The 72,089-nt window shown below is 41.6% G+C and overlaps 2 protein-coding genes across 4 annotated transcripts in view; one reads left to right on the forward strand and one right to left on the reverse strand.

Annotated features, from left to right (window-relative positions):
* Positions 1-5,865, forward strand: part of TM6SF1 (transmembrane 6 superfamily member 1) — a 24,902-nt gene extending 19,037 nt beyond the window's left edge. For 2 of the 3 annotated variants that reach the window (XM_042475356.1, XM_042475355.1), the window contains exons 7-11: positions 1,549-1,653; positions 2,494-2,586; positions 2,879-2,998; positions 3,221-3,280; positions 5,176-5,865. In XM_042475356.1, the coding sequence (XP_042331290.1) occupies positions 1,549-1,653; positions 2,494-2,586; positions 2,879-2,998; positions 3,221-3,280; positions 5,176-5,367 (570 nt within the window). In that variant the 3' untranslated portion in view covers positions 5,368-5,865. The remainder of the gene's footprint in view (positions 1-1,548; positions 1,654-2,493; positions 2,587-2,878; positions 2,999-3,220; positions 3,281-5,175) is intronic. The other variant, XM_042475357.1, reaches the window with a different exon arrangement.
* A 6,466-nt stretch (positions 5,866-12,331) lies between these two features.
* Positions 12,332-54,336, reverse strand: HDGFL3 (HDGF like 3). The gene is made up of 6 exons (XM_042475358.1): positions 53,555-54,336; positions 20,364-20,440; positions 16,244-16,382; positions 15,473-15,631; positions 13,317-13,463; positions 12,332-12,512 (listed from the first exon to the last, which is right to left on the reverse strand). Exons 1-6 carry the CDS (start codon positions 53,636-53,638, stop codon positions 12,507-12,509), a joined length of 612 nt encoding a protein of 203 aa, XP_042331292.1. The 5' UTR covers positions 53,639-54,336; the 3' UTR covers positions 12,332-12,506.
* Between the last annotated feature and the right edge of the window lie 17,753 nt (positions 54,337-72,089).

Here is a 72,089-nt window from a genome sequence, read left to right on the forward strand (position 1 = left end):
ATCTTAGGGTTTCCATAAGCCAGACATGACTTGGAGGTACACAATAACAACAAAATCTGAAAAATAAAGCTGCAAGGTAGATCAATGTCTTCCAATTACATATGCTGTCTGAGGCTGAAAGTGTAGCTTTTCAGAGGACACCTTTTAAATTAGTAAAGATCTATGGTAAAATGGAAATACAGGTGCCGTAGGAAGTGGTGTCATGGAGATGGCCATGGCCACATGGGACTCAGAAGGAGGAAGGTGGCTGCCTTCCAAGTCTCACAAGGTCATGGCTCTGCAGGGCTTGGAAGGTGAAAGGGGCTTCACCTACTTCGCTGCTGTGACACCATTGTACTCACTGTGGTGACACCCCGGGCAGGAACGCCACTGGTTGTAGGCTATACAGTGCACCTGCACCATACACATGCTCACCATACATGGACTCAAAGTCATGTGGATGGCGAGCCCTGGCACTTTCAGTGGCGCATGCACTCATGGTGCACATGCAATGTAGTGCGCAGGAATGCACCACCATAGAAAACAATGGGATTTGAGGTCCCCCATTTTTCCCTTATGTGGGAGTGGGGGGTCTGGAACAGATCTCCCACATATATGAAGGGCACACTGTATTTAAGAGGAAGGAATAGGCAAAACCATTTCCAAGTATTTCTTGCCTAAGAAAACGATATGAAATTTGTGGGTTGCCATAAGTCAATAGGCAACATGAAGGCATGTGCACACACACACAAGGGTAAGATTCAGTGGCCTATTAGCCATTAATGGTACACCAGTGTTCCTTTGCAATTGCACTGAGGGAACAGAGGATGAAATATTTCCTCTGTAATAGGCTTAACTGAGAAACCCCATAGTCTCTCAATAGTCCCTGAGGACCCACCTTCTTATGCTTGATGGCATTTATTTATACTCAGGCTGCCAAGGCTTTGTGTGTGTGATAGGACCAGCTGTGTGTATAATGGAAGGGCTTGGCACAATGTCCACTAGCCTGTTTCACCCTGTGGTATTCCTAGATGGCCAAGACTGCAGAAATTCCAGAAAGCACTTCCAGTGAGAATCTTGAACTTGTCGTTTTAATTTGCTGCAATGATAAAGAGCAATGCTATCTCAGATGTATTGTGGAAAGTTAAAATGGCAGCTTTCAGGCCCGCCAATGCTTCCAGGCCTTGCAATGCCTATTCTCGGGGGAGATGATAACTGCTAAAATAGGTTTGTTCATGTGAGTCAACACATCTGTCCACATTGCTGGACTCTCTTTGGAGTGTGTGGTAGGAATATGAAGTTAAATGTCAACACTTCAAAATTCACTACTGTGTTACATATTTATTCTTGGTGTTTTCAGAACTGTTGTCTCAACGTGGTGTTTTTGACTTCTTAAACATAAACATTGTACAGTATTACACACACAAAAAAAACAAAGAGTCTTGTGACACTTTAAAATAACTTTTGTTATGACATAACTGGATTATAATCCATAAAACATTAAGGTGCCAGAAGATTCTTTGTCAGCAGCAAATTAACCTACATGCCCCTCTGGAAATTATATTTCAGGCCATTCAAGATGTGCAGCAAAAGACACTTTTGAGAAGACCTGTAGATCTACTGCTGGCAGTGTACTTCATTCTTGCAACTGGTTTTTGCCTGTTCAGGGGCATGGTAAGACTTAATTTTTTAAACAGACCTTAATGATATCACATGTTTAGTTTAAAAGAGGGGTGCATGCATTAAAAACATGTAACATATAAAGCAAAGATAGCAGGAGTAGGCAACTTGTGGCCTTCCAGTTTCTTTTGCATTGTAACTCAGCTCTGACCAGCACGAAAGCTGAGTTGAAGACAATTTTGTTTAGGGATGTCATGCCATTACATGAATCTCAGTTCCTTTCTCATTTTCAATTGTAATTATTGTTTCTAGAATGTATGCCTCCTGCAGGTTTTTATTTATTTGTTTTAATTAATCTGATTATTCTGTTGAATATTCTGTACAGTGCAGTGCAAATTTACAGCACTTTATAAATACAATTTAAGAAGACAGGTTCCCATCCTGGGCTACAGTCATGGATACCAGGGAGTCAGAGACCACACCCCAGCCTTTCTCCCTACAGTCTGTGAGAATGGGCTCATTTGCCTCCTTAAATAGTTCAAGAATCACTGGGGGAAGAGAAACATACAAACATGACAGATGTTACACACTTCTAGAAAGATTAGACTGTGGATGAAAAAATAACACAAGGTCATGCTGCACCTTAAAAATTAATACACTGTATTTATCATGGTTTGAGTCATAGCCATATCCAGGCACATATCTTGGTTATCATATAGTTTAAGTAAAATTGATGCTACCTTTTCCCTTTTGTTGGTCTCTGTGTTTGCAAGGTCTACATAAGGGACTTCACAGTGATGGTTTGAACCAGGGATTTCCTGATCAGCAGTTTAGCCCTTTAGATGCTTTCGCTACATCAGCTTTCAGTCAAAATGCAACCTGATTTTTCTTTAGATTGCCTTGGACTGCCCAGCCGAACTGTGCCGACTTTACAGCCAGCTTCATGAGCCATATATCAAAGATCCTTCTGCCTATCCCAAACTTCAGGTAAACAGAGCAAAAAGTTGAATGTCGTGATTTGGACAACACCTGGTACAAACACAGGGAGAGGAGGCATTCATAAGATCACAATTTTCTCCTGGCTGTCTATGCTTTCACTAGCTAAATTTATAATTTAAGTTGTCTCTGGGATTGTTTCCAGTATATGTGGAAAATGTGGGCAATTGGTGCAGGTGCAAAGGCTGTCAAACACGCTCCTAACCTTGCTTCCATCAATACCCGATGGATATGGAAAGCTAAACAGCATGGATTCTCAGCTAACTTCTTTTCTGATGCATAGATGCTGGCGTACATGTTCTATTCGGTACCATACTACATAATCTCACTCTATGGTCTGCTGGTGCCCGGATGCTCCTGGATGCCCGATTTAACCCTTATACATGCTGGAGGACTAGCCCAGGTATTACTGAAGTATCTTTATTTATCACAGGGTCTCCATGAATAAAGCTAGACTTTGAACATTACCCATGCATGCATTCCACACTGCAAAAGTGGAATTTGGGGGGATTGGAGAGATGGCTGTGAGTTTTCCCTTTAGTGTGTGTGAGTCTCATCAGGAAGTCAGTGAAGAAACAAATGGATTGACTGTATTACAGTTTAGATTCTGCCCTATTTTTTGCAGGGGAAATGCATTTATGTGAGAAAAGCATTCATTTGGAGAAGAAGACATTTCATTTTTGAGGTTGGATTTAAAATGTGGTAAAATTGCTCCTAATGCCCCCAGGGGAAGTAAGAGGGCATTTGGGGGCAACCTGTTTTCCCCCAAATTTTAAGATGAGTGTGTACATATTGTTGCAGATATCCAGTGCCCAGATATCCCTCTTATTTGCCTCCAGTTGCTTTATATACTTTCTGCACATCTAGGTTTCTCATCAATAGTGTATGGAAGAATTTAAATATCATTTTCATTAACAAAGTTAGACTCATGCAAGCCATTGTATTCCCTGTTACCATGTATGGATGCGAGAAAGAAGGTAGGAAGAAAATTAACTCATTTGAGATGTAGTGCTAGAGAAGAGTGCTGTGGATTCCATGGATTGCCATAAAGACAAACAAGTGGATCTGATCTGTCTCCCCATGAATTAGCAAGATACATTTACCAATATTTTGGCAAAGTTCTGCCCCTTCAACAGAACTGTCCCTTTGTGTGCATGTGTGCCTTCTACTTACCTGTCGACTTAGAATTTTTCTACGTGGTAATATTATAAATTATGAGTTCATAGTGGGGTTTTTTACATAGCTGTAAAAGACCTGGTGTGACTGAGAACTCATATCCCTCCCTCATCTTGCAAACACATGTTTGAGATAGGAACTTTGGGCACAAGATGGTTAAATGCAAATGGAACTGTCACTTGAAACAGGGGATAACAGGCTGGAGACAAAAAGACAACACACAATCCCGAGTGCTCCACTATTGCTTCTATCTTTAAATGTTTGTTTATGCTAAAAATATTCTTTGGCTCATCCGTCTCCTCCCTGTACATAACCTTAGATGTAAATTTATTCTGCACTCCAGAACAGCCCCAGGGGAATGTGTCCAACAGTGTACCCACCTACCTACCTCATATGAGGACAGAGGCAAAAATCTGCAACCTTCTTCTTTAAAGAGAGAAATTATTTCAGCACTTCATATTCATATTTTAAAAAGCAGTAGTCCAGATCCAAAGCACTCTGGAGCCATTATACAACAGTGTGTTGATGGTGGAAGCCATAATGGTATGTCAGAGAGAGCAAGTCAGAGTGAACGATCTGGGAAATTTTACATTTTCGGACTACAAAATGGCCATGATGGCTGGGGGATTCTGGGAGTTGTAATCACAAAACATAGCATTTCCAACTTCCAAAACACAGTGCAGAAATAATCCAGTTTCAGACCACTTAAAACTGCCCTGGCTCAGTGCTAGGGAATCCTGGGAATTGTACTTTATTGTAGCTCCAGAGTTCTTTGACAGAGAAAGCTAAATATCTTATAAAACTACAGTTCCCATAATTCCCTAGTATTGAGCCAGGGCAGTTAAAGCAGTCTCAAACTGGATTATTTCTGCAGTGTGTTTTGGACCACAGTCTTACAGCATACACAAAATTTGTTCTCTCACATAGTGGCTGGTTTTGGACGTAACAAAAAGCTAGGCTCTGTCTGGTTCATTCAATTTTTGCTGTCTGATGTGTTGAAATCCATCCCTACAAACCATTGTTTGTTAAACCAGCCACAAATCTGCAAACAAACCATGGTTTATTGATTGGTTACTAATCCTGAAAACAAATGATTATTTCTTAGCCTAGTGCAAACCACAATAAGAGGCTATGGTTTCTTGTTGGCTTATGAACTTTGGTTTGTTTAATCCATGAATGGTGATCCTGAACCTGTTTTGTTACCTGTTCTGAAATGCAAGTTAAGACAAGGGGCAGGAGTGAGAAAAACAGTGGTTTGTTTTCTCATCTAGACAATTTGTAGCTAAACCATGGTTTAACATGAAGTGAAAATACAGCATATATGAGAGTGGAAGTGACAGCTAGTGAAATGTATGATGTTTCAGACCAATATCTCACGCTTATACATCTCCTTTTCCTGTATAGGCTCAGTTTTCACACATTGGTGCTTCCTTACATGCCAGAACACCATACATCTACAGAGTCCCTGAAGAAGGAAAGATGTGGTTTCTGGTACTCAACATAATATATGGAGTTCTTCCACAGCTGTTGGCATATAGATGTGTTCAGAGCCCAGAGTTTTTCCTGAAAGCAAGGCCAGAAGAGAAGGCTGAATAGGAAGGCTGGAGCTCCATGTTCAAACTTGTACAACTGGACTACCTGCAAAAATTCTATGTGGCTCATCCTGGAAAATGGTATTGCAAAAGTTATTGTTATATGTATCACTATTGAAAAGAAAGACGTCTGTCTTTCATAGTACTTCTGAAAACCCTGCTGTTATCCCATTGTAGTTAACTGTAAGTATTTAGGTAAGTTACACTTTCTAAAGTTTGTCTTCTTCACCAGTGGTTTAGCACCGAGGTGAAGTTGATTTAACTTTGTCTGTAGGTCACCTTTTGAATCTCTTTTGTCCAGCGCTGCTGTGCAGCATATGCATTATTACTGGCACAAATGGAAACCAGTTGTCGCTGTGAAAATTGTTACAACCTTTTACATTACACAATTATAGCAGTGTCATTATTCCATCCTATGGAATCCCAGGGTTTAAAGTTTGTTGTTGTTGTTGTGTTGAAGATGTTTCTGACTCATGGCAACCCTAAGGTGAACCTATCATAGGGTTTTCTTGGAAAGTTTCGTCAGAGGGGGTTTGCCATTGACATCCTCCAAGGCAGAGAGAATGTGACTTGCCTAGTGGGTTTCCATGGCCGAGTGGGGATTCGAACCCTGGTCTCCAGAGTCAAAATCCAATGCTAGAACCACTACACTATGCTGTCTCCCAGTTTAAAGTTTAGGGATGGGTATTTAAAATTGTTGGCCTGAGAAGGTGGCAATGGTAAACCCCTCAGAACAAATCATGCCTAGAAAACCCTGTGATAGGTTTGCCTTAGGATTACCATAAATTGGAAATGACTTGAAAGGCCACAACAACAAATTTAGACTTTTCAGCCAGAGAGCTGTAGTGCTTCCCCAAACTAGAAAGCCAAGAATTTCACAGAAGGCAGCCGTAGGAGTTAAAGTGGAATCATAGTGTGATAATTGTGTGATGCAAAAAGGCCCCTGGTAGCAGATGTATGCATTTCTTCACTTCAGCATTGCCAGGGTGCAAAAGCTGACAGATGTATTTACACATATTTTGATTGTGTATTTTTACGCCACCTCATCCTGGATCACGGATGAAGCTATATTTCCATTCTACGTCCTCATGCACCAATATATCACCCCAAGAAGAGATACTTCTGGACTCCAAACTCTATAAAGGGAAAATGCAGGGTTGGGGGATGAGTTAAGCAATGACTTGAAGGTCATACTTAGAGATCAGGTCTGCTTTCTCATCCTTGATAGAACAGAAACCTGAATGTGCACATAATAGTCTCTGTCAACACCCACGCCTTAGTCCTTTGGCAAGTAGCCATTGATACAGTTTTTTGTATCAGAGTTTTAAAAATCATTTTCTCTTTGTTCAAAAGAGATAAAAGTAATTTTGTTAGTTACTACTGAAAAACACACATCTATGCTACAAGCCTTTGATACAAAACACAGCTAAGTGAGGCCACAGCCACGTAATTTTAAGTTGCTCACCATTGCGAAAGGGTAAGGTTATTTCTTGTTACCTTATAACATAATTTACTTGTGACTTAGTTATTTAACAAAAAGAATTACATGCAGATAATTTCTTAGTAGCTGACTATTTACAAACTGCATGCTGCATACCTCAGTTAACAAAGCCTCTGACAAAGAAGCTTCTTTTTACAGGTTTCTTTTTTTGGTGGGAGCCTAGCTCCCCACATCATTTCTTGTCTCCTGTCTAGCTGGAAGTTTTGTTTTTTGTTTGTTTGTTTGGATATTTTATTATTATTATTTTGCAACATTACAAATGTGAAGATGGTGAAGGGGAGCAGGAGAAAGACAGATTATTGCTCAGTGCTGTAAACTGTGCAGTAAAACTCAATCTGGGGAAAAATAGGTATCCCACTGCAGCTAGATGAGTTTATATACAACAGGGATGGCAACAACTGCCTCCAGAATCACTTATTGAACATGTGCAAAAAGCAAAACATAAAGAAAAGGGTGGAAAGCAGATTAGCTGGCCTCACCAACTCCCCTGCCGTGGTGAAAAAGCACAGATCTAGAAGTTTTGCCCTCAAAATGGAAATTGTAAAAGGCTGTTGAAAGAAAAAAATAATAATCCCAGGCTACATATTGGAAGAAGCGTTCAGGTGGGCTTTAGCAGAGTCAAAATGTTTTTGTTTCTTATATAAGTCTTGCCTCTCCTGGTTGTTTCATTTCACATCTGCACAGTGTTAGTTTTGAATACAAAGTTTACTGAAACATGTTAAAGTGCTCTTCTTTTTTGTGGTGTAGGAACCTCTCTCTGTTCTTCCCATGTTATATCTACCTACCTCTGTTACCAAAGTGTCTGGTAAAGAAGTAAAGCCCAGGAACACATTGACTTCATTAACTGAAGTACTCCTGTAGATGATGTGAGAAACTGAATATATACTCTGAATCATGCTGGACCAGACTAGAGGCTTACCTAGTCCAGTTTAATGTAAATGCAGCAGCCAACTTACTGCCTATGGTAAAGCAGGACATAGGTGGAGCTGAACCCTCCTCCTCTCATTCATTAGCAACCGATACGACAGTCTAGAAGTGATATATTCCTTCCTCTTCCAGCTCACATAAGGGGTCTGATTGACAACTGAATTCAAGGCAATATTTTCTGCACTTTTCAACATAAAAGGTCCTTGGTTTGTGGAACTGTCTGCCACAAGACGAGGTGATGCCTGCAGCCTTAGATTGCTTGAAAAGTGGGATAGCACATTTATAATGGAGAAGAGGCCCGAGGAACATGTGTGTTTAAAAGCAGCATGTCACTGAATATCCATTGTTAGGATGAGAACAGCAGTGAGAGAAGGGTACTGTTGCAGACATCACACTGTGCACAGAGGATGCTGGACTAGCCAGTGATGGCCGTTGACTTAAATGAGAAAAATTCATGAAGGAAATGGCTATGCCTCTCCCTCTCCCTTTGCAACCTGCTCTCAAGCTGAAATAGATAGCAAACTGACTGGGATAGAGGCTCGTCTCTTTTTGCCTCTGTTATTCTGTAAAGTAACCACTTGGCAGATGATACCAGGTCAATGACATATCGTGTCACAGCAGCTAGTGCTGTGTGACTGGTGCACTGGAGCTGAGATTGTGCATGAGTGAAGCATTTAAGAAACCACCTGGCAGCAGTGCGCATAACCACACACCAACTCAGGTAAAAAAGAAGCCCAAGTTTCACTGGAAAGGACAAAATGTAGCTGCAGTAGGGCAAATAGCAGGTGGCAGGCTTTGTCTCGGAAGCCTGCATTTTAAAGAAAACACACCACCTGTCAGTGTATTGGTAGTTGTGGGAACATTATTTCTGCAGTCACTGGCTTCCTTTCCCATTTTTTCAAGCATTCATAGAAGCTTATGATCTGAGGGCTAATTAGAATGCCCCCTAGTGACCGAAAGTTGTCCCCTTTTATTTCCAAACTGGCAAAATATGGGATTTTTGTGTGTTGGTTTCTCAGTACAGTATACAGTACTATGTTTTTATGGGATGCAGTGGCTCAAATGGTTAAGATGCTGACTCTCTTGACTGCAAGACTGAAAATCGAGGTCCAAGTGCCGCATGACGGAGGTAGCTCCTGTCACTTGTCCCAGCTGCTGCCAGCCTTGCAGTTCGAAAGCATGCGAATGCACATAGATACATAGGTACCACTTTGGTGGGAAGGTAACAGTGTTCCATGAACTCTTGCTGGCCGCATGACTATGAACTCATCTCTGGTAACACTAGTTTTCTGGCTTAGTATTGCCCCCTACAATTCGACATGACAACCTTTATATCTATAAGAGTCCAGAGAGTCAGTGTGGTGTAGTGGCTTCATGTGACAGGACCGGAAGACCAATCCTCACTTGACCATGGAAACCACTGGGTGGCTTGGGCAAGTCATACTCTTTTAGTGTCAGAAGGCGGCAATGGCAAACTCCCCCAAATAAATTTTGCTAAGGAAATCCCACCATAAGTCTGAAACAACTTGGGAGTCACATTCAAGACTAGTCCACCTTACACACAAAACATATATCAGTTTCCCAAATCAAAATCCGAGGAATATTGTATTGTGGCTTAAAAGAGATCAGTAACGAAGCATACTGTGTGTCTGCAGTAAATAATGCAATAAAAAGTGATGGGTAAAAGCAGAAATCTGCTCTAGCTAAATGTACTGTCATCCTCTGTATGCCTGTCTACCACTGGCAAGGTAAACTTTAGCTCCCTCCAGAACATCTTACTGAGTATGCATGAATGGGAAAGCAGATAAGTCTGCCTTGCCAACTACCTCAGCATGTTGAAAAGCATAGTCTGGCCAGCAAAATGGAAATCATAAGTGGACTTTGGGGAAATCAAAAGTCAACTCTGGTTAAAGAAGGCTTTAAGTGGCCTCTAGAATGTTCAAAATGCAAGACTTACTGAGCCTTATTGTTTCATTTCTGAAGTGCATATTGGTAGTTCTGAATAAAGTGCTCTTTATCTTGGTGTAGGAACTGATCTGTTATTCTTGCCTCTGGGGCCAAATTTTCTGTTAAAAGTAATAATGCCCAGGAACACATCAACTTCATTAGTGGAGATCTAGCCATATAGGCAAACTGGATGCACTTACTGAGGGGTGTATGAGTGAGTAAAAGCACTCTGAACATGCTCAGAAAAACACTTCCCTTAAAGACAGATTTTGCTTCATATTCTTCTGTAATGAGGGCTCCCTATGGTTTCTTGTCTTTACCACAAATCCCATAAGTTCAACTTCTGAAATAATCGATCAGCCAGGACTCATGGACTGTTACTCATTACTAACAGTGCTTTTGAAACGCTTCCAGGGATTTGCAGGATAGTGTAGAAATTTCTCAGAGGCTTTTCAGAAGACAGGTAATGGGGGGTAATATTCACTGAAAGGCAACATGTTCCACTACCACCAACCTTCGCCTCCAAGATGCAACCACAGGGCATGAGTGTGAACGTGTTTGCAAGGATGTCCTTAGTTCAGACAGCATGGCAATGAAGCCAAGAAAGATGGTCGCGTTGTAGCGTAAGCTGAGTGTGCATCTTAGGATGTAGCCTAGACAGAATCCTCTGCCCAATCTATAGGTTGTAAAGCAGAAGATTAAGGTACACAATATCAATCTTGCAAGTGTACTGTAGTAGCTGTGGAAAACCAGTCCTTGCTGACCCCAGTCTATTTCTTTAAAGAAGGTGCGCATCAGAAATGGAAAGGTGGCAGTGATGGAGCTACCTGTGAGTATCTGTAAGGGTTCCACCCACCTGCTGTTTACGTCACTGGGAACACTGGGGCATTCTGGTGATTATGGGGGGGGGGGATTTATTTTAATGTGTCTGGCCCTTAGCTAGGCCTGGTTCTGAAGATCTTTGGATGCAACTAGAAAGCCGCAAGTAAGAAAGACAATGGGACATAAACCACAAAGCTTTCCCCTGCAATTGGTGTTCTATTATAACCAACTCAGTGTTAACAGAATGCTTTGCTTTAATACTCGAGTTACATGAATACCTCACATTATTACACGTATGAAGCCAAATACGACGCTAACTTAGCTGCTTACAACCTCAAACCTTACTCCTGATACACATTCCAATAAATTTATTCTGTAAAAACAATAGTTTTTTGTTTTTGTTGTTTTTTTCCTGTTTTTTTGTACAGTAAACTTTTTCAACTACAAACCTTGAGTACGCGGAAGATGTTCCAAGGACAAGCATAACAAGGATTGATAAAACCAGACTAAACCCATATGTCTTCACAATAAAAGCTGGCATTAAAAAATAAATAAAATTCTCTATTCTCACAATAGCAACAATAATGTACACAGAATAATGGATTTTGGAATGCTTACTTACTAGTCTAGATCTAGTTTTGCAAGTAGAAAAAAACAGAAAAAATGATGACAGGATCTTTTTTCCCCTCCTTTTTCTTTTAAGCCTTTCAGTTTTGTTTTAAATTGGATGTTTTGGTATTGTTTTCCCATAGGGCTTTTGTATCACAATTAAGCTTTAAAATGGAAGGCATTTGAAAAACATGTTTAAGCTCAAATTTTGTATTGGCATTTGAAAAAAGCTCCTTGTATTCATCTAAAGAAACACAAAAGACTTTCACTAACTCCACATATAGGAACTAACTCAGAGAAATTTACATTACATCATGAGCTTGAGAAATATTAAAGAGTATAGCTAGCTAGGTATTTTCTAATAAGGAAAGGTATTTTCTTACAATGTTGACTTTTTCGGTATGACTGCAACTCAAATACACTTTGTCAGAGTTTGAACCAAAGATGGCTAACTTTAAGTATTCCAGTCATGGAGTAATTCCAATCTCCAGAGAGTTGTTAGAATGAATGGATGTGTGCGGGGCATTTTCCTACACAGGAACTTGACCTCCTTATGAATGGACAGCCTCCATTATAAAGATAGTGCCATCATGATTTTGGGGCTTTACAATTATGGAGCTCAGGCGTTGAGTTACATACAAATATGTACATTTACATGTTGCATACAAAATCCAAAAAAGAGATGGGGAAATCTACTTACAACTTGAAAATATTTTTTCTTTCTCCTAAAATTAAATGGTGAACATATCTTTTTTACCACACTTTGCCTGCAACTGGAGGGGAAAAGAGCATGAAATTGTGAGAAGGACCAGATCTGCCAGTTGGCCATATTGTTTTCAAACCAATTATTAAAAAGAAAAATACACAAGAAAGGATGGATAAAGAGTAATTTAGTACGTCATGGTTTATATGCGGAACAGAGATTCTTGTGACTTGTTATGAGGGTATGTTCCCAAGCATTGGATCTTTATTCTTTTAAAAAGGCAAATTTAAAGAACAATTTTAAAAAAATTGAATTTTTTGCCTTTTCTTTAGGAAAAAAAGGTATCTAAAGATCGTGCATTGGCAATGTTGTTGCATGTCAAAAAACATTTTTGTGTAGTTAAATAAAATGACGTTCAGAAAAGGGAAAACTGGTAGGTGGTGGCAGGATAACAATGAACTTGAAAGTCATTACTGAGAACGGAATGGGTATGAATGTGACTAAATGTGCATACAAACAGATATGCTGATGATGAACAGATGTGCTGACTTCTATCAAATCCAAGAATATTAGACAACCAAACATGTAACCTTCTTGTGTCTTCCCTTAATATTTGCAGCAGTCAATATGTTGGTTAAGTCTGCGGAGAAATAGGAAAAAAATATGGAATGTCTTTTAGAAAAGGTTCAAGGGATTCAAAGTCAGCATTACATCATCAACCAAGTAAAATGTTTTTTGATCCTTGGGCAACTTCTAGCCAGTGAAGTGCCCCAACTGTTTCAACCGAAATCTGGAATCCTGTTGGTTAGTCCCAACTAGAGTAGACAGATTAAATGAATTGTTGAATGGTAAATCAACACTAATGTAACTCCCATTGATTCAATGGGTCTATTTTAAGTGGTACTAGCAACTACGCAGCCTCACACAGAGTGCGTTACAGCAGTCCAAATGGGATGCAATCAAAGAATTGTTACCTCATCACTTCAGCAACACTGTTTGCATTATACTCCCCTTACCCCTTCTGTTTGTGCATGTGTGTTGTGTGTGTATTCATTTGTCAACAGAGGCTTCACTTCATGTATATGATGCATGATTGGACTTCATAAAAACTTATGCTAAAATATATCCATCTCAAAGTTGCAGCTAGATCCCTTCCCCATCCCTTTTTCTTTTTATGCACAAACAGATTAACATGGCTATCTCCTTGTAACCCTAAAAAGGCTTTCCCAAGCTATTGCTATAACCAGCATGGCCAATAATGAAGGGAGGTGTGAGTTGTAGTCCAGGCTCCCCATCCCTCCCCCAAACGCTTGCAAGAAGATGACAGCACAAGGGCTTTAAAGGTGGCACTGAAATTTGTCGGCTAATCACCTGCTACCCTGGATTATTAATACAGAGCTATCCCTGTACATCTAGTGAAAGCAATCCATAACTAAAGCCTCACCCCTTCGCTAGTTTTCTGCAAGTCTGAAGAGGTGTTTCTCGTGTCGTTGCCTGCTTCCCCAGCATCAGAGCTGCTCTTATTTTCTTCCTCTTTGCAATCTTTGTCATCTTCATCTCCTGGAGATTTCCGTGACTGCTTAGAAGATTTCTAAGTATACACCATCAAGGAAGAACAGGAGAGACAAAACAAAAGCAAATACTTTCAAGGGGCATGTAGGTGTGAGAAAAACTGTGGATCTTGACAAGATATCAAGATTCCTAGGCTAGAATTTTGTATCAAGGATGCAACCCTGCCAAGTCCCACTTTTTCAGCCAGTACTGGAGGGGCCCATACTATTAATTTTCTAGCTTTTCTCCATTCGTCACTGCTTATTCTCCCCTAGAATTACAGTTGCTTTGCCCCCTACTAAGATAAAGCTAAATAGGAATATAAGTAGAGCTATGCTAGATCAGACTCAAAGTCTATTTTGTCCAGCATTCTGTTGGTCACGGTAGTCAATTAGACACGTCTGGGATGACCACAACACAGGGGTGTAAAAGCACCCTCCCACTGTTGTTCCCCAGTACAACAATAGAATACAAGGCCTTTGTATAGGTTAGAATAATCATGTGGGATATGATACTGGATTTTGGTCCCTGCTATGGCAACTATATCTCTAGGGTCTTTCAGTGGCAACAACAGAGGTTGGAAATAGATAGTAGAATTCAGCTTTTCCCTTGTGATGCTAGTGGTCCTGAGAGACATACAGAGCCACCCCTGTTCCCCAAGAAACAGTGATGTTCCTCATGGGATATAATTCAAGATGGAAAGAAATGTTTTTGGGCTCAACACCCTCAAGCAGAGTGGGCCATAAATCTGTTAGTTACTTGTGATGGCTTAAGTTGGACTCAGACCATCCCATCTCACGTGTTTGGTCACTGCAGACACTGGAATTTTCCACACCCACACAAAATCCCCCTCCCCTGAACTAAACTTTCAAGGAATGAAATCCTTGCAAAAGGGCCATTTCTGGCTCACTGGAGATCAAGAGGAACATCAGAGATACATCTAGCTACCTCCCTTTGGCTAGATATACTGCAAGGATGTCATCTGTAGGGACCTCCTGAGGATCCCTGGAGGCATCCAGGCATAGGAACCTAGTTGTATTATCCTCCCCACTCCTTTCCAACAATGCAGAAATGCCTGTGTTTTTGAGGACTGTGTTGCTTCAAAAGGGGTTTTTTTGGGTATAGTACTGGGAGACATAGCTACTATCCATGTGTAAATCTCTCAATGCAGGAGTTAAGCTGCATATTTTTGTGCCCCCTCAGTCTTGCTGTGAGAAAATTTATACACTGCTTCAAGATGTCAAAAGTTGTGCAAGGCTTATATACAGGGTTTTTCCAAGAAAATAAAATGCATCCAAAACACTGCACATATTTAACAATAAATGAGCCGTATCATTTCCTTCTTAGACACAAATGATGGTGCCATCAATGAACTGCCTTTGCCTTGCCCTTCTCCACTTCAAGATAATTTCTGGCTTGCAGCAGAGTAGAATTCCAACAACAGACGATACCAGATGTTAAAAACCAGCTACTGAAAAAAGTAGATGGGCAGCCTAAAGGTGCTTGCTCATACTTTAAAAGAAGGAAATTAGTGCTGGGTTGCCTGTAGCTTTGTATATTAACAAATCAGATGATCCCACTTTGATCAAAATAAACAAACAAAGGAATGACTAAATAGCAGTCTGGGAATAGGATTAACTGAGCTATTTTTCATTTGAAAAAGAGACAGGGTGAGCAAAAAGACAAGCTGAAATGCAACACCACTCGTTACAAAGCAGTGCAAAGCAGTACTCTAGACCAGGGCATTTTAAGCTATTGAGGTGGAACAGCAGTAGGGTTCTCTCCCTGCAAAGGTGCCAGGAATCGTCACCATATTTGTGCCCATTGACTACAATTGTTTCTTTATCTCATGGAAACATGCTGTGGATCGGCAGCCAATAGTTCACAAACTATTTTTTGTAGGGGTTAGTGTGGTTGGGGGAATGTGGCCCCTGAAGTCTGCTGTGGGACTAATGTGGACCCCTAACTGTCCACAGTTGCCCACATCATTATAAATGATATTTATATTACAAGAGATTAGTATCAACAGTGGACAACTTCACAAAGTACCTTTGAAGTGTAGGATTTTTTCCGTTTTGAGCCCCCTTTTTCATTCTTTCTTTTGCCTTTTCCATCTTCTTCTACCCGATCACCTTCCTCCTCGCTGCTGGCGTCTGCCGTATTCCCTCCTTCGCCCTCAGTTTCTGATGAGCTCTGTTGCTGAATTGCCTTTGGAATAAAACAAACAATTAAGACTCCTATAGGTTCTGCAACGTGCTATATTTCAGAGTGAGAAACTGATGAGAAGTGCTTAGCATTCCCATCCATTCTCACTCAGATATGTATCAGCCTTATTGTACAGCTTTGGGATAACAGCCTGGAGAACGGTAGACTGAGAATTATATGATAGTCATCTCCAAGTATCTGAAACACTGTCACTTAGAAGATGAAGTAGATCTACTCCCTCCCATTGTTCCACATTGCTGGCTAGACTTGATGTTGCTAGGAACTGGGGTCTTACAATGTTTGGGAGCTGCAAGTTCTTCTAGTCCTGTGCTAAGCAGAACTTAGTATGTACCCGCAACCAAGGGCTTACCAAAGTCTTCATAGAATATGGACAGTTAGTTCCAAATCCCAATCAGAACATGATAAAATGCCACAATTCTTTAGACTGATTATCATAGAGTGAGTAGGCACATGATAACTGAACATGCAGGGACACTGATGACATGTAATGTTTCTTGATAAATCTGGTTCAAATTGTTGAACTACTTGCACTTTCACAGGTTAACTGTTGAAGAGATGCTAATGACACACACACAAAACCAAACCCATTCTTACCTGGTATCCAGTAAACTTGACACCAGGGTTGTTTTCTATTTCCCAGAGGCCTTCATTAAATCCTTTTCGTTTGTTTGACTTCCCAAACTTGTCCTTGTATTCTTTGTAGGGGAAGAGGTCTTTCGGCCCCAAAAATGCACTGTGTTGCAACAGAGACAAGAGTCAAACGGCAGGTACATTTACATTCCATGTGGGTTGCAAAAATACAATGTTCACTGCTGTTCATTCATTGAACGGAAGGCTTCTGTGTATTTCAGTGGATATCGTCCCCCCTCAAAATGTCCTGGTACCTGGGCTACTGTGAACTGTTTTTATCTCTATGGTTAGGACGATCTGCAGTAATTTTGTGAAAGAATAGGGTGAATCTGCCCTCCTGTGGTGAAATCAAAGATGACACTAGTCCATTAGCTACAGTTTGGGGATTCACCAGGGAATTGTCTTGGATCTTGCTGGAAAGGTGAGATATTATGTTTCCTTGCAGTGCTGGAAGGAGGAACTCTGGATGTTACTGACCAAAAAAGTATCTATCCAAAATCAATTTATTTCCTTTCTTTCCAATTTCTGGTTTGCATAGCCTCTTACAGTATGTGAATGGGAGGAGCCAAGTGGAAATTAACCCATATCCTCATCCCTGGAAGCTGGTGGTTTCCATGTCACTGCGACAGTGAATCAGCACCAAAGGTTTTGAACTCTATATCCCAAATAGGTTCAGCACTTTGGATAGCTCCTTAAGTTCAGTCTGCAACCTAGATCATGTTTACCACCACAGTCACAAGAGAACCGTTGTGGACTTACAGCTCTCTGCTTTGAAATGTATATGTGTTTATGGCAGGGATGGGAAAGACCCTGTGCCAGGATCATTTCTGTGGCTCATGGGGTGTATGCATCACATTTCTCTGCCTCCATTGGGGGGGGGGGAGTCAAACCTCCCCCCCCATTCCTCCCCACAAAATATTTCTGTTAGACTCAAAATGACTTCTGGGTTACTTCATGTTATTAAAAAAAAGGCAAAAGAAAAAAGAAAGGAAGGAAGGAAGAGAAAAAGAAAGAAAAGAAAAAGAGAAAAAGGCCTATCCCAGGCTTAAAACTGTCCAGGAAAGATTTTAAAATGCCCCTCACAACCCCAGAGACTTGGGGGGGGGCATTTGAGAGCATGTTTTTTTTGCAGGGGTGTGCAGTGGGAAGTGCAGCAAAGTAAGTGGGTGCGTATGGATGCATGTGTATATGCCTGTGCATCAACTTTTAAGTCACCTGACCCCACAAATTTCACAGGGTTTTCTTAAGCAATGAATACTCAGAAGTGACTTTGCCAGTTCCTTCCTCTGAAATATAGTCTACAGCACCTAGCATTCCTTGGTCTTCTCTCATCCACATACTAACCAGGGCTTATCCTGCTTAGCTTCCAAGATCACAAAGCATCTGGTCCCTAGTCTCCTGGGGTGTTATTGTGTCCTGCTAACCCCCAGTAGTTGCCCACCCTTATGGCTTATGGTTAAACAAGGTGATTCAAAGAGTCTCCATAATTTCAAGAGGGGGAAACCTGAGAAATGCAAACAGAAGCACTTCTGGTATAACAGAGCTGGGGTAAGCATGCTACAGGGATCTGAAGGCCAAGTGCCATCTTGGACCTAAAGGGGAACATACTGAGTCCACAAGAAATAAAAAACAAAACAAAGCACAACTGGAAACAGCTGAAATCTTGGAGGAGGGCATGGTCCCTTGAAAAATGTCAGTTTCTGTTTCCATTGGAGTAGTAGGAACATTTAAACCCAGCATTTCTCATTATGTTTTTAACCAAGGCCCCCTTTTTGATACTCATAAAATTATCATGTTCCCCCTTGAATTTGCCTCACTCAGTAATTTTATTTGACATTTTATGATTCCACTTTAAGTACCTTTGCTGCATCCTATGAAACCCTGGGGTTTGTAGCCTGGTGAGGCACTGGAGCTCTCCGGCTGAGAGTTCTAAATATACCTCCCAAAACTAAAAGTCCCAGGGTTCCACAGGATGGAGTCATGGCAGTTAAAGAAGAATCATAGTGTTATATTTGTGTAGTGGAAGGAATTTGGAAACTCAGAATACATTTGCGTGTGTGGCATGTCTATGTAATTTTTGGTACTAAGGTATTGGGAAATGTTAATGTTCATTCATATGCAATAAACTTTTCAGTAAGCATAACTCAGAGATAGAGACAAAATTGTCAAAAATTATGGATAATGTAATAACATGCATACTAATAAAGTATAACTGTTTCCCGTCATTTCCCAAATAAAAATTATATTACAATATTGAATATCCTTTTCCCCCCCAAATAACACACTCCTTCCCTCAAACCATGATATGCCACCGTTGGTTGAGAATCACTGATTATTATGCCTATACATTGTTTTTGATTTGCATTTTAAAGAAAGAATAGCACTATGTAATTATTTAAAAATGAAAAACAAACAAAGAAGAGAGGAAACCAGTAGTCAAAACCTCACTCTGTACTGGAATAGAACTGACACTGAGAGCCCTATTATACACAATTACAGCATTGTAATTCTGCTTCAACTGCCATTACTACATCCTAAGGAATCACAGAATTTGTAGTTGGGGGAGACATTAGATCTCTTTCAGAATTCTAACTAGCATTTCCTAAACTGAAAATCACAGGATTCTACAGGACAGAGTCATGGCAGTTAAAGTGGAATCATAGGGGTGAAACAGATGGGCAAAATAAAGCAGCTTCCAGCCACTCTGAAGGCAGAGCTTTTATATGATGCATGCTTCCAAAGAGGGTGGAAACCAAAATGAAGCCATGCTCCAGGGCTAAAAACCAGAGCAAAAAGAAGTCGGGATACTCTGGCCTAGCCCAGAAAATGCATATCTTTGTGCTTGCATATAAACACCTTACGCGAGTACTGTATAGGGCTGCAGCAAAGCAAAAAAGTGAAAGTGTCATAACTCCAATGGATTTAATTACAACATACACAAACCAGACAATCCAACAGAGGGGCATGGGTAGAAGGGGGCATGTATGTATGACTGTGCTTTGCCAATGTATCACTCGCACACCAATGCACTGATGCCTTGTACCGGCAGAGCATTGCACATGCGACTGTGTACCAAAGGGGTGGCCATGCAATGGAATGGCATCTAGGCAGATGTGAGAGGTAGTTGGAGGTTACAGACTGACATTGCACATGCATGGTGGTGGTGGGGGGGGGGGGAAAAAAAAAAAAAACAATTACCCAGGGGCACGGCTTGATGCCACAGGCCATGTGTATTTGGCCTGCCTTGGGAGTAAAACATGGTTTTGACCTGTTTTTGGAAAAAAACAGAATCAAGCCACTTTTTCCTGGCCGCCTGCTTCTGTCTATAGTGGTATAACTGTATAACATGAAATGGCCCTGAGACAATTAGGTTACTCACCATCCCCATGCATACTCAATAGCAAGTGGTAAAATGGGTGGTGCTAATGTGGTATGAGAGCCAGCATGGTGGAGTGGTTTGAGTGTTGAACAAGGAATCTGGGAGATCAGAGTTTACACCCCTTCTAAGCCAGAGAAAGCCATTGAGTGACCTTGGGCATGTCACACCAAAGGGGAAGGCACTGGCAAAACTCCTCTGAATAAATCTTGCCAATAATACTCAAGGATAAATAAGGTCACCATAAGCTGGAGTTGACTTGAAGGCACACAGCAACAGCAAACATGGTATAGTGAGTGTTGAACTAGGACCTGGAAGATGTAGGTTCAAATCCCAATTGAGTCATGACATTGACTAGGCAGTCACAATCTTTCAGCTTAGCTCATCTCACAAGGTTCTTGATGTGAGGATTAAATAAAGAGAATCTTGAACACTGCCTTCAGTTTCCTGGAGGAGGGATGGGACTGGAATTTAGCAAATCAATGTCTGAGCAGGGAGTTGCCCAAATGGAAATATTTCTGGGTTCCACATCCATGTTCTCCTCTCAGGCAGCCACTTTTGTCAAGTGGCCCAATGCAGGTCCGAACAAAGGAGAGACCTTCATCAACATAAGAACCTGGTGTATCAACTTGAGTTTAACACTACTTTCAAGGAATGAAGCATCAAGCTTATATGTTGTAGAAGAATATACTCTTTTTGTTCACTTACGTTTCATGAGTCCCAAAAAAGAAGATAGGGTACTTATTGGCTGGAGGCTTCACAGCTCCCTCAGGGAGTTCATCGATCTGTTGGACAGAAACAGATGTTGGCCCATCACCAAATGCCCAAAAAGTCTGACAATAAAACCGAGTAGCTACAACATTAAAAGAGTACAGTGTTAATAGACAATACAGTTGTTGCTTGAAAGTTGTGATGCAAGAACACATACGTCTATATAACCAGAGTAAGGATAGGATCCTGAAGAATCCAGCTTTCATTTTAGGGAAAATAATAGATATTTAGAGCCAGTGTGGTGTACTGGTTTCAGTGTTGGACCAAGACTCTGAAGACCAGGCTTCAAATCCCCACTTGGCCATCAAAACCCACTGGGTGACCTTAGGGAAGGCATACGCTCTCAACTTCAGAAGAAAGTAAAGGCAACCCACTTCCAAACAAATCTTGCCAGGAAAACTCTGTGATAGGGTTGCCTTAGTCAGAAATTAATTGAAGGCACACAACAACAAATATATATTTGTGGACAATATCTCTGAGATAAATTCATGTAAGACAGATCAAGACAAAAGTATTTCGCCAAACTTCCAAAGGACATCATGTTTGGGTAGCCAGAATGTGACTTAGAGGACATCCTTAAATATCAAAATTCTAGATGCATATTTTTCTTCAAACAAGAGGTAGAAAGCCTAATTGCACTCAAGCTAAAGCCTACTATCAGTTCAAAAGCTTTCACATTTTTCCTCGCCACATTGAACATTCCAATGAGAAGAATGAGTGACTGTCCTTCCTTCCAGTGTTGCAACTGAAGAAGTGGTCAAGAATCATATCTGCAGTTGGACACTAGTCCCTGCTGACTCCTATAATCTTTAACAGTATTTTCTTTTAAATTCTTTACTACAGCAACAGCGGGGGAAATAACTGTGCACTAAAACCTCAGTATTGTTTATTAAAACTCATCTACGCTAACCATGGATGTACAAACTTAGTCCCTTTGGAATGTGCATAGTTACCAGGCAGTAAGCATACTTACTAAAGAGTAAGTCCCATTAGTCCAGCCTACGGCCTCTTTCACACTATACCAATAATAGCACTTTGATACCACCTGAATTGCCTGACTGCATCCTATAGAATCCTAGGATTTCTGGTTTGGTGAGGCAATAGAGCTCTTTGGCTGAAAAAAACTAAATAACCCTTCCTAAGTGCAAATCCCAAAATTTTGGAAATCTAAGACACAGTCATGGTATTAGCACAGGAGGCAGCCATGGCAAACAAAGTGGCATGCAAGTGCTATAACTGATGGTGTTAAGGAGATGAAGACTGGGAAGGTGTGCTGGATTTTTCTATTTGATGTGCTGGTGTGCATGTGTTTAATGGTGTATGTTTTATCTGGTTTTAATTTTTGTTTGGTTGTTTAATCTCTTTTTAACTTTTTTATTTTGTGAATTTATAACTACGTTCCTTTTAATCTGTTGTAAGCTGTTCTAAGTCCCAAAAAGAGGAAAAGGTGGGGTATGAATAGTAATAATAATAATAATAATAATAATAATAACTGATTGGTTGAGGAGGTGCTGGATAACCACAGACAAAATGGCCAGGCTTTCCTACTCTGAAGAATAAAAGAGGAGGGTGCTCCCTTTAGCTACTTTTGGACTAAGATGCTTTGGGCATCTTCTCTCAGCAGTGGCCAAACTGTCATACTTGATGTCTAATTTATATACAGGTATTTATTTTTATTTAATTTATACCCTGTCTTTCTCTCGTGGTGTGTGTGTTTGCGCTAGTAGGCAAAGATCCCTGCTTTTTAAAGTTACTGAAAACTTTCTTGCTGCTCCTTTTGAGCTAATTAATTCCCCCATCAAAGTCAATTTTGGAGCAATTAACTGTGCCTTCAAGTCACTTGTCAACTTATAGTGACCCAAAGGATTTCAAAGGGTTTTCTTAGACAACCAATACTCAGAGGTCATTTTGCTAATTCCTTCCTCTGAAATATAATCTACAGCACCTGGTATTCATTGGCATTTCCCATCCAGGGAATAACCATGGCTGACCCTGCTTCGCTTCCAGGATCAGGCAGGATCTTTTGCTTTTAGGATATTTAGGCTTCTAATTTTTCTCTCTTGGTACAAGACCCTAAATAGCTTATAACATATTAAAACAAGGCACAGGTAAAATCTATTAATGCAAAAGTTTTTTTAAAAATAAACAGTTCTATTAAAAACACTAAATTAAAATATAGTTTTAAAAAAGGCACAAGCCCCTCCCCATTAAAAGACCGTTTCCCCACAGTATTATAAGACCAAAGTCCTGTCACTATAAAAGGTCTTTGCTTGCCAAAGGAAAAAAAAAATCATTGCATCATGGCGTTGGAAGAAGAAGCAGACTCCACAACTCTCTAAGGGAGTGTGCTCCACTGTCAAACAGCTCTAACTGTCAGGAAGTTCTTCCTAATGTTGAGTTGGAATCTTTTCCTGTAGCTTGGTCCTAGTCTCTGGAGCAGCAGAAAACAAGCTTGTTGTATCCTCAATATGGCACTCCTTCAAATACTTAAAACAAGACATATAACCTCTTAACTGTCTCTTCTTCAGGCTAAACATACCCAAATCCTCATAAGGCATGGTTTCTAGACAGACCCTTCACCATTCTGGTCACCCTCCTCTGGCCATGCTCCAACTTGTCAACTTCTTTTTTGAATTGTGGAGCCCAGAACTGGACACAGTATTCCAGGTGAAGTCTGACTCTATTCACTAGCTAGCTAGACAATGACAAATATAGTATAACAAGCTCATCATAGGCTGCATCCACACTGCAGAAATAATCCGGTTTGGTGTCAAACTGGATTATTTCTGCAATGCGGATGCAGCCATAGTCTCCGAAATCCACTGCGGTTTAAAGTTTAGAGTATTAAATGGCATCAAATGAAGTGGACTGAAGTCTACGAAAGCTTATGTCAGAACAAACAAACCGGTTAGTCTCAAAGGTGCTACCAGATTCCTTTAAGCCTTTTAATGTGAAAACAGACTACCATGGCTATCTTTTGATATATTTAGAGTATTAAACTAGGGTCCAATTCACACTGCAGAAATAATCCAGTCTGAGACTGCTTAAGCTGCCCTGGCTCAATGCTAGGGAATTCTGGGAACTGCAGCTTTGTGAGACATTTAGCCTTCTCTGTCAGAGAGCTCTGGTGCCACAACACACTACAATTTCCAGGATTCCCTAGCACTAAGCCAGGGCAGTTAAAGCAGTCTCAAAGTGGATTATTTCTGCAGTGTGTTTTGGACCTAGGTTAAGGGAGACAGGGTTCAAACGCCACCCCATCCTTTGCTGCCAATTCAGGTACAAAGTTTACTAGATGGAGGGCCACTCTCTCATCCTAACCTACCTCACAGAGTTATTGTGATGGTAAGTGGGATAACTTCTACACACCATTCTGAGTTCATAGAAGAAGAGGAGAATAAAAAAGAAACAGAAAGACTAGGGACTAGTAAAACGTTTGTAGTTTAGCACTTATTTGAAAAGCTGACTCTATTGCTTATACTTGAAGCAGTTAAAAAGTGGTAAACAGTGGGGAATTATGATAACCCGGCACTTTAATCTTAGTTAACAAACTGAAAACAGCCATTAGCTGTATCTGTACTGCCTATGCTTACTAGTGCAGCATATGGTTCCTGATAAGTGATAACAGCCAACAACACTAACATCGCAGTTACCACACATACAATTACTTACAAAGCACACATTGAGAAATGCCATTGACAGGAAGGCAGAAATGCTACTCATTATTTTAAATAAATCCCCTGTCCCAAAAAAGCAGATAGGAAACTGAAATGTATTTTCAAAATCACAATAATGTATGCCATTATTAGGCTGCAAGCTCTGTTTTCTCTGACAGAATGATCCATCAACGGGACAGTTTTATATGTTTGTTAGGAAGAAAATATCTCTGAGGTCAATGGAGTTTCCTCACTAGTAAATATACTTACTGCCTGGTAAGTAAGCTTATTTACATACTGTGGGGCTTACTTTTGAGTAACAATACTTACCATCAAGTTGCATGTGTGTAGTCGATGAACTGGTATAACTAAGTTTTAGTTTAACAAGGTTAGAAGTTAATTGTACACTTATTTTAGGCTACTTTGTTCACATTGTGTTACTGTAGCCTAAAAACCATTAAGGCACCAGATCCTGTCTCAGCTTGGAAACTAAGCAAGGTCAGCCCTGGTTAGTACTAGGATGGCAGACCAGCAAGGAATACCAAAGAAAACCCTATGAAATTCATGGAGTTGTTGTAAATTGAGGGAACTTGAAGGCACACATACACACCTGAGATTACCTCTATGCCTAACAATGTTGTTATTTTTATAACAACATTGTAGGTTAAAAATTACAAATGCTGAGATTGCATAACATTGCAAATACATTCACGTTCAATTGATTCCAAAATCAGCAGATCAATTAAAAACCATCAAATTAAGCCTTTTAAAAAATTCTGTACAGTGGTGCCTCGGGTTACGAAATTAATTCGTTCCGCGGCCGCTTTCGTAACCCGAAAAGCCTTCGTAAGCCGAAATGCCATAGGCGCTAATGGGGAAAAAGCCGCGGCTCTGCCGCAGCTCCATTTAAAATAGCGCCGGAGTTTTTTCGTAACCCGAAAAAACTTTCGTAACCCGAAACAATAATTCCCTATGGGATTTTTTCGTATCCCGAAAAATTCGTAACCTGGGTATTTCGTATCCCGAGGTACCACTGTACTTTTAGTTGATAGTCCTAAAATACACTTAATTTGCATATTTTAATTGGGTTGCAGTTAGTTTGAGATCTTTCAAAATATTGAATATTTATCCCATATTGTCTCCATTTCCTGTAAAGAAAGAAGTTTGGAGCTCAGAAAGTTTGTGAGTGGCATCTTCAGCAAAATGTCACAGTGGAAAACTCCTACTTATGGTTCCAGTGAGCTGTTTGTTCCAAGCAGACGATACCACCCTTCTCACCCAGTTTTCTAGTTTTCTTTTCCAATTCACACTTCACATTCTCTGTTTGCTGTACACAGTCAGACCTCACTAGAACATTTCTGAGGCAGCACTTGCATTTTTCTACCTTGGAGTTAACTCAACATATTTCAACATTTTTTTTTAATCTACAACTAGCAGTATGCATATGGGAAATGAAAAAAACAAAAACAAGTCAGGTAAGTCTTGCATAAGAAACAAAAACATTTTGAGCCTTCTAGAGCCATCTTGAGAGCGTCTTCCAAAATGCATCCAGAGATGACTTTTCCTTCACTAGCCTCTACTTTTCTTATGATTTCCATTTTTGGTGGCCAGACGTATAGATCTATGCTTCTTTAACATGGTAAAAGGAATTGGTGAAGGAAAGTTATCTGCTTCCCTCCTTTCTCCCTGTTTTGTTGTTCATGCATGCTCAGTAAGGAAATCTGGAGGCAGCTGCTGTTCACCTTGCCTGTTATAGGCAGGCACACATCTGAAACAGTACTGGCTAGAACAGAGCCCCATTCTTTCCCAGTTCAAGCTTTATTGCAGCGTTGACTGAAGATATACTGCTGAAATGCAGCACCAAATCTTTGTGTTTTTCTAGCCATCCTTCACCACTCTTCCGAGGCTGATGCTCCTAAAAAAACCCTGCTGCTGGACAGAGGGCTAGGAAGAAAAGCAGAGCTAGCTGAATGTAAAAAGACTTCATAACAAGGAGCTTCTTTGTTAGAGGCTTTGCTAACAGAGGTATGTCTTTACTATGTGTGAGAAACAACACTGAGTTTAAAATATGCCAACAATCAGTCATCATTTATTTTAAAATATATCACATAGCTGCTTTAAAAAAAACAACCCTGCTTTTTATGGCATCTTCAGAGGAAGATGCAGGATATAATTTTTCTAAAATTACATATGGATTATAAAGAAAGTGAAGGGTGGTATAATGCAAGACTGGAGAACTGGTATCTTCCCCCCCTTCATGAAGTTGCTGGACTCCAATTCCCATCAATCCCATTCAGCCTGACCATTGGTGAGGAATGGCCAGGCTGAATGGGACTGGTGGGAATTGCTATAGTAGGTAGCAAGTCAGATAAGGAAAATCCCATCTCAAGTCATGAAGATGGCTTCAGATGATCATCCAGCTATCATCTGGGAGGGAATATATGATTCCCTAAACTACTGAGAGAAAAGGTTTGATTGCAATCCAAAAAATAGTACCCCTATACAAATCTACTGTTCCATTCTAACAGACCTATATAGTTCCAACAGAGCCAGAAAGCAACATACCTGTAAATTATTACATATATTTATATTACAAAGGTACAGAGTACCTGTGGTCTGCGCATTGGGCTAGGGCTTTGGGAGACCAGGGTTCAAATCCTCCCTCAGCTATGGAAACCCACTGGGTGACTTTGGACAAGTCATACTCTCTCACCCTTAGAGGATGGCAATGGCAAACACTCTCTGAAGAAACTTGCCAAGAAAACCTCATGATAGGTTCACTTTAGGGTCAGAAATGGTATTGGCACATCTCTGAAGTGTCTTGCCAAGAAAATCCTAGAAGAGGGTTGTCATGAGCTGGAATCCACTTGAGTCACATACTAACAACATAAGATGCAATGCAGTTATATTCAAAGGCAACATAATAAGTGCACCTTTAGGGGTATGCAATGAGTATAATAACCTAGTTCCTTTTCAAGGGCAATATTAGAGGCTTTTTGTGTGGTATTTTTTCAGGTTTTATGCCATTCTTTTATCACTCCTAATTTCATACTGCTGGTGAAAAAAAAGTACCCCCAAAAGGGAGAAGTAATGTAAAGGTTTACAATGTCCCCCTCTTTGTACAGTTAACAGCAACCAATTATTTGTGTGGGGGGTGAGCTCCAATAAAAATTTACTTTCACAAAGTAATGTTCCAAGTTCTGGTTGTCGAACCTCTCAAAATGTAACTGAGGTGTTGGAACTGTCCCAATCCCTCATCTGATGCTCTGAAAATAGGTCTATTTTCAATTCATCCCTCCCTCACATGACTGACAACTGCAGGGGGGGGGGGAGACCATAGATGTGTGTGTGTTTACATCCGGAAAGGAAAGTCTGCTTTTACAGGCCTTGGCAACCCCTGATGTAAAACCCTGACTGTGCAGATTTCTAAATCATAGGGAGAGGATTTCTGTGCTGAGCAGAGGTGTAGCTATGGGTGGAGGAAGCAGATGAAAACATTGCCCCCAAATAAGAATTCTGCCCTCCCAAGTGGTATTTTCTTTTAGTCCCCAAATTTCTAGCACTGCAGTACCTTTAAAACACAACTGAGCATTTACAAATAGAGCTGAGGTATCTGAAGGAAAGGAGCAGGCAAAGGGACCAAGGGAAAATGAACACAGCAAAGAGAAGAGCTCTAGTGTGTGAAAAATGTTCAGTACCTCTCTTTGTAATGCTAGAAATTGGGTACAGAATGAACAGTTCATGGGGTGGGGGCTCTTATTCAGAGAGGCAAAGTCCTCCTTTTGCCCCTCCTTGGCCACAGAGCCAGGTCCCTTGTTTAGAGATGTATTCTGTCCAATGCATGGTTATCAGGGGCAGAGCGGAGGGAGACAATTGCAGATGCAGGGCCCTGCTTTCTCCCTCTTGGGATTGTTAAAATGCATGAGGGAGACCTACTGGATAGACCTGATGTCTCGTGTGTGTGTGTGTGTGTGTGTGTGTGTGTGTGTGTGTGTAAGTGTGCACATGCGCAGTCTGTCTTTTGTTGAGAAAATTGTGGGGGGGGGATTGCAGAGAACACACAGCACATGCTCTAAGCAAAACCCCCACGTCCCTGCCTTATCTGAGTGTTGACACCCATAATGGCTTGTTATCTCACCAACTGAACTACTACTTCAGCATCGACTGAGAAACCTGCTGTCATTTTCCACTCTGAAGCAGCTAGAAGGAGAGCGGCCATTATGGCACACCCCCATTTCCCCTGACTGCTGGCATCGGTGGCAAATCAGCGTCAGCCATGCCTCCCCCCCCATCTCTACCCATAGCTTTTGTTAAGATTCTCATTCCCCTGGCTGGATTGGCTATTTCTCTCACAGAAATTCAAAAGGGGGAAAAAAGACACACACACACTCCATCAATGCTTGGATCCAAGAACAAAAGAGTGATGAGAGCAGCAGCTTCTGCTACTTTCTGCATCTCATCTAGTGGCAGAAGACAACACACACACACAGACACACATGCCTGCCCATTCCCTCAAGACAATCCACACTGCTCTTTTGGATTGCTTTTAGAAAGAAACGAACCAAATTCTGAAGTGCACCCTTTAATAATAACTCCCAATCATCACAGAGATTTTATAATATGCACTACAATTGCTGTGGTCCCCGCTCTCTCTCCTCTGCTGTGCATCAGCCTACTGTGCGTGAATATAATATCGACACTGACAACACACAGCAGACGGCCATTTCCATGATGCCTATCTAACCAGACGTAGAAAGCTGTGAAGAAACCATCTCCCAGCAGATCAGCCACCACCCAACCCCCTCACATGGTTGCAAAAAAGGAAGGGAAAGGAGCAGGGAGAAAGAGGAGAGGCAAATCCGCCCTGTTAAATCTTCCACAGAAAAGAGAATTCAGTTCCATCCATTCTACCACCTCACAGCAAAACGTTCTGATGCTCAAGGAATATAAAATACACTTGATGCCCTCTGATATACAATATAATTGAGTGGAAAACTGTTGGTGTTTACTGATGCTCAGATTTTCTACTGGAATCCATATTTTTAGTACCCAAAGTGGCACGCCTCTCTCTCTGCCCAATGGACATGGTAAACCACATTTCTTTCTAAAACTGATGGGTCACTCTGTCACCAATAACTCACAGGGTGATAAACACACACACACACTGAAAATAAAATCAACATAAAATCAGAAACAGTGTCATAAAAAACAATCTATTAACCAATCTAACAATCCCTTATGAGCAGTACTCAGTTAAAAGCAGTAGAGGTTAAAAGCAGACACCACAAGGCCTGCTAAAAATATCAGAGAATATGTTATTTTCAAAAAATAGCCAATCCAGGGCAATGTTTCTGACAGATCCATTCCTTGATCTAGGCCAAATTCAGCATGTCCTGAGGTCCTTTCACACTATACAAATGAAGGACTACAATTCCACTTTAACTGGGATCAGCATTTTAGGGGACTATTCAGAAATCCCAGCCAGACAGTATTAGCACAAACCCCAATATTCCACAGAATACAGCAAAGACAGTTAAAGTGGAATCATACCACTATAACTGTGTAATGTAAAAGCTTTGGGGGCTCAAGTCCAAAACACACTGCAGAAATAATCCAGTTTGAGACTAATTTAACTGCCCTAGCTCAATGCTAGGGAATCCTGGGAATTATATCTTATTGTGGCACCAAAGCTCTCTGACAGAAAAGGCTAAATGTCTCACAAAACTCCAGTTCCCAGAAATCCCTTGCATTGAGCGGGGGCAGTTAAAATGGTCTCAGTTTGGATTGTTTCTGTGTGTGTTTTGGACCTTAGTGGAGATTTGTTGTTGTGTGCCTTCAAGTTGTTTCTGACTTATGACTACCCTATCATGGGGTTTTCTTGTGAAGATTTGTTCAGAGGAGGTTTGGTATTACCTTCCCCTGAGGTTGAGAGTATGGGACCTGCCCAAGGTTACCCAGTTCTTTATATTCTATTATGCGTCTGAGTACAGTTAGTCTGTAGCCTTGGACAGGGAAGAACTACAGAACAATAAAGCATACATCCTTTATGCATCTGATGAGTCTGCATTATTGCTTCAGAGAAGTTCAGGCCTCTAAAGACAAGCAAAAACAGAGGATTAAAAGATCTGTTCCTGGCAGGGAAAGAATAACACAGTAGGTGCCAGGCAGAACTCTGTAGTGAGACTATTCCTTAAACTGAGGCCACAATGTTGCATTTTTGGCCTCTGCTTCCTTCAGGAGACAAATCCCCAAAATTGGAACATTTCACCTTCCTCTCATTCTCAGACAGGCAAGGGAAGGCTAGTATGGTGGGAATGCAGATCCTGAAAATTTTACTTCTTCAGAGTATTTCCAATATGGTCAGTGTTCATTCTGGCTGGGGCATTCTGGGATTGGAGTCTATAAAGAGTTAGTTTCACAAGCTCTATGCAAAGAGCTGTTGTTCACAGGCAGGACACACGTTTTGCATCCAGAAGCTTCCAGTTTAAATTCTATGTCTAATGGTAGGCAAGAAAAGGTAGTCCATTGGAGAGTCAGTAGACAATACTGAATGTGATGGATGGATACTCTGACTGAGAATAGCACAGCTTCCTATGAATGGCAGTCAGAAGGCAATAAGAGGCAGTTATGATGCAACTTCTTACATTTAACTTTTATACTACTGAGTTTGGTGAATACTCTTTTTCCTCACAGGTGACACCATCAAAAACAAGGGGAAAAGGAGTAAGTAAAAAAGGGATGCAGTGGCTCAGCGATTAAGATGCTAATTCTGATGATCGCAAGGTCAGCAGTTCAAGACCTAAGCGCCATATGATGGAGTGAGCTCCCATCACTAGTCCCAGCTTCTGCCAGTTCAAAAGCATGTAAAAGTGCAAGTAGATAAATAAGTACCACTTCAATTAGAGGGTTACAATGTTCTGTGCCATCACGCTGTCCACATGATCATAAAGTCAACTTTGGCAACGCTGGCTCCCTCAGCTAAGTAGCCGAGATGAGCACTACCTCCTACAGTCTGACATGACTTGACAACCATATCAAGGGAAAACCCTTAACTTTTAAAAAGTGTTATTGTGACATATAAACTATACACAAACCCCCAAGATAGTTTGGATTTCAAGGGAATACCATGAAAGAAAAAATGTTTCCTTTACTAACAACTCATATATCACAAATTCATATTATGTGCAGAACAATGAAAACATACCACTGCCATGACCAATATTCAACATACTGTTACATCAAGACAGAATATCAACTGGATATGCTTGCTGAGTACGCTAATAACATGAGTTGCAGTCCAACATCTAGAGAGGGGTGACAAATATTTCTAAGACCTGCATTAGAGGTATACATTCGATTTCCACCATGTGTCTAGACTATTTGTGCATGAGGTGAGGCAGAGAATGGGGCAGTCCACCCTGGTCCTGTCTCTAACCCTGGTTGTTTGCTTGGCCTTGGGTCCAACTTGTTGCATTGATTGAAAATAAGAGACGCTATACAGATTTCTTTTGCCAGATATGGTGCCAGATACAAGGCCAGGGACCAGAAGGCACACTTCTGCAGGCTTAGACTACACATTGAAAGGTAATCACGTTTGGGTTCCTTACACTGCCACTCTGCTCTGATTGGCTGATTTAAATCCCAAACTTCCATTGTCATTGTCTGGTGGCAATTAAGAACAAGTTGCTTACCTGTAATTGTGGTTCTTTAAATGGTCACCTGTGCTCTCAACACAACTGGGGTCTCGTACAAGACCTTACTTGTGTAAAGCAAGGAGACCATGAAGAAGAACTAAATGTTAGTGAGGTAGGCTGAGAGGGAATTGGTCCTGACTTGAAGGGGGACATTGTATGTTCTTGTCACACTAGGTTTTATATACCAGGGTTGGCAACCATGTAGCTCTCCAAAGGTTGGGGAACTGAAACTACTACCACTTCTAACCAAGACACCCAGTGGTGAGGGATGATGAGAGATTCAGTCGTACAAAATCTGGAAGGCTATGCCTTTCCTAGATGTCCAATTTCTAAATGGCTCAGATGTGCATACATGCACAAGGAAACTGACATACATCTTGTGGTAAGATCTACTGGGACAAATGACTCAATAAACAAAGCACTGGACTATGACTCTGGAGAACAGGGTTCAAATCCCACTCAGCCATGAAACCCACTCAGAGAATGACAATGGCAACCCCCCTCTGAAGAAATTTGTCAAGATAACCTTGGGAAAGGTTCACCTTAGGGTTGCCATAAGTCAGAAATGACTTGAAGGCACACAACAACAAACTGAGACTATTACATGACATTCCCTCCCTCCACCCACAATATCTTTTGAAGAAAATTTATTATGTAAGAGTGCAAACTAGGGTTGCCATGTTGGATATGGGACAGGGTTGCTGCAACTTTAATCCTGAACAGATTGTGAAGCAGGACAAGGTACCATGGAGAGCAGGGTGTGTGTATATGTGTACATGTGAGTGTGTCCGCACACATGGAGTGGTTCCAGTGAGAACAGAGGTGGGTGCTTCTCCGAGCCTCTTCCTTCTACTCTCCAGAGGGAAGCCAACAGCCATTTTGTTAGGGGACAGCTGAAGCTCAAAGTCTGGAGGGTGACAGCAGAGATGTGCTTTCATTTGCCTTGATGTTGCACCTCATTTTGTTGAACAAGCTATTCAGGATTAGAGTCACAATCCCCCATCCTGGATCCAACCTGGCAACCCACGTGCAAACCAATATATTTGGGTCAAAGTGACAATTACATTACTAGTACATTTTTTTATTTTCAGGTCTGAAAAACCAACACACAGTTTATTTTGTTTTGTTATTGTTGATTAGTGACTTGTAATAACTCCCCAACTACAAAAATAAATGTAGCACATAAACTTCAGGTAATTTATAAAGGGATTGTGGTAGTAAAATGTTACTCTACAAGAAAGGAATCTGGTGCACCTAATGGTCTGGCAGAAGCACAAAGTTAGACAGGTGCCCCAAAAGCCTTCCTAAAATTGTTCAAATATAACTCTAGAATAAATGCTGGTTGGGCATTTTTAAAATGGCATCAGGGGAAGGGCAGAGAGGACAAAATGAAAAGAGAGACATTTCCTCCAACCAGTAAAAATCTAAGAAGTACTAGACTTGACTGACATAAAATTAGAACTGGTGGAGCCAGATTTGTGAAACGGGATCCCTAGAGAAGACCTGGAATGAAAAGGGAGGAAGCATTATGAGTTACTGAAGAAATGGAGTGACAATCTATCACTGAGCCATACATTAACCTCAGATGTCCTGCATTCTGCCAGAGAGAAAAGAAAAGGAAGATGGCAGTATCAGATTCTGCGCAGACTGCCAAAAGCTCAACCAGATCACCTTAAAAGATTAATATGCTTTGTCAAGGATTGCTAACATGTTAGATAAATGCTGTGGCTAGCTTGGTCAATTGGGCTTTCCATGCTTGATTTAAAAAGTGGCTACTGGCAGGTAAAAATGGTTCTGATAACAGACAGGAAACTTGCATTCAGAGCAAGATAATGATTTGGGAAATTCAAAATAACAAGCTAGAATGTGCAGTCAAGGATTATACTGTATTTCCCTCTCCCAAATTCCTTTGAAGGAACACTCCTGTTCAGCGGCACAAGCATAAATTTTGGAGACCCAGTATAAACCTGTAACAGGGACCATCCCACATCAATGCCACAATATCTCATACAATCTCATAAGGAATTTTAAAAAATTGCCTTAATTCTAAAATTATGTTTACATAGTCTAGATTTCTGAGCAATGCCCGTCTTTGCTAATTTTTAATAAATTTAATAAATAAATTATTATGTTTAATAATAATTACACACAACCTGGGACTCCTACAAGTTTGCTATTTTGTAACTTCTTGGTTATTAGTAAAGATATTATCCTGCCAATGACTTTTCTAAAGGGCTACCATAGCCATATAGTCAAATCCCTTCCATGCAGGAATCCACTGCCAGAGCATCCCCAAAGAGATGAATATCCAAACATTGTTTAAAACCTGTAATAGTCTGTTTCCCACCTTTTAGACAGGCTGTTCCAATGTCAAACCATGCTTATCTTCAGGCTGTTCATCCTAATTTTAAATCAGAATCTCTCTCCCTTTTTTGTACTTTGAATACATTGTTTCAGGCCTTACCTTCTGGAGAAGCAGGAAATGAACTTGCTCTGTCATCTATATGACATCCCTCCAGACATTCAAAAATGGCTTTCATGTCACCTCTCAAATCTTTTTTTTCTTACAAGGTAAACATACCCAGCTCCCTAACCCATTCTGCATAAAGATTGGTTTCCTGACCTTTTACTACTTCTGGACACATTCCAGCTTGCTAATATCCTTCTTGAACAGTTGTGTCCAGGACTGTACAGAGTATTCCAGATGAACTCTGGCCAAAGCAGAACAGAATTATATTATTACTTCCCTCAGTCTGGATACTATATTCCTGTTGATGCTGACTACAATTACACAGACTTTTTTCTCCTGCAGCATCAAACTGTTGAATCATGTTAAGCTTGTGGTCTTTTCAAGATCCCTACATCCTATTCACATATAGTGCTGCCAAGCCAGATGCCACCCATTATATATTTTGCACCTAATTTTTCCTATCCAGTTGTAGTACCCTACCTTTACCTCTGTTGAAATTCATTTTGTTTCTTTTCAATGAACCTTCCAATCTGTTCGGGTCATCTAGAATTCTGATTCTGTCTTCTGAGGCATTGTGATTGCTCTAACATTAGCAACAGCAATAGCATGTACATTTCTATACCGCTCATCAGTGAACTCAGCATTCTCTATTAGGTTTACTGACTGTAAGCCAATTGCCCCCAATAAGGTGGGTACTCATTTTACTAACCTACGAAAGGACAGAAGGCTGAGTCAACCCTGGAGCCCTGGGATCCAACTCACAACCTTGTGGCTGCAATAGCGGCATTTAACCACTGAGCCATCAAGGCTAACGTTGCCTCTGATTGGCTCAAGTAAAGATCCTAAAATCTAGACAATAGATCCAAGAAGATACATTCCTATAAATATAGAATCATTGAGTTGGCAGTGATCACCATCCAGTCAAACCCCATTCTGCCATGCAAAAACTCACACTCAAAGCATCCCTGACAAATGGCCATCCAGCCTCTGTTTAAAAACCTCTAAGGAAGAAGACTCCACCACACTTCAAGGGAATGTATTCCACTGTCAAACAGCCCTTACTGTCACAAAATTCCTCCTAATGTTGAGGTGGAATTTCTTTTCCTGTAGCTTGCATCCATTGTTCCAGGTCCTGTTCTCTGGAGCAGCAGAAAACAAGTTTGTTCCATCCTCAATATGACACCCCTTCAGATACTTAAACAGGGCTGTCATATCACCTCTTAACCATTTCTTCTCCAAGCTAAACATACCCAGCTCTCTAAGTCTTTACTTATAAGGCATGGTTTTCTAGACCCTTTACCATTTTGGTCTCCCTCCTCTGGACACGCTCCAACATGTCAACATCCTTTTTCAATTCTGGTGCCTGGAACTGGACACAGTATTCCAGGTGAGGTCTGACCAAAGCAGAATAGAGTGGCACCATTACTTCCCTTGATCTAGATGCTATACTTCTATATCCTCCGGCATAATTTACCATTTATCCTGGATCCTTTACTTCACAGTTATGGGGACTGCAAAATGGTCCTGTTCTCTCTGGACTCCCAATTCTGGTAGAAGAGGACTCTATTTTCAGAGTTCCAGCCCATATGTAAAATCTTGGGACTTACAGAGAGCACCAGCTGCTTTCCCCTTTCCTCCTGAACCATCTCCCATTCTGCCATACAGAACTAAAAGGCTGGCTAACAGGCTGAGGATCCTTTCACACCGTACAGTTATAGCACTATGATTCCACTTTAACTGCCATGGCTCCATTCTATGGAAGGTTGTAAATGGCTGGGCATCCTGTTGAAGGCCTTTGTTTAGAATACAGAGGCTAAGCTTATGAGACATACTTGTTTTCCTGTATTTGACATGGACTATTCTTTTAAGAACTACAACTCCTAGAGCTCTTTGTGCTGCAGAAAGGAAGGAGACATTGAAGAAGAATGAGCAAATTAAGCATCATGAGACAGTAAGGAGTAAGCTCTACTTCTTCTTGAAGGAGTCACAGGGACGTAGCTAGGATTTTAGGAAGGGGGGGGGGGTCCCAGACTAATGCCATCATTATAATGGGCTTGATGAGGCGCTCACACACACACCATTCATTTTTCTAATGGAAGGGGGGGTCCGGACCCCCAGAACCCCCCCCCCCGGGCTACGTCCCTGGGAGTCATATGCCCAACACTAACTCTTGAATTCATTCACTGACAGTTTCAGCACAATTTTAGCCCTCCTATGGGATCCTGGGATTTGTAATTTAGGCAAAGGTACTTGGACTTCTGAGCCAGAGCTCCAACACCTTGCCAGACTACAAACCACAGGATTCCATAAGATGCAACCATGGCAGTTGAACATGCTATAATTGTCTCATGTGAAAGGGCCCTTGAAACCAAGCCCTTCGTTACCAGAGGTACTCACTGGTGTGTGTAGTATGGTAGATTTTTTTAAAAATCCCATAGTGCACATCTTCCAAGCAAATGCTCCTAAGGGTTCAAATAAAATTAATGCCAGCCATCTCACCATTAACACCAGTTATTATGCTAAAAAAAATTCCAACAAATTTAAAGGAAGAATTGGGGAAATGGGTAAAAGGTCAAGAAATATATAGGATAAAAGAATGGATGAAGATAATGAGGGAGAAAGGGAAAATAAAGGAGAAGTTGCAAGGATCAAAATTAACTTGGTATAATTGTATTCAATTAGAACAATGGACAAAACACTATGAGAAAAATATTGGAGAGATTAGAGAATATACAAAATTTGAACATTTGATCAGGCAAAGAGAAAGTATAGAGGCAAATGAAACTTTGAAAGGGGTTACAAGTGAAATATATAAATTATTATTAAAATATAATCCTAAGGGTTCAAATAAATCAGTTCCCTCCACTGAGTTCTATGTTTCTTTTTGGAACAAAAAGATTTGACACTCCATTCATCGGCTGTAGACCTAACTGCTAGAAGTGCATTGTCTGGCCAACATCTGACTCCAATAAGACACAGACACAGACACAGTTTTTAAAAGCCATGCATCTAATTTGGGGGAAGAAACTGGATTACATGACTGAATTCTTACAAACCATTCTTAAAAGAGAAATTATTATTTACATCGAAGATAAGCCTGGATTCAGATAGCACTGCTTTTTCTTTTGAGGAATTGTGCCGATATCCTGCCACAGTCACACTTAAATCCTGGATTTCTCTGTTGTTCTTCATCCATAGGCTCCAGAAACTCATTAGTCCTGGAAGCTCAGTATGATTGGATTTTAAAACTTCTCTTACTTTTAATTTATCAGAAGAATATGTATGTGTGTGTGTAAAACACACACACACACACACATTTTCTTGAGTGTCAAAGGTACTCTGCCAGTTTTCAGATGTCCCCCTTCCACTTCAAATTTGAAATTACAGCAAGCCTGATGGACTTATACAAGCATTTGAATTAGGCACTTTCAGAAGGTTGGATAGCTCAGGTTGAATGTTAGCATGCTTTTGAATCCCTAGCTCTGAGACTCCTGGAAGAAATAAAAAAATTAAATAAGCATTTGCTTATCTCCTGCCAGTGAAGGATCACTTCCACAGTTTCTGATCACTGGCAATTCTCATGTAAATATCTCACAACCCTTGCTCCCCGTGGAACATACACAATCGAACAGTTTTGGAATGGAGATAAACAGAGGCCAGAATTCCCAGCTCTTAGACAAAATGATAATTTTTAGAGATGATGTTGATTATTAATATCCTAATTTTCCAGACACTTTTATTCATGCTGTTCTTTTCCTACCAGCAGCAAGAAAAGAGTTCCCTGTATTAGGGTTACTGGGTGGTGTAGTATGGAGAAGACTGTCTTGATGACACTTGCACCCAATTCAGGGCTTCTTCCTTATAACCTTCTTTTTAAGTAACACACTATTTGCTACAGGGTTTCGGGAAGGGTTCAATGGCTGCTTTTTTACTTGTAGTCTCCGTTTGTCACCTGGAGCTGCTACCGTGGGCATGAGTCGCTTTAAGGTCAGACCGAGGCGCCAGCATTGAGAGCAAGGCTGGGCACCTCATCCTGATCTTATCAATAGCACTGGGCGATGAACAGGGACTATGTAGGAAGGCAGTTGCCCACTGCCACTGGGGAAAACTTGCAAGGTAAGAAGCAAATTTGGGGGGAATTTGGGGGCCGAATACTCCATAGTATTCTGCCAAGAGCACACAAGCCCCTAGTCTGGTACACTAAACTTTATACCACACCCATAATTACAGTTGGGAGGCAGGAGTGGAAATGGAATGAAAGTCAATGACAGCAGCTACAATAATATAGGTACCATACCACACTGAACAAAAGATCTTGCTTGATTCTGGAAGCTAAGCAGAGTCAGAGCTTTTGGAACATCAGGGGTCTCTCAGTAGGAATAGGAAAGAATCCTACCCAAAGCCTTACACAGTTGATACCAGTCATTCACTCAGAGCTGAAAATACTAGGCTAGATGGACCACAAGTCTGATTCAGAATAAGCTGGCTTTCTCTCTTCCTATCTATAGGACCGGGAGCACAGCACAGCAGTCGGAGGGAGGATAAGTTACCCCAAAACAAGGCTCTCTATTGAAGTAAGCCATCTGGGGAGCCTCTTGGGAAGGTGGGATTGAACTCAAAACACTGAAAAAATGCTTAAGGAAACAGATTTGAAAGGAGCACTGATGAAAGCTACTTGAAGTATTAAAAAATGACCAGTGCACAATCAAGGATGATAACACAGGAGACCAGAGTCCATACAGAGCCATTATCGTAGTTGTGCAGAAGAAGGCATTCTGGCCAGAAGGAAGAAGCTGTGCTTGTTAAAATTCTCTCTTTTATGCAACTCTTAAAGATACAATGCTTCCTTCCATTCTGCATGCAACATTTTATGTCAAGGTTGTAGTGCTGTCCTACATGTAAGTGGTATTCTATAGATCAATATATAATTTGCCAAGCTGAACGTTAAATATACTTATAGCCAATCCTTTCCACCCATCCTTGGGTGGAAAGGATTAAGATAAAACCTGTGGAGAAGCTGATGTACAACAAGATACCTTATATCAACAAAGCATATACTCTAGCATAACCGCAGGTATGATGAGGGTTGAAACTAGTGGTTCTGAGTTCAAATATATGTTTCCGAAGACAACCTCAGGCTCCAGCACAGGCAGAATACTTGATCTATCTGAGGGTGCCTCCAGTTTAGCCAGATTTAGAACACAAAAACATTCTCAGATGCCAAAGCCGATGTGTCACAGGATGCTGCAAGGATGGGTAAATTCCACCCAGATAACTGCTTGGTCTATCCTCTGTCTTTTCTAGGTATGGGAGAATGTAGTTTCAAACCTTGCTGCTCATTTTATTTTTTTGGCTAGGATTTAGAATTCAGGTATAATTTGTTTTCAGTGCTACTACCAGATACGTCTCTTGCTGGCCCTTCATTGCTGTCTAGGCATTACTGTACTCACTTCTTCAACCTGTGATCAGGTTGAAGACTGTGTTTCATTCAGTTGTACTTCTTGTTTCATTCAGTTGTTTCATTCAGGTTGAAGACTGTGTTTCATTCAGTTGTTCTTCTTGATCCATTATAGTACAGTTGTACTGTACTATAATGGATCAAGAAGTACAACTGAATGAAACACAGTCTCCAGAAATTTCGTAAAGATACCAAGACCAATAGGTCTCACATACACATTTAGCAGTTTTCAAAGTAGCTGTGTTAGTCTCTTGTGGCATAAAAAGGAGGAAGGAAGGGAGGAAAAAGAAATGAGGCAGCACCTTTAAAACTGTTTTAAAAATTTTCCATGAGTCTTTGTGGTGATAAACTCAATTCTTCGGATGTAGTGGTTTTCTCCTCTTCCTTCCTACTTTATATATACATATTTTCTTATAATGTATTAATTCTAATGTGTTCCTATTTCTCCTGTGTCTAATTCTGCCAGTTATTTCAAATTTGCCTGTCAGCAACCTTACCTCAAAAAGGTTCATTATTATGTGTGTTCTGCTCTCTAGGAGATATAGTCCCCCAAAAGTGACCTTTCTGAGTGTTGATGTTTATTGTGACCAGCAGCATAAATTTATAATGCTTGAAATAGTGGTCCAGGAGGAGAGGTAACCAAGATTCAAAATCTCTAGAGATGCTATACTGCGGAGAGAAGAGTTTCTCAGATTTGCAGTGATGGATTGTTTGGCCAGTTAATGCAAAAAGCATTGCTTTTCTGGGCCTGAGTCCAAAAAATACTGTTCAAGATCACAGTACTATACACTTTATTCCTTTAAGCAGTTGCACTAAACTCCAGCACTATAATAAACCAGAAAAAAATAAAACAATGACTTTATTGTTACAATGCAAGCAGAATCCCACTCTTGCTGTACACAAATGTGCTTAATCATAGAATCATAGAATTGGAAGAGACCACAAGGACCATACACACCATGCATATAGTATGCAACTGTGAAGACTGGAATGGGACAAACAAAATAACTTTATTGTATCTACAATGTAACCCTCTACATGTCAGAAATATAACACATCAAATTAAATTAGTCACACACCTAGATATGTATGTATTAGCAGGTGTGGGCAACATTTTTAGACTACAATTCCCATCAATCCTAGTAAGCATAATCAAAGGTGAGAAATGATGGGAGGGAGAGAAGTATACAGTTGTAGCAGTAGTAAAATAGTCAGCATGAAGATCTGGCATGATATTTAATGGGAACAAGATAAGATTACTAAAGCTGCCCATATGTATAAACACTTTTTACAGTTCCTGTCGCATGTATCTGACTTAGCATGTCATGCAGTAGAGCACATGCTTTGTATTAGAAGGTCCCAGATTGACTCTCTGGCATTTCTGGGTAGAAGGATCTCAAGCAGGAAAGACCTTTGCCACAGAATTTCTATCAGTCAGAGAAGCTGCAATTTGGCTAAATGGAACAGTTGTCTGATTCAAGAGATAAGGCAGTTTCATATGTTTATATGATAATGTGTACCTAATGTATACCCAAATACGACATCTAGAATATATACTTTATTCTCCTTCAGATCTTAGCCTGTACTAGTCCCTTGTTCTCCTTCATCTGAAACAGAAGGAGGGCTAATACAAGAGGTGTGTCCATTGCACCTGATCTCACAGTGAGGAAAACTGGATGTATTTTTGTGGGAAATTATCCTTTCTACTGATCTAAGGCCAAAGCACTGGAGTGAAGGCACAAGAAGGTGCCTTCCTGTACCTTGTCCTGGTTGCCCAGAGCTATTCTGATTGTCCCAACTAGGCAGGCCAGTGAGAAGTCTTACATCTGTATTCACAATCTCTAGCCAAGCTCTTAATTGCACACTGTGAAGCAGAATTGGATTTAAATGATTTCTTACCAATGTTTCTTGGACCATTTTCCTTCCTTCTCCTACTTGTCTTAGTGAGCTAGAAGGGTTCAACCAGGACAGAAGGCACAAAGGATTTGGCAGAATGTCAAGAGTCTCTCCATCAAAAGAGGAGTGAAAAGGTCCCACGGGTTCTTTCCTGGGAATTGTCATAAACTCCACCACAGTTTCAAAAATGAAACTGGAAATAATTAGAGAAGTCCACTTCTGGTTCATAACCCCCCCCCCCCCCCACCTTTAGTGAAACAAGTTAAGGTGGGTAGACACACCATGTTTTAAAAGAAAGCCCTCATTCTTCCTGGATGCTCCCACAAGAACAAGCATGCTTTCGTTTTATTGTTTAAAGTGAAACATTGTGGAAAACTGGGGAGTTCCAGAGGACTCAACACTGGGTTGGAGACCACATGTGGCCTACATGTTGCCCACCTTAGTCATAGAAAGACTGAATGTTATTCTACTTTTAACACCTTTTAACAACTTGTGAAACATGAAATGGAGCAACTGCAGTCATTATTCACTGCTCCTTTCCCCAGTCCTTTTGTCCACCCAGCTCAACTGCCTGATGTCTGGGCTGCTCAGGCTGGCATCCAGTTGGGGACATAAACATGTATGAGGCATGCTACACATGTGGGGCCAAAGAGTCACCATTGCACAATGAACATATTCTGCTGATTGTGACAGAAGCAGAGTTGCACAGACAGCCTGTTCCTCTGTGCCTTGTCTTTGCACATCCTAACCGCACATTGTGCATTGCAGTTGCATATTATAAAAGATGCACTGCATTTGCACCTTGTAAATTGTGCACTGCACTTGCCCATACTATATTCCTTCAAATATTTAAACATAACTGTCTCCTCTTCCCTAGGCTAAAGATACCCAGCTCCCAGTGTACACTGCACAACACTGCATAACAACACCTAGCCAATGATATGTGTTGTACATGTTTCTATACTACATGAGGGTTGTATAGTGCTCGCAAAGTGAATCTTAGCATGTTGATATTTACGTTATGGTGAGAGGATGTTAGATTCAAAAATGGTTTTTGGAACTACAAATCCCAGAATGGAAGTATAGCCAGTGGGATTCTGGAAATTGTAGTAACTTTTCCAAGATCTCGGAAGAGGCAGAGAGAGAATGAAAGTTGAGAAAATAACAGAAAGAGGTAAAGAAAAAGGGGGAGGCTTCATCCATCACAGACATATATCCCTTGAAAAATTACCTCTCAGAGGGGGAAATGGTTCTTCACATGTTAAAGAGGGAGAGAGAATCACTGGATAGGAACCTGGCCATGAAAACTCCAGGCCATAAATTGGGCATACCTGTATAAGAAATGACAGACCTCACTATGAAGATATTCTCTGTCCTATTTCTACTGTAAGCTGTTTGGCAACACAGACCTGTTTATTTTGCCGGACAGCTCTGAAACATACTTTATAAACACAAACAAACTGTTAACTATAGGACACAACTTTATTCCATACAATTCAAGGAAAACATGTTGACTAGCGAATCATGTCAGATCTGTTATTGCAAACAAAGAAAAACTCTGTTTTGCATTATTGTAATAATGTTAAATATGAAAATGACATGAGGATACTTTTTGCTTGCTAATTTCCCAGGAAGTCTTTCAAAGTCAGAGCTGGCTCACATAATTTTCAAAGGCAATGGTGCCAGCTCCCATAATCAAATCACAGACCAGGAATATCTAATGCTTTCTTTAAAAGCAGCTTCCTCCCCAGACATCCAAATACGTTTTAATCCCCACTCTCAATTTTTACTTTTTTTCACACACCCTTCCTGTGTCATTAAGGTTGTATGCTAGAAAATATGGACAGCACTTGCCCTAATGAAAGCACCTACAAAAAGCCATAACACTTTGCCTGGAAAAATACTTTTGAATTGAAAGATAAAGAAGAATCATTTGTGAAAAATACCTGTGATCATAACAGTAAAGGAAAAAAAAATCATATTTAAAATTCAATAAATGGGAAACCTTTTCAATTCCTGGATCCAATAGGGTTAAGAATATATGGGCAACAATCTCACGTATTCCCACCTATTTTCCCTTGAAACACATGATGCAAACAAAGTAGTCTGGAAAGCTTTCAGTGTAACTGATGACACTTGGATTAATAAGTAAGCTGCTTCTAAATGGAAAAGCAACTTGCCTACTCAGTTGCATGATCACCTGCAAACAAAAATAAAAGCCTTCCTCCATCTCTAGCTGTGGGGATACTTTGTCCACATTTACAGATAGGCCAGTGATTCTCCAGCTTTGGTTCTCCAGATGTTTTGAAGGCCAGCTCCCAGATTTCCTGACACCCAAAGAGCCAGAGGTTGAAAACTACTGGTCTAAGCTTGCAGCTATAGACCCAGCTATAGAAAAGAGCTGTATGGTCTTAAGAGATGTTGATTTCAATGGGATTTTATTATGCCCAAGTGTACTATGCTATATTTCTCCCTGTTGAAATTCATTTTATTAGTTTTGGCCCAGCTTTGTAATTTGTTATGGTCATTTTGAATTCTGATCCTGTCCTCAGGGGGTATACTCAGAGGTGGTTTTGCCAGTTCCTCCCTCTGAAATATAGCCTATAGCATCCGGTACACACCTCAAAATTTGTCAGTGTTGCTCAATTTGTAAGTCTAAATTCAAAATAGGCAGCTTGGTAGAAAGGAGAAAACAACAACAGCGGTCAGCCACCCAGAAATTGTGATAGACATCTAAAAAATTGACAGTATTTTTATTGTCATCGAAGCTGCAGTCATAAGTTTGAAGTTGAAATTCCAGATAAAGGACATCCTAAAACCAAGAAAGAAAGAAAGAACAACAAAAGTAATCAGGAAATCTTTTTTATAGGACTAGCAAATTGGAGAGGGCTCACTGAGGCACTAACTACTGCTAAGATTCCTGAGGTTAAAAAAGAACTGAGAAACAGGAGGGGACTACTGGTAAGAGTCATAAGCAGATGAAAGCAAAACATGGGAGAAGAGGATACTACCCATGGACCCCTTTTAGAGTACTATGTACAAAACCAGGAGCAACGGGTACAATTCATCTAAAAAAAAAAGAAAGGAAAGGGCATTCTGAGGCAGTGTTGCTAGATATCTGAGGCAGGGAAAAAGGTGAGAGAAGAGGAGATGCTTATTGTTAAGATTCCTGAAATTTAAAAAGGATGTGGAAATGGGAAACATTTTCAGGTACTGCTGTATGGTTCCTCGGGTGAAAAAAAAAGGAGGGATGAGGAAGACAGGAAGACTCATGTACTCTGAGGTAAGGATCAAGGTAACACCAGATAAAATTTAGGTAGTAGCAACATGAAACAGTCAGTTTGTTAGCATTTTTTAAAAAAATCTAATAAGCTTATCATTATGAAAGTTGACAGTTTGTGGCTCATCTTCTTTCATTGGGTAAATTTAAGTTGCGTCTTTCAGGACCATGGTCTAAGGTGTAGCAAGTTCCTTATTCCTGCTGGAGTCTTAAATAGCAGCAAAAATACCCTTTTCTGGATTGTACTATACCGCTTAAGGCCATGTTTTCCCAGAAATTACACTTAAACTGATTTAACTCTCCCTCTCTCCCTCTCTACTCCTCCTTTTTGCATTATCTTCTTCTCCACAAGCCTGTTCCTCAAAAGTAAATTATACACTGACAAGACTGTAATTTGAATTAAAGATTAGCTACGTTCTCATATTCATTGCCAGTATTCACAACACAGATTAAGGTCTAATCTGCACCGCAGAACTAATGCAGTTTGACACCACTTTAACTGCCATGGCTTCTCTTTGGAATTTATTGGATTTGTACTTTGTTGTGGCACCACAGCTCTCTGATACAGAAGGCTAAATACCATACGAAATGACAATCCAAGAATTCCACAGCACTGAGCAGTGATAGTTAAAGTGGTGTCAAACTGGATTATTACTGCAGTGCAGATTAGACCCTAGACTGGAAGCATTCCTAGTGACCTAGATGAAGACATATTGCTAAATTCCAGACATGGCTTTCTTTCCAAAAGCCATGAAGGAAGTAACAATTGTTCAGGCTTTTGCAGATTTGCAGAGAGCCCACTGACAGTTTTGTTGTTGTGTGCCTTCAAGTAATTTTGGATTTACAGTGACCATAAACTGAACCTGCCATGGGGTTTTCTTGGCAAGATTTATTCAGAGTAGGTTTGCCATTGCTTGCCCTTGAGGTTGAGAGCATGTGACATTCCCAAGGTTACCCAGTGAGTTTCATGGCCAAGCAGGGAATTGAACCCTGGTCTCCAAAGTCATAGTCCAACACTCAAACCTGTACATCATGCTAGCTCTCACAGTAGCTCTACCAAGTATTGCATTTTGTCAGCCAGGCAGCAAGAGTTTTGTAAACTATGCAAGCATTTGGGCTTTCCTCCCCCACCCCACCCCGAAGCGGTAAATGTGCCAAAGCAACAAACAACAGCATATGTGTGAGAAAGTGGGCCAATAACAATTGTGTGGGCTAGTGACTTTCCCGAGGTTATTTGCAAAATGAAGTTAAAGGTGTTGTGAAAGTAGGCCTGAAGACTCTAGACAGGGTCAGCCCTGGTTAGTACTTGAATATAAGACCACCAATGCATACCAGGTGCTGTTGGCTACATTTCAGAGGAAGGAACTGGCAAAACCACGTCTGGGTATTCCTTGCCTAAATAAACCCTATGAAATTCAAAGGGTCACCATAAGTTGACTGGCATGTACATATAGGCAGATGAAGTGCAGGTAAAAATGTTGAAGTGGGCCTGAAGAGACCAATGTTCAAATCCTTACTCAACTGGAAACAAGGGAGGGTCTCAAAACCAATAAAGCACCAATTGGGAACCAGAAAGGGGGAGGGGGAGACTCAAAACAGGGGAAAAAACCACCCAAAGAATATGATAATAAATATTGTTGTGAGACCCATGAAGGAGATAAAACAACAAAAACATATAGGCAATGCAATACAATACAATTGATATCAAACCACAGAATACAATACAGAATAATACAAAACAATGTAAAACAATATAAGAAACAAGGGCAGCTAACACAAAGGGCATAGACCAGCTGAAGCCTACAGGCAATACAATCTAGCAAAATATCACACGGTACAATGCAGTGCAATATAATACAACGTATTACTATACAAGATAAATGTATATGTCAAACAAGGGCAGCTGCATTGTAGAAAAATAATTCAAACCGAACAATGGAGTCACATCAACATCTAAGTCCATTTCCAGCTTGCTTATGAGTATATATAGTCCACAAACCATGTATCATTCAAAGGCTGAAATAAAAAGCTTCTGCTAAGCCATGAAGTCTTGGGCCTAGGCTCAGAGGACTGTTGAGGGGATAACATTCCAGACATGGTCCTTTTTCCTATGAATAACTCCAAGTTATTTAATGTTCTTTATGCCAGTGTTGCCAAAAGTGGTGGTTGATGGACCAGCACCAACCCATGAACCACCAGCTGCTATTCCCCTGTGAATTTTTGGCAAAGAAAGATACAATTGTAACCAATGGGCACATATATGGTCCTGGCACAGTGGGGAAAAAGAAGTGCTGGTTTCCCACATCAGAAAGTTTGGAATGCACTACTTTAGGCTAAGGCAGGCTTACTGTAACTTACTTGGAGGAAACATTGAGGGGTAACTGTGTTGGCCATTTAACAAATACAAACAAAAATCCATCAGTGATACCTTTATTGGCCAGTGATACCTTCTAAAGCTTGCAACAATTATATTGTGCATTTCAGTTGGCCAATAAAGGTATCACTGTTGGATTGTTACTTGGAGGAACAGTAAGATTAAAAAAACGGCTTTTGTTTAAAAATACATTGATACATCCCTCAACTCATTTAACATCAACAAACAAGGCATGTTTCTGAGCCCAATGAAAACTTGCAACAAGGGATTGCATACATACCACAATCCCATCCTACACACACATGCAATCCTATATGAAAGAAAATAAATGTTCTACATTTCTGAAATAAAACTGTGTTCCACGCCAGGGCTTTTCTACCTTCAGCCAAAATCTAAATTTAGCCTTAAATCCAATCCTTCTCTGTACTGGTAGGGGTTCCAAACAGGTTCCCCTGCAAACATTTCTGGGTCCTGAGAGCAAGATTGTCAGGTTGTGCCCTTCAACCACAGCTACATAAGTAAAACTAGCATGACTCCTGTCCTTTGTATGTTTTATATCCCAATTTTTCTCCAATATACATTAGGCTGCACTGCCTCTGTCCAATTCACTATAACAAGGTGATTTTTCACTACTACAGTTTTATCAGTCAATTCCATGTGTACTCTGCCTTTTCTCCACTGAGTTCAAAGCATCTGTCCCCAACTTGAGAGAGAGTGATAGACCCAAAACCAGGCAGTGTGTTTCAAGGCTCAGTGGAGATTAGAACCTGTCTCTTTCAGATCCAATACTCTAACCACTAGAGTACACTAGCTCTTATGAACACAACTGGCTCTCAGATATCTCTCTGAATACTATGATAATAAATGCTGCAGATATGAGACACCTTCAACTTACATTCCAGTTTGGTTTGTTGGTTTGTTTGTGTTTTTGCACATTACACATTATTTATCACACTAACAATAACTGAGGTCTAACAGTGACTAGTTTCAGCAGTTTCTTAAAGATCTGGAAGGCTGTTAGGCAAGTTTTCATTCCCATTTCCCTTAGTACAAAGGGATATCGGAATTATTTCCTGTTCTAGATAACAACCCTTTGGTCATTTTCATCCTAGTGAATGGTTATATTCATCTGATGGGTATTTTTAATGCAGCACTTATCTGCCTTGTGCTCTAAATAGGGCCTGGTTTTGTAATGAATGCTGTTCATAAAGAATACATTTGACTCACTTGCTGATATTTCTGGAAATCAAAGAAGGACCTAGGGAGAACTACCTGAAGATCTCCAAACTGGAGATTGACATAAGAAGTTGCCAAAATGAGAAAAATAGAAACTATCAGAACTGAGATAGAGCTTCAAAGATCAGGTTTGTGGAAACTGTGCCCCTCTACATGTTGTTGGGTTGCAACCTGAGTCTTTAACCACTGATCATGCTAGCTATGAGTACTGGGAACTAGGATTTTGCAAGTTTTGGAGAGTCCCGGGTTCAATACCCTGGAGACATTTATAGTTTCTATACTTTATAATCTATTTAATGAAGAAGATGCACACAGGCAATTGTTTTCTTTGCTCGGAGCTCCCTTGGTGATACCCTAAATTGGGGGCAAAATTATTTTATCTTTCTGCCAGCGTCATTGGAATTTAGGTAGTTTCACCCCACCATTTGGGAAGCATTACTTTTAAATTTTTATGTCAGCAACAATAAGTCAGGTACACTTATATCAGTTTTGGAGAGGTCTTGGGGCGAGGGGGGAGTAAGGTATAACCTAGGCATAGGATCATTATTTCTTTCCTTGAATTCAATGAGACTAAAAGAAACCAGTTTGGGCTGATTATATGCACTCTAGATTATTAGCAGGACTGAACTCAAATGTTGTTTAAATGTCTAAATCAGATTTTCTGACCTCCTGTGAACAAATAACCTTGTTTAAAAAATGACTAAATTAGAAGTTACAGGTAATACTGCATGATGGATTTGGCCTGTGTATGTCGACTTTAAACTACAATATGATCCGCAAGAAGTCAGTCCTCCTGACCTTAAATCAAAGTGGGATTTTCCCTTATTCTCTGTATTAGAGTAGTGGATAAATTTTAGCTTTTCATATACTTTCAGAGTCAAGCTGGCATCAGTTCTAGCTAGCATAACTAAAGGTCAAAGATGATTGGATATATAATACCTGTAGAGGCTCACCTCTTTTCAGTGGCATCAAGCATGGTCAATGCTTCAGATAGCAAACTACTAAATAATATTTTTCACAGGAGCTTTGATGGGTAGATATTGGTTCCATACTTTGGATTTTAAGAGTGGATCGTATTCTATCCGTGTTTAACTTATTGAAGGCAACACATCTCCCTATGAATTGAGAAGCCTTCCAAAATATATAGCAAAAAGGATGTGTAGAGTTTCTGTCTGGAGAAAATCTACATAAATGGCCACATTTCTATTTCCCCTATTCTACGGATGAAATGGTTTGAGATATTTTAGGTGAAAAAGGGAGGGCAATGAATCCAGGTAGCCCTTGCGTCTACATATGCAAGGCATCTAATCAGTGGCTGTATCCACACTGCAGCAATAATCCAGTTTGATACCCCTTTAATGGCCATGGCTCAACGCTATGGATGTCTGGGAATGGTAGTTGGTTGTGGCACCAAGCTCTGGTGCTGCAACCACCTACCATTCCCAGAATTCCACAGCACTGAGCCATGGCAGTTAAAGCAGTGTCAAACTGGATTATTTCTGCAGTGTGGATGGACTCAGTGTGTATGTGTGATGCAACAAAACCCAGACAGCACACAGGACACAGTCTTATATCAGGTAGATGATGTGTCTATGTGACTCACTTATCAACTTGTGGGACAGAAAGCTTGGATACAGTCCAGATGTTTTTGGATTGCAATTCTCCTCAGCCTTAGCCTACTTAGCTAATGTTGAGAGATTATGGGAGCTGGAGTACAACATCTGGGAGTCACAGCTTGCCCACACTCCTGTTCCTGTTTTAGGCAAAGAAATACTGTATCTTTCCAATCACTTGCTATGTGTTCCTTTGAACTGGAATTGAACCCAGGTTCATCCAAATGCAAAGAACATGCTCAGTCACTGAGCTATGATCCCACCCCTCAATAGAAATCTTTCTACATCTGGATTGTATTTATGCTACATGGGCTTCTTCTATTGCTTAACATCTGGGGATGAAGGACTGGGCAGTGTGATGAAATTATGGAATATGGGATATGTCTTTTTTCTCTCCCTATTTGCAACGCACAGCAAGTATGTACCCTGCTGTTTCAGCAAAAGGCTTTGCAATTGGGTGGATGATGCTCCAGTTCCTCCCCACCCTCCAAATAATAACATATCATCAATTTTGACTCATCTTTTTACAGGCGCAACTCCCCTGAAATAAAAAAATATCAGCTTTGGGAGAAAGGTAGGTCTGAGGAAATAAAAATGGACTCTCCATTGCTGTGAAATTTTATGTGGATACTGAGTGGAGATGTGGTTTCATTATTAGCACTGTATATTGTGAGCCCCTGTTGTGTACACTGCATTCCAAATATGCAGCTATTCAGTGATTTCCCCTTGCACTCAGTGATCAGACAAGCACATCTGAACACATTTCAATCAATTGGCCAAACACACACACACATACACACACACACATCTGCCTAGGCTTCTTTTACATCTCTAACTGCAGCATGATCTGCAGCATCACTTTTCACATCCTGGATTGCTAGATATTAAAAGGTACAGCTATCAGGACTAGCTGAAAAGTTGGCAACCCCACAGCCTCTACCTTCCCTCATTTACATGAAGGAAAGAAACCGACATTAAGCTCAAGGCAGGAAATCATAAAACCAGCTTCCAATGCATCACAAACAAGGGTTCATGTGATGCAGGAGGTGCATGTACAGACATACACACACAGTGTGTATGTGTGTGTAGCAGTGGTCTTCATGAATGGCACAAAGCCTAGCTCTAATATCAAATCATTTCCTATCACAGACTCTTTCAAACCACCAAGGGAAAGGGCATCACAAAAGGGAAGGTGGGCAACCAGCATCCTTGCCTCTAACTGAAGCACAGCCAGAACCAGGTAATGTGTGCCTGATTTCCATGCTGTGTGTGTAAGAGAGTATGTGCCCATTCACCTATGGTGACCCCATGCATTTTTCACAGGGTTTTCTTCAGTAAGGAAGGCTCCCAGGTGGCTCTGCCAGCAGATCAAGCCTACATCACTTGGTCTCCCCTGGGGGTTTCCCACCCAAGTACCAACCAGGGGTGACCTTGCTTAGCTTCCAAGATCAGCCCTGTGTGAGTTGCTGCGTGGCCCTCTCTAGGCCCCACTTACTTAGGGGCTCCAACCATCCTTTCAGCCTTCCATCCTTTCCTAGGTTGGTCAAATGAGTCCCCAACTTGTTAGGGGCAACTAGCTTACAGATTGTAAACTGCTTAGAGAGTGCTGAGTTCACTATGAAGCTGGACAGAAATGTAAGTGACATTGCTATCTATCTGTGTATCCATGTATCAATCTATCATCTATCTATGAGTACCCAGCATGTTGGGATCTGGGCTGGGGGCAATTGGCTCACACATTGTAAACCACTTAGAGAGTGCTGAGTACAGTATGAAGCAGTATAGAAATGTAAAAGGCATTGCTATCTATCTATCTATCTATCTATCTATCTATCTATCTATCTATCTATTAATACCTAGTATGTTGGGGGCAATCGGCTCACACACTGTAAACCGCTTAGGGAGTGCCCAGTTCACTATGAAATGGTATAGAAATGTCTATCAATCATCTATCTATCTATCTATCTATCTATCTATCTATCTATCTATCAATCATGTATCTATAAGTACCCAGCATGCTGGGGTCAATTGCCTTATACATGGTAAACCACTTAGAGAGTACTGAGTTCAGTCTGAAGCACTACAGAAATGTAAATGCCATTCTATGTACTGTATGTATGTATGTATGTATCTATCATCTATCTATGAATACCCAGCATGTTGGGGTTAATTACCTTATACATGGTAAACCACTTGGAGAGTGCTGAGTTCAGTATGAAGCAGTACAGAAATGTAAATGCCACTGTTATCTATCTATGTACATGTCTATCTATCATATATCTATGAGCACCCAGCATGCTGGGGGCAATTGCCTTACACATTGTAAACCGCTTAGTGCTGAATTCAGTATGAAGCTGTATAGAAATGTAAATACCACTGCTATCTATCTATCTATCTATCTATCTATCTATCATTTTATTTTTATCTTGCCTTTCTCCCAAGTTGGGACCCAAGGCCCACAATAGATCTGTCTGTCTGTCTGTCTGTCTGTCTGTCTACCATCTATCTATGAATATCCAGCATGTTGGGGGCAACTGCCTTACACATTGTAAACCTCGCCATGAAGCAATATAGAAATGCAAATGCCATTGCAATCTATCCATTTGCCTTATACGTTGTAAACCGCTTAGAGAGGGCTGCATTCAGTATGAAGCAGTACAGAAAAGTCAGTGCCACTGCTATCCATCCATCCATCCATGTATCTATCTGTATCATCTAAGAATACCCAGCATGTTGGGGGCACCTGCCTTACACCTTGTCAACCTCGCTAGGAATCAGTACAGAAACGTAAATGCCATTGCTATCTCTCTCTCTCTCTGTGTTTCTATGTGCCTTCCACCTTGTAAACCGCTTGGCGAGGGCTGAGTGGACTGGTCAAGCGCTGCTGGAGAGCCGTGAAGGCCCTGGCTCTCCTTGCTGCCAAGCGCAGGGGCCTGGCTCCGAGGGGGCTGCAGCTCTGGAAGAGATGGCCTCCCCCAGCTTAGCTCCCTCCCTTGGGCCCCCTTTTGCCCCTTGGGCCTCGTCCTTCGGGCGAAAGGGGGGTCCAGCTTCCCCTTCCCAGCCCCCTCCATGCCTTCCTTCCTTCCTTCCTCCCTTTCTGCCTTGGAAGAAGGGGGCGGGGTGCCTTTCTCTGGGGAGGGAGGGGGGGAGGGGGGAAATAGGGGGGGAGCAGGAAGAAGAGGGGTCCCGATCCATTCTCAAGACGAGCCCCCCTTTCCTGCCCCGCCCCCCGCCATAAGAAGACTGGCTTTCGCCCACCATCTTTCTCCTCCTGAAAACAAATGGAGAGGAGGAAGGGGGGGAGGGCTGGGGAAGGGTCCAAAGAGCCCCCCAATGGTCCCTCTGCGACCCCCCTCAAGGAGAAAAGCCCCTTCGGCGTGGGAATGCGGGCCCTGTCCCTCCTTGGCCCCTGCCTTGGCTGCTGCTTTGCCCGCCTGCTCTCTCTACTCACCCGGGCGGGCCAGTGCGGGTAGCCCTTCATTTTGGCGAAGACCAGGTCTCCGGCTTTGTACTCTCGGGGCCTGGGGCGCGCCATGGGCTCCTCTTCGCCGCCTTCGCCTCCTTCTCCTCCTGGCCCTCCTCCTCCTCCTGCTCCCCGCCCCGCCGCCCGCTCCGAGTCCGAAGCAACCCCCAGCCCCGCGGCGGCCAGGCCTCCCTTGGACCCCCTCAAAAAGAAGAAGGGAAGGGAAGGGAGGGCACGAAGAAGATGCTCGCCTCCCCCAAAGAAGGGAGAAGAGGAAAAGGTGGAGGGGGGAAAGGGAAAGGAAGAAGAAGGCCCTGGAGAAGAAGAGGGGAGCTGGCTGGGAGGGTGTCAGGGGGAGGGTGCGCCTGCAAAAGAGGGAGGGGAGGGGAGGGGAGGCCCGCCTGGAGTCACACTCGCCCCTCGCAGCAGCCCAACAAAGTCGGAGCCAGGCAAGGCAAGGCGAAAGGGGCTGGTGGGGGGCAGGCAGAGACCTCCTCCCTCTTTCCCTCCTTTTCCCCTTTCCCTCCCTCCTTCCTTCCTTCCCTCCCTCCTTCTCTCCTTCCTTCCTGAGGTTGCCAGGAGGGAAACAAATGTAGCCGCCTCTCGCCGGGCTTTGGCTGCTAGTCTTTGGCCATTTCCCTCTTCCTCCTCCGCCGCCGCCGCCGTTGTTCCTGAGGAAGGAGGAGAAACATGGAGGGAAGAGAGAGAAAGGCTCCCGGCTTCTGGCCACGGCTCTTCCTCGGGCAGACCAGCTCCTCTCCCAAGAACTACGGCACTAATAAATATCTAGCTGTGTCTCTCTCTCTCGGTGTGGCATGTGTATATATGTGTGTTGTTGTGTGTGTGTGTTTTAAAAGGAACCACGCTTCTCTTCGCTGCCTTTTTGTTTATTTGTTCTGAGGAAACAAGGAGCCGGTTTCTATGAAAACAGAAGGAGCTGGGAAAAGAGGAAGGAGAAAGAAGAAGGAGAAAGGAGGAAAAGAGGAGGAGAAGGAGAAACAGGAGAGAAGGAGGAAAACAGGAGAAAGAAGGAGGAAAGGAGAAGGAGAAAGGAGAAAAGAGGAGAAGGAGAAAGAGGAGAAAGGAGGAACAAAGGAGCAGGAAGGAGAAAGGAGAAGAGAGGAGAAAGGAGAAAGAAGCAGAAAGAGGAGGAGAAGAGGAAAACGAAGGAGCAAAGGAAGAAGAGAAGGAGAAAGGAGGAAAAGAAGCAGAAAGAGGAGAAGGAGAAGAGGAAGAGGAGAAAGGAGGAAAGAAGAAGGAGAAAGGAGGAGGAGAAGAGAAGAAGGAAGGAGAGGAGGAAGGGCTGCTTCTTCCTTCCTTCCTTCCCTCCTTCCTCCCTCCACTAGGCGCCTGAGAGAAAAAGGCTGGGCGCAAAGGCGCTTTCTCCTCTCTCCTTTGGCCTTTGAGAAGGCCAGGATGGGAGGCGGAGGCAGGGTGGGGGTCCTGCCATTTTAAGCCTTTGCAGGCAAAAGGAGGGGAAGGGGAAGGCCGGCTTTGTTCTTGAGGATCCCAAGGGAAAGCCCTGGACCCCGGAGAGCCTGAGGGAAAGGGAAGGAGGAAGGGGCGGGAAAGGCATCTTGGCAGAAAATTGGCCATGTGTGGTTCCAAAATGGGGGAAAAGCCTGGCTTGGGCAGGCCTTGCGGGGGGGCCCTCCTTTGGGGAGCCTTGGGGGGCTGGGAATGCAGGAGGGAAACAGGAAACATGGCCCTCCATCCTCAAACCCCCCCCCAAAAAAGCTTCTTTCTTTCTGCTTTCTTTGTCCTGGAGAGAGGGAACTCCATCCTCTTTCCTGAGGGAAAAGCAGGCAAAGCCCCTGAGCAGGGTTTTCCCTGAAGGGCTGCATCCACACTGCAGACATAATCCGTATTGGCAACGCTTTCACTGCCCTGGTGTCGTGGCAGCAGAGCCCTCTGACAGAGAAGGTTAAAGGTCTCTCACAAAACTACCATTCCCAGAAGATTGAGCCAGGGCAGTTAAAGCAGATTATTTCCACAATGTGGATGCAGAAATCCCAAGGAAGAGCCACTCTGGCTGGCCATTTGGGGAAAAGGGGGGGGGGGGATAAGAAGTTAAACAGACTCAGGTCCAGACCCTCCAATTGTCCCTGTTGGTCAATACAGTCCAGATTACTCCTCTGTCCTCCCACTTTTTCAGCTGCTTTTAAAATGTCCCGGTTTCTCTCTCCTCTTCTCACTTCTTCTCTTTGTCTTCAGCTTCCTTCAGTGGCTACAAACTGAGTTCTAGGTGGAAAAGTGGTTTGCCCTCAACTCAACAGACAGGAAAGGATTGGAGGGACAGAATCTTGCCCTTCCCAAGAGGATCGGGCAAAAGCAACTTCCGCAGCTTCTCCTGGCTTGTGTGGTCTTCGTTGTTAACTTCAGTCGTCTCGACCACGCTGATGTTGCTTGGCCACACAAGTCCCAGTTGTCCTCTGTGAAATGTTGACAATGTTAGTGCTTGCAAGCATCATACAGTGGGTCCTCCGCATTTGCTGGGGAATCCTCTGAAAGTGAAAAATCTGCTAATAAAAAAACCTCCTCTTTTTTTACTTGAGAGAACACCACTCTAGGAATTTCTAAGTCCTCCATTGCAACTCTATGGCCAACATATGGAGGACCTCAAATTGTCTAGCAAAATGTTCCTTCTAGGTGCTCCAATATGACTCTATGGCCAATTTCTGGGCTGGCAGAGTCACGCAGGAGGACCTAGGGATTCCTAGAGGAAACCTATCAGTCAAACCTGTCAATAATCGAATCCACAAAGGTCAAATCCGCAAATGTGGAGGGATGACTTATTTTGTTGCAGACAGCACTTCTTTCATACTCCTTTTGCCTCTTAAAGTTTAAAGTAGACTGTCCAAATATTTGGGGAGAACTAAATTTGTCCCAGCAACATCCATCTGGGGAAAGCGAGAGAACGCTTGCATATTTTTATTCTGTAAAACACACTACAAAACAAAACATAGTGCCTTTAGAGGTGAATGGTTTTCCATGGGCTCATGGAAAACCTTCCATGGGGATTTTCTTTTTTCCAAAAGAAGTACATTCTTATGGGAATCGTGTCTTTTCACTCATTTTTGAAAAGGGAAATCAGCTTTACTCATAATGGAAAAGCACCCTGTTCGGAAACATCTCCCTCCACGAATCTTACAAACAAAATAAAAATTTACTATCTTCAGGTCTGAGAGAAACTATTAGGCACCAGCCTCAAGAAACCAGGAACTATAGACTGGGCCATTATCAAGGATCAGTTTCAGAACAGAAGAAGAGCTGGTTAAGCCTTTCCCATAGTAATAGTTTTAAGACTTTGACATTTACCTGGCCTGGTTGAGAGCCACAATGGTGTTCCCTGCTAATACAGGTAAAGATACACAAACCACCTCTGAGTATTCCTTGTCTAAAAACACGCTATGGAATTCATGGGGGTCACCATAAATTGACAGACGACTTGAAGGCACAGGCATTCAGGGCCAGATGCAAGTTATCCGCTATAGGAATTCTGCCCAGCCCCTAGCCAATATTTTTCTTCCGTCTCCAAACTCATATCATTTCAGTAACTTCAAATGTAGGTTGAGCATTATAAATACTATTTAGGCATCCAAAAAAAAAAGGGGGGGGGACAAAGTGAGCAAGGGAATGTGAGCACAGCAAATAGATTTAGAGATCTGAATTATCAATGTTTCATGCTCTGCAATACCAAAAATTTGAGGACTAAAGGAAAAATTGTGAAGTTGAAGGCTTTCACAGCCAGCATCAATTGTCCTTTGTGGGCTTTTCTAGCTATAAGGCCATGCTCTAGAAGAGTTCATTCCTGACATTTTGCCATCAGCTGTGTCGAGCATCTTCAGAGAATGCTGGCATAGAAGAGAGTGGGGTATATATACTGTTGGTTGAGAGGAAGAAATGTCCATGTTAATCTGTGTACTGTTCTGTTGTTGAATGGCAAGGCCTCGGGGTGTCTTATTTAATTAATCATTAAACAACAATACAGCAGTATTGCTACCAAACAGTAATTTTTGCGCTACAGATCACCCATTGCATTTCCTTCTATGAAAACTCCATTAGTGCGTAGGATGTGGGTATGGCGAGTTTATTCCTCTAAGATTCCCAAGGAGATCTGTGCAGGGAATTCACAGACTACTTCTGGTGCTTGGTGGCAAAGACAACTTTTCTAGCATGTCTAATTTAATTAAAAATCCTTCCTTCTGTTGTGCTGTTGTAACACCATTATGTTACAGCGCCTGAATGTTTTATCATCACAATTTAACAGCTTCATAGAACTTTCCGCTGGGACAGTGCATGAGTATCTTAGAAGTTAGTTTTCCCAAGCACCCATGTCAGGGCAATAGCAAAGGTACACTGAAGGATACAAGAGGACCCTACCACACAAAAGGCAAAACACAGGCATACATTTAACAGAATGGCATAGAAACATGGGTCACCTATCGCCAACTCCTATGACTCCTCGAACGCTTTCATCAGCGCTGTTTACGCACAATTCTAAATATACACTGGACTAACTGTGACAAATGTTTCTATCCTTGAGCAAACAGGGATCACCAGCATTGAGGCCATGCTATTGAGGACGCAGCTGCGCTGGGCAGGACACGTTTCTAGGATGAAGGACCATCGCCTCCCCAAAATAGTATTCTACAGTGAATTCACCACAGGTCAGCGTAAGAGGGGTGCCCCAAAAAGAGATACAAGGACTCCCTGAAACAACATCTCAGGCTTGGCCAAATCGATCACCAACAATGGTCCACCCTGGCTTCACATCGGGACGCATGGAGAAGCACTATCCACGATGCTGCAGCCTTCTTTGAAAGCTCATGCCGAATGAGTCTCGAAGAGAAACGACAACGCAGAAAGAACCACAACCCAGAAACATCACCCAAGGAGACTTTCTGCTGTGCTTTCTGCAACCGGACTTGTTTATCTCGGATTGGCCTTTTTAGTCATCAACGTGCGTGTAGAAAGCGTGGGATGAGTCCTTCCTGAATCTTCATTGGCGAAGAAAAGCCAGAGAGAGAGAGAGAGTTGAAAAGTCAAGGCAGTTTCATCAATGCAGAGTAGAAAAAAGTGGCAGGAGGTGGCATGGCCACACTCTTTTCCTATCTGACCTTTTCTGAGAAAAGGTCTCGTTCATAGCCAGATATTATCGTGACGTCATTCTGTTGTGATTCTATGACAGCAAAAAGAAAACAAAACAAATCAGACGAATTGGGAGTTGGGATAGGGTTGGAATAGAGGAGAAGGCTATGATGCAGTAGAGCAAAAGAGAAATGCATTTGTGAAGCTTGCTAATGGCAAGACTACTGCGGAAAATTGAGTTGAAGACCATCCTGTTCAGGGAAGTATTCCCAGGCATTGCGTGACTATTATTTGTTATTTGCCATTTTTAATTTGTTACCTGCCTTATTTTATTGAACCCCTTCCTGTATTATTATGTATTATTTATATGTATTATGCTATTATTTATTAGAATGTACGCCATGGGCAGGTTTACTTTTATTTATTGTTTGTATGTACAGCGCTGTGTAAATCTACAGCACTATATAAATAAAGCATAATAATAATAATTATAATACAGTAGTAAGGTGCAGAACAGTTAATCTACAATCAACAGTCATGAATGCCTGGAGCAGATTAACATGGTATAAAGGAGTAGTGTAGTAAATCCCCCTGTAAGAATAAGTAACCAGTCCAAAGTCAGCCAACGGTTCTGTAAACACTACACCACACCGGCTTCCAACTGACTCAGCTGATGGCCTGCAGCAATCCAATATTCATCTGAATTCCCCTATTGTATAGTAGAAATATAACTGCAAACTGTGCCAAAAGTTGTTGTGAAGATTAAACAGATATAAAACTTTGTATAATCCCTTTGCATAATATTAACGTATTACTGAAGGTAAAACACAAACAAGAAAGTTATTTAAGTTTGGTTAAGGTCAAGAGGAAAGGAGAATTGAAACCTTGCCCTTTCTAGGTAGCCCAGGCAAATATAAACTGCTGCAGCTTCTTCTAGTTTGTGTGTTCTCCCTCATTAATAGCTTTTGTCATCTTCACCATGCTCTGATCTTGCTTGGCCACACGTGTCCTGGTTTCCATCTGTGAAATGTTGGAGGACGTGCAAACTTTTTAATTAATAGAAGTAAAAAAATGAGATGTAGCTACACTACACAGTAGTTTGATTCTAAGGTTTTTGTAACTTGATGACAGCCCAATGCAAACAGTTCCAATATGTTATTACTCTAGCAAGAGAAAGAATCAGGCCTGAGCATCGAAGTATGCCACCCTGTCATTAGGAAATTTTCAGTTCAGTGGAAAATTAATCTAAGTACTGTGGCTCTGAATGTGGACAAACCAACTGAGGGTCAGTTCAGACTGGTTAGAGATACAGTTGCCCCTTGGAACTTGCGGGGGATCTGTTCTGCTCCCTGCGAGTTCCAGATGTCATGCATATTCAAGCCCCATAGGCTTAGCTGGGGCACATGCATGCGAGGCGTGTGCCATGGCCGTGTGCCCCATTAGCGTTAATGGCAGTCATCCATTAGGGACGACTGTACTTTGGTTACAGGCAAACAAAGCCGCTACGTCCACAATCCTAGATTTAGAAGGGGCAGCCTGTTTTGGATAGTTTGGCATAGGATAGGAGAAATGGTGTCCTCCATATGGCCTGAACTATCATTCCTCAAACAACTGACCGTGACCATGCTAATTGAGGTTTATGGGAATTCTAGTTGCAGAGGTTTGCCTGCTCTGGAACAGTAGTCCCTGACAGTTTGGGAGACAGTGCTCTTAGATCTAGTGCTGCCCGGGAGACCCATGAAAGCTTTGTGTAGCACAGAAGACTGCCAACTTCAAATTCCCTTGGTGGCAAATTCTCTTGGTAGTATTTGCTTTTCTTTGTTTCTTTTTATGAATGTATACTGATTTTAAAATTCAATTAAAAAAAAAGAAGAAGACTGCCAACTGCACTCCTTCCTGGGAAAGATGGATCTGGTTATAGTGATCCATAGCTCCTATTTAGATTCCTACAAGTTGTGTCTCCCTTATGCAGAATTTTGAAATCCAGATCATTCCAGAATCCAAAATTATACACATGGATGGCTCAGATAGTGACACATTTTGTTTCTGATGGTTCAGTGTACAGAAGCTTTGTTTCGTGCACAAAATATTTAAAATATTGTGTACAAAGTTACCTTCAGGATAAGTGTTTAAGGTGTATGTTGTCACTGTTGTTAACAATTATAACAACATTTATTACAGCATACAGCCAGCACAAATTGTTGTTAACTGCCTTGAATAATTCCTGACTTATGGCGACCCTGTGGATGAGACATCTCCAAGACTCCCTGTCCTCAACTGCTCTGCTCAGGTCCTGCAAACTCATACCGGTGACCTCCTTAATAGAGTCCATCCATCTAGCATGAGGCTTTCATCTCTTTCTGCTTCCCTCCACCTTTCCCAGCATTTTTGTTATTTCCAATGAGTTGTGCTTTCTCATGATGTGTCTGATGTATGATTTTGTCATCTTGGCTTCCAGGGAGATTTCTAGCTTGATATGATCTAAGACCCATTTGTTTGTCTTTTTGGTTGTCCATGGAATTCTTAGCACACTTTTCCAGCACCACATCTCAAATGAATTGATTTTCCTCCTATCTTCTTTTTCAACTGTCCAGCTCTCACATCCATACATCTGTGACAGGGAAAGCAATGGCCTGCATGATTCTAACTTTTCAGTGTTTAAAGTATGTACAAAACATAAATGGTTGGAACCGGAAGCATTTTGGATTTGGGATTTTTTTGAATTTTGGAATATTAGCATATATATAATGTTACTTGGAATATTAGCTTATACCTAATATACACATATCTAGCAGATGAGACCCACTGTACATTGGGCTACTTCTGTACCAAGTTTGGAAACTTCAGTTAGTTATACCTTTTAAAGCCCTACGTAGAGTTGCCATAAGTCAGGACCTCCAAACCGGGACAAATGTAGGACAAATTTTTAAAATGTAGGACACAGTTTTATAAAAAATGGAGGACATGTGAAAAAAATGGGTGATTTTTTAAAAAAATGTCAATATAAATGTGGAGGGGGCCCGGCAGGGCAAAGGAGCCTCTCTGAAGCGAGGCTCCTTGGCCCTGTCAGGAGGGGAGGGGGCCAGGCAGGGAAGGAATCCTCCCCTCAGGGAGGCTTTCTTTTCCCGCCTGGGCTCCGTTTTTGCCGGCGGAGCTCAGGCGGGGAAAGAAGTCTGGCCTCGGCCGACGAGGCTTCTTTCCCTCCCTTGGCTCCAGCGGAGCCAAAGAGGGGAGGGAAGCCCCCCTGCCAAAGGAGAGAGGCCTACAGAGGCCTCTCTCTTTCCCCTGCCACCGCTGTTGCAGACTTTGCAACAAAGCCCGGGGACGGGGGAAATCCTGGGAGTGGGGTCAACCCGGGGCGGGACCGCACGGACCCGCCCAAAACTGGGAAAGTCCCACCCACAGGCGGGATATGGCAACCCTACCTACATGGCCTGGGTTCAGACTACTTGCGGGAGCACCTTCCTCCATACAATCCACCCCGCATACTCAGGTCCTCTGGGAAGAATTTACTGCAGCCTAAGAAGACCAGGTTGGCTGCGGTAACCCACAGGGTCTTCTCGTTTGCCGCTCCTAGGTTATGGTTTGATCATCTTCAAGTGTCGCCCCTATAGAAATTCATCTCTCTACAGATACACCTATAGAACAGATTGCAATAATCTAATCTTAAAGTTACCTGTATGTGACCTACTTTGACTAGGTTTTCCACCCAGAAAAGGGCATAGCTGGTAGACCAATTCAAGCTGGCCCCAAGTACTCTGCACAACATAGTCTATTTGGGATCCCAGTGACAGAATATTCCTGAGCTGTCTTCCTGCTCCTTCGGAGGGAAAGCGATCCTATCCAGGACCGATCATTTACCCAGCTCCTGGACCTGCGAACCACTGTTTCAGAAAGCCTTTATTTATTGGCCTTCAGCATCAGTTTATTGGTCTTCATCCTAACTCAAAAGACAGGGGGATGCAGAAGTGAGTGTCATTAGCATATTGATGGCACACAACCCCCAAACTCCTAATGGTCTCAGTCAGGCCTGTACCCACATTCAGTGGCTTTGCTCCCCATAGTGGAAAAGAGAGTGACCGGCTGACATGTGCTTCCTCAGCATGCTGCCCATATGCTGACTGTTGACAGCATAAGTAATTTCAAGGCTGTTGCTTCCCTTCTTAGGGCTGTCTATTTTAAACTGGACATCAACTGGATAGCTCTTCAAACAGAAGACAGCTTTAAGTATAAGACTGTCTTCTGGGAATCCTTCAAAGAGGACAGTCTGCCGTTAAGTAGGACATGAAGCTATCCTTCCTGTCATAAAAGAACATTTGATTTCACTGCGCATAAATCTAGAACAGGATGTGAAGGTCACTTGCCAGCCTGCTGCACATACAGAGAGTTTTTGGCTAAATCCTTACCCCTTCCACAAAGTGAGATTCCCCACCTCTGGGAAAAACAAATAAGTGTGGTCCAATTTAGCAGGAACTGAAAAAATTATCGCACTGTCCTTTTCCATTCTTCCCTCCTGACCTTGGTGTGGAATGAAAAATTTTAAGCACGGATTTTATTGTATGCCTCTTTGCCTGGGCCAGAGGCATCCCATACCCAATTATGGCATTCTGTACTGCATCCAGACTTCTCCCACACTTTTTGAAAGAATGGGATTTTCTTTCAAATGGTGCAGGATGCAGTGGCTTAGTGGTTAAGATGCTAATCGGAAGATTGGAAGGTTGGCAATTTGAGGCCTGAGTGCTGCATGATGGAGTGAGCTCCTGTCACTAGTCCCAGCCTAGCAGTCCAAAAGCATGCCAATGCAAATAGATAAATAGGTACCACTTTGATGGGAAGGTAACAGCGTTTGGTGCAGACATGCTGGCCACATGACCATCAGAGCAGTCCTCGGACAACACTGGCTTTTTGGCTTAGTAACGGGGATCAGCACTGTCCCCTGCATTCATGTCAAGGGACTACCTTTACCTTTACTTTTTTCAGTTCCTGGTAAATTGGACAACACTCACTTCCCCCAAATTTAGAGACAGGCAAAAAGAGAAAGTGAAGACAGCTCATCTTGTTTTTCCATTAGCTTTCTCTTAAGCCACCAAGAGGATTTTAAAGATCCACTTAGTAGTAGTAGGTCACTACATTATTATTTTTTCTCTTGCAATCCTAACCTTTTTGCAGTAGAGGGCTCTATCGACCAACAAGAGCATTGAGTTTGGTTGACGGAAACCTCTGGAAGCAAAGTTCCCTTTTCAATTTGCCAAGTTCTCTTCTGCCAACAGCTTAAGCAAATTTCCAGGGAGAAAGTAACACCCATGATTTTATAAAAGTGGGTAATGTGTTCCTGATAAATCAGTTGAAGCAGGAGAAGACAAAACTGGGAATAGAAAAGATAAAAGCTTTCTAAAACCAAGATTTCTTTCTGGCCTAAGTTTCAGTCTCACAATTAACCTGCTCCCTTTTTGTTTTGCTTTCTTTTGACTTGGATTCAGTACTTGATACGTTGGTGTGAGGTGTGCACCAAATGTAGTGCAAAGCAAAATTACTTTACCTCTTAAGCTCTCTTTCCCTATTAATATTCAGTGGAAATGTGGTGCTGGAGGAGAGTTCTATGGATATCATGGATTGCTAAAGTGACCAGTAAGTAGAACCTAGTGCAAATCAAGCCCAGATTTTCCCTGGAAGCCAAAATTATGAAACTGAAGCTATTGTGCTTTGGATGCCCCATTCCACAACTTAAAAAGTTAGTAATAATGGTAAAGTGGGAGAAAGTAGGGAAAGAGGAGACTGCATTGCAGGTGGACAAACTCTAGGAAGCCTCTGACCTGAGTCTGCAGGGCCAGAGCAAGGCTGCTGACGGCAGGTGCATTGGAGGTCTCTTGTTCATAGGGTTGCCATAACCCAAAGCTACTTTGATGGCCATTATTGAAAAAACTATAATACCTTTCAACATCAGAGATGAAAATTGGAACATGTGTGGCCAAGGAACATCAGAATGTGGTCAAGACTGAAAACGTTATTAATGAAGAAGAATACCGTATATATGCCAGGAAAAGCTGCAACATCTAGCTTTTGCCTGAGTCTACAGGCAAGGACACGATTATGCCCCCTCCTCTCCTTTCCTTTCTGCTGAGTTCAATGAGTGGAAACAATTTTTGTACTTTGAACATGGTTTGCAACCACTGAAGTAAACTGAGGACAAAGGAGGAAGGTGGGAGGAGGAGGAGAGAAACCAGGACATTTTAAAAGCAGCTGAAAAAGTGAGGTGACAATGAATTAGCATGGACTGTCCTTGCTTAATTGGGGCAGCTGGAGAGTATAACCTATTAATCCTATGTCCTGATGCAGCCAAATCTGCCAAGAGTCTTCTCCTGCAACATCAATTCAAAATCCTTCAACAGTGTGTGTGTCTTTGTGGGGTAGCAGTGGCGCCTGAGAGCCACCCAGCACTGTTTGATCCATTTTATTTACAGTTCTCTGCCTCCCTTCTCTCTTTCTCTTATCCTCTGATGTATTTCCACTATTCTGGCCATGAGCCAAAGGCCATGCCATTAGGTAAATGTCCTCTTAACTCATTTAAGAATTTCTGTGGGAGGCCTGGTTTAAGAGGGGACCCTACAGAAGTAGATGCAGTTGACCAGCTGTGTTATAATTTCCGAATCTTTTGTCTAACATGTACACTGTTGGGTACAGGCCTCCTCTAAGCCTTCCTCTTTTACAGCAACAACTTCCACTCCCAGGTGAGGATTTTGCTTCTGATTCCAGAAACAAAGGAAGAGGGGTTTCCCCCCCATTCTTCCTCCTTCTGACGAAAGGAAACGTTTTGTTTAGTACCTTCAGGGAATGTGTTTGAGTAGTTTCAAGATGTTGCCTAGTGGATCCAAAATCATTTTTAAAAAAAGAAAGAGCACAGGACCACCAGAGAATGTGTGTGCTTTGTACACAATTATGTTGTTGTAAGTACAACAGCTGGAAACAGATTTGACACTTCTTCCTGCCCAGACATGGATTTCAGGCATGTTGAAAAACATCCGTTCATAGTAAGGGAATCCCTGATTATGAGGAAAGCAATCCAAATGCCAGAAGCTCCCCCAGGCAGCTGCCAGCATCCCTATTAGGGTTTCCAGATCTCTAGGCCTGACCCTAAGCCTCCAGTTTTCATAGGTCACCCCCAGGTGGGAGATAAGGGTACAAATTCTCTAGTTTTGCTAGCTCAAGAGAAAGATCTGGGTGCAAATTTTCAGCTAAACTACCGAAGGAACCTGCTACTATTTTGAAGGATTAACTGATTTGTTGCTGAAACTTGCAGGGAAAAAAAATCTCCTGTGTTCACTTAGCTAGCTTCCTCCTTAGCTGTTGTGGTGTCAGGGCTCACCTTCCACTGCTCTGCAAGTGGCCTGAATTAAATGGTCATTATCCCAAAGTAGGTGACAAGGTTTGTTGTTCTTGTACTCCTTCAAGTGTTTTATGACTTATGATGACCCTAAGGTGAAACTATTATGGGGTTTTCTTGGCAAGATTTGTTCAGAGCACATTTGTCATTGCCTTCCCCTGAGGAGGAGTGAACATACAATCCCATTATTTCACCTTGATCTGCGAACAGCTCCTTTAATTGAGGCTGCTGTCTTAGGTTCTAAACAGGAAAAATATGTCCTATATGTTTCTGTGTGTTTATGTTTGAATGACTAGCTGTGAGCAAATATGACTGGCACTTTTATGTGCTATGCTTTTTGATATTGACAGGGGCCACCCCAAGGTTTCAAATTTTGGTCTGGAAACTTCAGGCTTGGAATGAACCTGAAGTGACAACCTTAATCCCAGTTCCTTCAGGAGGTCTATTCCATTGATGCCTGCAATAGGCCTTTGTAAGGCTATCAGAGAACAGTTCTCTTTTTGAAGGCATGCTTGATTCAAAAGTCTATTTTGAAACAGTCTGGTTTAAAGAACCACAAGAAGCCATAAGTCATAATATTCAAGCCCTCTTCTTATGGAGAGATGTATGTATTGTAGATAATAATCAATAGCTAGAATTCTGTTGGTTAATCCTCACTAGAATAAATATATTGAATTAATTACAATTGGCCCTTCATATCCACAGGTGTTTCACTTCGGACCCCCCCCCCACAGATGCCAAAAAGCATGGGACCTCAAGTCCCATTGGTTTTAATGATGGCATGCTATGTGCATGGCTGTGGTGGTGCAACCATGTGCACACACCACCATTAGGATGAATCTAGAGGCGCTCATCTGTAGCCATCTGCAGACATTCAAACTGAGGCAATATGAGGCATGCGGATTGTACTGAATGGTAAATCAACCCGCAAAGCCAGATAATTCACTAGGTCTATATTAGTTGAGACTAACAACAGGATTTAGATTGATTGCCAGAATCCTATAAGACCTGTAACATTATGTAACTTTATGCCTACTTAACTGTATAATTGGGATGCTAAGAAAGCCCTTTGCTGAACTGGAAGATGTATAATGGAACACCAGCAAAAGGGCCCAATGTACATTGGTGCCCAATGCACATCAGTATTAATGCAGTGTGCAAGAAGACTGGTGCGATGCACATAGGGACAAATGTGCATTGGCACTGATGCACATTGATCCCACTGTAAATTGGAACCATTGTGTGTCATCAATATGCAATGGGCAATTGCACAATTCCAATTCCCACAAATTTAAATTCCCAGCAGAATTCTAGCCACTATTTTTAAATGTATACCTATATTGTTGAATTAACATATGTTGCTGGTGACCAGGAAGCAGCCTTCCTAACTGTTAGGGAAAAAGAAGGCAATTTCCCCTCAAAATATGTTGAGAAAGTAGAAAGACCATAAGGAGGGAGTTAGAGTAGGGGAAAATCATTCCAGTCGTGAAGTCATGCATTAAAGAAAAAATCATTTTTTCCAGTACTCATAATGAGCTATATGCATCACATCTGTCATACTCATGCAGTGCCCTCTAACCTTTGTACCACAACACTGTTTTGCAAAGTATGAGTATGATTAATTCAGAAGCATGCAGGTGAAAAACTCATACTTTTCAGCATGCTTTGATGGTACCATATTCCAGCAGTTCCTGTCAGTTTTCCATGTAACTCATATGGATCAACTAGAAACTTTGGTAGCTTTTGATGGTGGGTTTTTCTGTTTATATATATGGATTTTGGTATAACTTTAGTTTCCACTTATTTAAGATATTTTAACCCTGATCTTCATTGTCTAAAAATCCCCAAGTGGTTTGTGATATTAGTATGGAACCCCCTCCATAACACAGTAAATTCAAAATCAAGCATTAAAACAGTAAAAGTAATAGAGCTGTCAGAAATGGCAGATGTCTAGAAACTTAGTGGGGTGAGCTCTCAAGACACATAGCAGATTTGGAACACTAAAAACTTGATTTTTCACGGCTAAACATAACCACTGATGTCAGGACAGAATTGGCTTTTGAACCAACCACTTTCTGATTTCTATTTACCAGCAAAGAAGCTGAAAACCCTGCTGGAGAAGATAGTTTCTGTGGGTGAAACACATATAGGACACAGCCTGAATTAAGGTAGAAAAGGAGGGCAGAGTGGCCAGCAGCTGTAAGATCAGAGTTTTGGACCACAGTTCTACAACAAATATCATTACCATATATATTAACTATAAGTAAACTTCATGTATAAGTCGAGGGTAGGTTTTGGGGCCAAAATTATGGATTTTTATATGACCCGTGCATAAGTTGAGGGTAAAATACAGGGGCATGTAACAAATGATCTAAATGATGAAGCAAATGAAAACAATGTCTACTGGAGTTATAAAACTCCAGTAGACATAACTCTGTGCTCACTTTAAAGGCTGGATGGATGAGAGAATAGAGGGAGGTCAGTGCTTCCAGGCACAAATTACACTCTTTCCTTTCACCAGGGGATGGTTCCCTTTTTAAAAAATGAGAGTTACACTATATTACCTACATTGACCCATGGATAAGTCGACTCAGGTTTTTTGGGTCAGGTTTTTAATGTAAATTTTTGGATTATACACGAGTATATACAGTAATTACACAACAAGCTGTACACTTCAGCCCAGTTCTTTTATTACTATCTTTATACATTGGGAATAGTAGCAGGTTGTAACAGGGGCATCATTAGGGGAGTGCGGGGAGTGTAGATTGCACTGTATGACAGCTTGGGGTATGTGTGTGTATGAACTCCTGATGCGGTGGTTGCTGGTCATCCATTCCAACCCTCCCACTGCACATCACCTCCAGCCAGGATACCACTGCAAAAGAAGGGATGGAGATGCTTATAAGACAAGGATGCTGCTGCTGCTGCAGAGCATTGCCTTGCTCTCCTACTCACCTTGCCTGCCTGGAATATGGTATCATCAAAGTATGATGCAGGTTATTCACCTGCATGCACCTGGCCAGACCTGTAAAAGGCTGCTGAGTGGCAGTAGTTGCAGCAGACTGCTCCATCCTCCTTTCTCTCCCATTGCCTTGCCCTCACACCCATCCATACTTCCATCCAACTACCCATCCATCTGCCTTGGCAAAGGCTGTCAGAAGATTGCCACACACATCTTTCTCACCTGCTGTCTTGCCCTCCCATTTGGTATCCCTTTCCATGAGTTTCCATGACACCAACCCCAGTAATATCACTGGGTTGAAACATAAAAAGCTTAGTTCATTATGGCTGGTAGAGCAGAGTTGGCCAAATGTTGGAAGACAGGAGACTTGAAAATTCACAGCTGATGGCCGAGAATCTGGAACACCTCCACAGAGTATAACAACATGTTGTGCACATAAAAAGAGAAGTGCATTTTACGAGGACTGGTTAGTCTTTATTGATTACATCAATGTACATCTACAACAACAGCAACAAGAACAAGATCAGATAGACTTCTGGAGAGCCACTTTATCACTGGATTCCACAACTACTGATGAATATTGGAGGAGAAACAACAATTGTTCAACTCTCCTCTTAACAGGACCTTGGACACTATGGCCAAAATGATTACATTGTTTGATAATATTTCACGTCTTTTACCTGTGTTTTAGTTTGCTTTACATATGTTTGATGTTAGTTTTGTTGCTATGTTGAATATATTGTTTGTTTTTTTTAAAAAATCAGTAAAGGCAATAAAATAGTGGACAAAATCATTAAAATTACTGGGAAGAAACTGTTGGTTTTGTACTATTTTAATTATTTTATCATCCACTGCTTTGATGTTGTTTATGGAGAAGTGGTATAAAAAGTAAAAAAATCAAGCCTATACTGGCGAAATCTACTTGTTATTTCCAAGTTGAGTCGACCTATTGAATCAGACTTATTGAATTACCCATCTGTTGACTTATAATTCAACAACAGATTCAGTGTGTTTACTCTAGTTGGGATGAACCAACAGGATTCCAGCCGCTATACATATTGTACTCAGCCCTAGAGGATCTTCCTTGGTGGCGCAGTGGTTAAATGCCTGTACTGCAGCCATTTACTCAAGACCACAAGGTTGCGAGTTCAAGACCAGCAAAAGGGCCCAAGCTCGACTCAGGCTTGCATCCTTCCGAGGTCGCTAAAATGAGTACCCAGACTGTTGGGGGCAAATTAGCTTACTTGCTAATTAGCTTACTTGCTGTTCACCGCTATGATCTTTGGAATAGCGGTATATAAATAAAACAAATTATTATTATTATTATTTATTTCTAGAATCTGAAGTATATTTATTTAATATTGAATTTTCCTAATTTCCTTGAGACTAACAGGACATTGGACACAATGACCAAAATTATTACATTGTTTGATAATATTTCACATCTTTTGCCTGTGTTTTACTTTGTTTTACATTTGTGAAAGAAGGGCAAGTTGAGAAACAGATTTTGCAACATTTGGCCTATGTCAGTGTCTTATTTATAATGTATTTCTCTTTTACAACCATCAGCAATTATGCATAAAGCAGTACCTGTTTTCATTGTTAACAGGTCTTAACTACACATTATGTTCACTGTGTGGCTGTGAGAATTGCAGCCATCTCCAGGGATGTTATAAAGTGTGTCTGTGATATTTCCTGTGGGACTGCAGCCGGCAGGGAAGAGGATTCCTCTTAACCCTTCCCTGCACAGATGGAATCTGAACAGATACCCCACTCTCTGAGCTGCTATTAGCAAGAGCAATGCCAAGATTTGGGACATGCAACAAAAGTTGATACTGTCCTTTGGTTTTGGGTTCTGCCCATATTGTTTTCCAAAATATTCCATTCTGTTCCTGTATCCCTCTGGCCTTCTCTTCTTTCCTCCATCATTATGTGTGCACTGAACTTGCACACTGAACTTGTTCTCCCTACCATAATAGCATTTCCCTTCCCAGGTGGTTTCTTATGGTGGAGCGGACTTGTATGCCTACTCAGTTTGCTCTGTTGAGAGACACTCCTCTATGGTGGATTTCTTTAACCAAACATGGACTGGACTGCCTTCAAAGAGAGAAATGATCTTTTCAAAGTAGCATGCATAGCTGCTCTATATGTGCTCACCTTCAAAAACTCCAAAGGACATTTGAAGTTAATAATGCATGCCGGAATCCTGTATCACCTTTTACTTAATGTAACGTTATGTATACTTATCTTAGTAGCAGAGGCACTAAGAAACCCTGTTTGTGAATTGTGAAGATGCATATTGGGACAATGGCAAGAGGGATGATTGTGCAATGGGAATGATGCACAATGGGACCGAGTCCAATGTGCATTGGTTCCATTGTGTCTCAGTCCCACTATGCAACAATCTGGCTCTGCTACATTAGCAACATATGAGCAGTCCTCTATTGGATATGATTGTTATGAAACTGACCAATTTTAATTCATGCATACAGTATCTAAATGTACATATGAAAATTTAACTTCCATACAGGACTCTGGGAAATAATAATAATAATAATAATAAATTTATTTATATTTCCCGTCTCTCCCTGCGGATTGAGGCGGGATTACATCTGATAAAATAAATACAAAATACAAATACAAAAATACGATCAATAAAATACTGACATTATTAATAAAATTACAAGACAATCATAGCAAACATGGCAGTCATAATCAACGTAGTGGAACATTTTATTTAATAAGGCTCCTATACAAGGTTGGGTGGGTAATAAATAGCAATAAAAAGCAAATTCAGCTAAAATTAAGACTTCACTGGTTTGACTATGTGAGAGTAAAAACTGTTAGGTATGTGGTTAGAAGGTATCCAACAAGCTGGGTATTCATTTTACCGACCTATGAAAGGATGGAAGGCTCAGTCAACCTTGGAGTCCTGGGATCGAACTCACAACCTTGTGGCTGGAGTACCAGCATTTAACCACTGCACCATCAGGGCTCACCTTAGGTTTCCATACATTGGAAAGGACATGAAGGCACACAACAACTGCTGTGATGGCTGGTGGTTCTCCTGTCTGTGGGGGAATGAGTCT

Source organism: Sceloporus undulatus, chromosome 6 (assembly GCF_019175285.1).
Source record: "Sceloporus undulatus isolate JIND9_A2432 ecotype Alabama chromosome 6, SceUnd_v1.1, whole genome shotgun sequence".
NCBI classification, from domain to species: domain Eukaryota; kingdom Metazoa; phylum Chordata; class Lepidosauria; order Squamata; family Phrynosomatidae; genus Sceloporus; species Sceloporus undulatus.

Coding starts and splice junctions, on each gene's coding strand:
- HDGFL3 (XM_042475358.1), bottom strand. CDS start 53,638: ATGGCGCGCCCCAGGCCCCGAGAGTACAAAGCCGGAGACCTGGTCTTC. Junction 16,383..20,363: donor TTTTTTGGGACTCATGAAAC/GTAAGTGAACAA, acceptor GTTGCAACACAG/TGCATTTTTGGGGCCGAAAG. Junction 13,464..15,472: donor AAAAATCCTACACTTCAAAG/GTACTTTGTGAA, acceptor GTGTATACTTAG/AAATCTTCTAAGCAGTCACG.